Source organism: Solanum lycopersicum, chromosome 1, assembly GCF_036512215.1.
Source record: "Solanum lycopersicum chromosome 1, SLM_r2.1".
NCBI lineage: Eukaryota > Viridiplantae > Streptophyta > Magnoliopsida > Solanales > Solanaceae > Solanum > Solanum lycopersicum.
The window spans coordinates 62,732,234-62,804,322 of record NC_090800.1 but is presented as its reverse complement, the minus strand read 5'-3'; the positions used below and the strand labels follow the sequence as shown (position 1 = coordinate 62,804,322).

The 72,089-nt window shown below is 32.7% G+C and overlaps 2 protein-coding genes and 3 long non-coding RNA genes across 6 annotated transcripts; 3 read left to right on the top strand and 2 right to left on the bottom strand.

Moving 5' to 3' along the window:
- Positions 1-9,054: 9,054 nt before the first annotated feature.
- Positions 9,055-10,463, top strand: LOC104646653 (uncharacterized). Its single transcript, XR_740790.4, has 2 exons — positions 9,055-9,382; positions 10,062-10,463. It is a non-coding gene; the product is annotated as an uncharacterized lncRNA (long non-coding RNA).
- A 1,179-nt stretch (positions 10,464-11,642) lies between these two features.
- LOC138348587 (uncharacterized) lies at positions 11,643-13,140 on the top strand. The gene is made up of 3 exons (XR_011221335.1): positions 11,643-12,521; positions 12,608-12,887; positions 12,967-13,140. It is a non-coding gene; the product is annotated as an uncharacterized lncRNA (long non-coding RNA).
- Positions 13,141-32,557: 19,417 nt separating this feature from the next.
- Positions 32,558-34,741, bottom strand: LOC101267838 (uncharacterized). Of its 2 annotated transcripts, none has more exons than XM_004228974.5 (4): positions 34,472-34,741; positions 33,496-34,069; positions 33,190-33,328; positions 32,558-33,105 (listed from the first exon to the last, which is right to left on the bottom strand). In XM_004228974.5, exons 1-4 carry the CDS (start codon positions 34,535-34,537, stop codon positions 33,045-33,047), a joined length of 840 nt encoding a protein of 279 aa, XP_004229022.1. In that variant the 5' UTR covers positions 34,538-34,741; the 3' UTR covers positions 32,558-33,044. The 2 variants fall into 2 exon arrangements, with proteins under 2 accessions (XP_004229022.1, XP_069154163.1); XM_069298062.1 differs by having other exon boundaries at positions 33,496-34,095; positions 34,472-34,610.
- A 10,414-nt stretch (positions 34,742-45,155) lies between these two features.
- LOC138348582 (uncharacterized) lies at positions 45,156-53,490 on the bottom strand. The gene has a single exon (XM_069298056.1). The coding sequence runs from the start codon at positions 53,488-53,490 to the stop codon at positions 52,327-52,329; it is 1,164 nt and encodes a 387-aa protein (XP_069154157.1). The 3' UTR covers positions 45,156-52,326.
- Positions 53,491-62,661: 9,171 nt separating this feature from the next.
- On the top strand, positions 62,662-64,032 carry LOC112940731 (uncharacterized). Its single transcript, XR_003245011.2, has 3 exons — positions 62,662-63,091; positions 63,668-63,843; positions 63,944-64,032. It is a non-coding gene; the product is annotated as an uncharacterized lncRNA (long non-coding RNA).
- The last annotated feature ends 8,057 nt before the right edge of the window (positions 64,033-72,089 follow it).

Genomic DNA, 72,089 nt, shown 5'->3' with positions numbered 1-72,089 from the left:
ATTGTACCAAATCTCATAGTTGAATGACATTTTAGGCCCTTTTACGTTAAAATAATTTAAAATAAGCTAATATATAAGGTTACGTGATTGACTTAATTTGAATTTCATAGTAAATTTAAAATTATAAAAAGCTTAGGCATCTAAACTCTACACTCCTCCCTCCCCAGCTCTTCATTTCTTATCTCTTACAAAAAAGAATCCTATTTGGATCTTGTTCACCATTTTTTAAATTTTTGACAAACAAGAGAGAGAAAAAGGAGGAAAATAATGATACATTCATATAGAAATAATGAATTCAATAAAAGATGACTTAATTAAGTAAATATGTACAAATAATACATTTTTCTTTTGTGGGTACCCAAAATTAAAAATAATCATTTCTCTTATCCCCACCCTCATCCCATCATGACAATATTAATAACTTAATATTAATTAAAAAAATATAAATATGTTAGTTCATTTAAAGTTTGAGTCTTGGATATCCTAATTAAGAATTAGAGATTACAAAAAGGAATAAAAGAGAAAATGAACAAGTCATTTGGATAATTGAGAGAAAATTTTATATTAATGAAAATAATAATTTTTTTACATGGACAATCAGTCGGGGTAAGTAAGGCTTTTAGTTGGATACTCAATTATGAGTTTGGTTACGTTACAATAAATTGGGATCGATATAAAATAGGTCAATATGAAGATCTCATGAAATTAATTATTTTTTCAAAATTATTTTCAATTGTATCTGGTCAAAATTTGAATCCGGAGTGGTTTTATGGAAAAAAAATTAAAAATATAATTTATTATTTATTTGAGAAGGGTTTAAATTTGGACCACTCACATTAAGCAATATAATAAATAAATATTTAATAATTTTAGTTTATAAGAGCTATTAAAAATAAGGACAAATATAAATCAAAGAATTTTCATCGAGGGTATTTAGCCGAAAGGTGGACGTAAAAGGTATTTAAGGGCGATAGGTGGATGGAAGGTAATTTTGAACCAACTCAAATACTTGAGGGGCATTTTAGACCCTTCAACGGATAGGAACTTAAAGCTTAATTTCATAAGCTATATCGTGTGTGTGCGCGCGTGTGCACGTGTGTGTACGCATGTGTGTAGTGTGTGTGTAAAGGGTTTATACATATTTATACACTATGCATACATTATTATAAAATGTTGATTATATTGTTATCTATTTCCATACGTTTTGCAATATACATATTAAAAAAAAAGACCCAACTAGCTCAATCTTCACCAAATAACTCAAATTTTAACCACAATTTCAAAGTGACATTCTCAGCCAATATTAGCCACCCCAAATTTGATATTCAAATCAAGACACACATGATATATAGCAATAACTAGTTGTGGACTGTGGATTCAATAGTCAAGCTCCATATTCAAATGAACACAACAATTTTGATGTGTAACTTATATTATATTCAAACTTACCTTAAGTTGCAATAAATCGTAGGTCTAAATTTATAATTTTAAAAATACAATAGATTCAATACTAAAAAATCATAGAGTTAAATTAGAAGTTCGTCACTAATAATAACACCCACTTAAAACAAATCCCAATTTTAAAAATCTAATTTCTTTGAACTCAAGCTTTGAAGCTTCTTTAATGACTTCCAATGTAACTTTTCAATTGTTCTTCAATATATCAGTCACCACTAAATGTTTTCAAAGAATTCAACCAAGAAAAACAATGGAGTAATAAAACATCTTCTTAAAAATTAGCTAACTAATCAAAATTTCAAATATAATTGTTAAAAATAACAACTCTTTAAAATAATTATTTAAAATGTTATCATAGTAATATTTTTTTAAAAATTAATATATCCTAAATTAGTTCCTAATTTATTTCACATTAATCACATATTGTCTCTCATATATTATTTTTATAGTGCAAATTATATATTTATAATTATCCTCCTAAAAACACATTATATTGTCACTTCTCATCAATTTCACTTTCTTTCTATTCATTAATTTTATGTTCATATTAGTATTGTCAGTTGTATTTTTATATGTCAATTGTATTTTTGGAATACTGTAGTTATTTAAATAAAATTATAGACGAGTAAAATGATATATATTCTTACTTAAGTTGTATTCATATTAGTATATATGTTGTATATTTAACCTTTAATTATATTTTTCAACAATATTATATTTATTTAATCATAGTGTATCCATGTGCATTCAAATTAATCATTTTGTATGTTATATTTAAATCAGTTATCAATTGTATTTGTATTAAAAAAACTGTATTTTGTATGTTGTATATCAATTTTTTGTAATCGTGTAATTTTATTTTTAACTTTTGATTAAATAAAAAAAAATTCTCAACTGATTTTATATTTTAAAAGTTGTATCTCAAAAATTGTATTCAAAAAGTTGTTTCCTAACTGTTGATTAAATTCATTATTCACTTTTATTTGTAATTTTTTATTTAAGAAAAAGTTGTATTCTAACCTAATTTGTATTCCCTAAATTGTATTCTATTCTATAAGTTGTTGTCTATAATTGTTGAACAAATTTGCATTCCAATCAAATTTATGCTTCAATCATTCAATATATAAAATCATAATAATTCAATATAGAATAGGGATAACATCATCAAAATTATATTCAAAATAAATTTATATTCTAATAATCCAATACATAATATCATCAAATTTGTATCCAACTAATTTGTATTCCTATTATTCAATTTAAAATATCACAACAATAAAGTTGTTTTTGAATAATATTTCAAAAAATCTACTCTCATGGTGCATCACACCTAATTTTGATGAATTCTTTGAGATAATACGAGATCGATCATATCTTGAAAAATAAATGCGATTTTTTGATTGTATATCTCAATTGATTTTTTTTATCATTCATTTATTTCGAGTTTTATAGGAACACCGGCGATGAATTGCTTCACTTATGTATTTTAAAATTGCTTCTCAAATCTATCAACAATTTTGAATTTTCCAAGAAAAATGATGAGGATCATATACAATTTAAATTTTAACGACGATGCACATAATTTTGATCGTCATATAATTTTGTATTTTTTAGGAGAAAAGGATGATGAACTTTTTTTTACAACTGATTCATGACTCTTGACAAATAAAAATAAAAATTCTTACAAGAGATTTGTCCATAAATGATGATCAATCGACTTGACTTCTACGAACAATGAGGATTATCGATGGAGAATTAAATATCGATAACGGGATCTGAATAACAATTGATTAATTCAAAAAAAAATTATTCAACGAAGAGTGCGGCAAATAAAAAAAACTTAAATTCAATTTCAATGTAGTTACTCGAAAATGGTCATTGAAAATATGTAAAACAATGGTGAAAGGTGTATGAAAGAACAAGAGAGAGGTGACACGTCATATTTTTCCAATTGTAACTAATTAGTAATTAAAGATTTAAGAGATTTTTACCCTTTTTGAAATATTTTCTCTCGTGATTTCTTCATTCTGATATTAAAAATTTGTATTCTTCTAATTATATAAATTAAATAAATACACAAGTCAGTCTTATAGCAAATCAAAATATTGTCATTTTAAATATATATTAAAAGTGTTGACAAGAGATCCTATTAAATATTAAAATTGTTATTTTAAAATTTTTCCCATTTCAAATTAGAACAATAAGGATGGAAAACATGAGCACATTTTGTTTACAATGTTGGGCCGATTGACATGTCCATGTAAACATTAAGTGCTAATTTCAACAATTATATATAGGAAAAATTTCATATATGACAAACTTAATTGATTAAATAACATTATATGGGTATAGTTAACCTAATTACATTATATGTGTATAGTGTAGTTATTTTAGGTATCTTTAATTTTGTATGTAAAGTTTCTTTTGTTCTTTATTTATACAATTTTATTTTAGAAAAAGCTATTTGTAACTGAAGCGTTAAATGTGCTAACAATAAATTTGCATAATGCCATAATTTAAGGTAAACGTCCATAATTTAAGGTAAATGTTCAAATTCAAATTTTTTTCAAAAAAATAAGAAGTATACAGCAATTGAAACACAAGATAAACTTGTTTCTGCTATTTTATGAAACAACAGTTCATTCATTTTTTTTCTTTATGATCGAATACAAGTAATTGTTCATTGGATGAAAATTCATGTTTATTATTGCAATAATTATACAATGTTCTAATGGATTTACAAATTTGGATGTATGTATGTTCGTTATTGTGGTGATAATTGTATATAGTCATATCGTAACTGTTTTTCTTTTTGAAAACTGGTTTCAAAAATATATAAATTTTTTAAGAAGAAATTTTATAGGATACAATTATATACTTTTTGTTGATTTAGTATTTGTATATTAGAAAGAAGATCAGTGTTATCGAAACAGGTAATCGTTGGTGATAATTGTATATAGCCATAACGTTAGTGTTTTGCTTTTGAAAACTGATTTCAAAAAATATAAAAAGATTTAAAGAAGAAAATTCATAGGATACAATTTTATACTTTTTTGATGTAGTATTTGTATATTAGAAAGAAGATCAGTGTAAACATTATTAATCTGATTGTATAAAAATGTTGTATTAATTGTATATATGATTTCTGTGAATGATTTGAAATAAAATTTTGTTTGAAAATTGTACAGATAATGGTCTCATTGGCTACTAAAATATACAAATTATAATCATATATGAAATTTTCCCATCTCTATAACTAAATCTAATTACTTTCTGTATATGTATACAAAAATAAAAATAATATAGAGTCTTTAATATACAATCCACTACTACCACTATTAAAACTTAGTGTATTATCCATTATACATAACTTAAAGTATGTATAAACTAATCAAATCCACAGACACATACAATAACTAAAGGAATATACAAATAAATAATGGAAGATACATACAAATAACTAAAGCATGTGCGTACTAAACATGCAATATACTATATACAATTACGTGAATACAAAATTTGCTTACACAAATAATTTTTTGTAATCATATGAAATTTTTCCATCTGTATAATATAATTACTTTTTGTATATGTATGTAAAAACAAAAATAATTTGGAGCCTTTAATATACAATCCACTACTATCACTATTAAAACTTAGTATATTATTCATTATACATAACTTAAAGTCTGTATAAACTAATCAAATCTACAGACACATACAATAACTAAAGGAATATACAAATATATAATGGAATATATATATAAATAACTAAAACATGTGTGTACTAAACATGCAAAATACACTATATACGATTACGTGAATACAAAATTTACTTAAACAAATAATTTTTTTATATTGACACCTAAGTAACAAAAAAATTGCATCTAAAGTTGTGTTTTAAGCCACTACCTCATAATTATGATGTTCTTCAGATTCTTCAATTTCAAATGCATTCTCCTCTGAATCACTGTTTACTGCTTTCCTCTTTCTTCCTCCTTGTACAATTTTAATGCCTCAAGCTTTGGCATTGTTAAGAACTTCTTGAACTGTCGTAGGGTCATATTTTTTCTTTGATCTCAATTCTTCCATTGTTTGTTCATGTTGAACTTGTTTGGATTTTACCATAGACCCTACATCAATCCCAAAATCTTGAGCTAAACCCATTGAAAACGAGGGTAAATTGTCAATAAAATTGACATGCAATTGAATACCTCTGGTAATCTTCATAGATGAAGATGATTCATTCATTCTGATTTTGAAGAATTTGTGATCTAATAAGAACAAAAAATTGATTATTTCACCAAAAAAATATGAAAAAACATAAGAAACACAATACATATACAATTGTTGAATAAGAAAAAATAATGGAAAACGACTAAAATTTAGGAGTACCTGCGAAAGTTGAATTCAATTTCGGGAGGGAGGAATTGAATTTTTGACAATTTGAAATTCAAAATCCGATAGAAGTGTTAATTGTAGAAGAACAAGGTGGAATATGAATAGGAGAGATAATATTATTTTGTGTAAAATTATATACAAAATTAAAAAAAAAAGTTTTTATACAATTGATTTAGGAATAGGTGATGGACCCCATTAATTATAGAAAAAAATAAATTATAATTATAGAAAATAAATAAATTAAACTATATCCTTATTATATAATTACTTAGGAATGTTTGTCATTCCATGCAATTTTCCCTTATATATTTTGTCTGAGTTGCCTTTTGATAGACTATGTCTAGTGTGTGTAAATCGCCTCTTTCCTCTTTCGCGCACCTCTCTTGTCCCTCTACTTCTTTATATATGTGTTCCACAACTTCATGTATCTATGTATCTAACATTTACCAATATATTTAATGTATTTGTGTGTATCAATTTCATCTACTGTGCTCGATATTTAATATTTAGTGTATCCAAGAAATTTTGCAACTACTTGTAAGACATTTTTCTACGATTTCACATACTGGAAATTTTCAGCTACGCAAAAGTTAAATAATCACAAATATATTATATATACCAACATTGTAATTTAGTCTTTTGTCCGTGAACAAACTCAAAGAATTGAATTACTGTGTCCTTTTCCCTACATGTTGTGTGTTTCAGAAACTCTTGTTCGGAAAGGTCAAGAGGACAAGTAGAATAGAATACGGGTTATATGTGATGGACCAGAAAACAAAGCCACAACAAGACAAGGTTAAAATATTGTTTGTAATAAAAAAAAGGGAATGAAGGCCTATAACTTCGGGACAAGAGACTAGGGCATGTTCCTGTTGGTGTTCTTAGACAAATAAAAGATTTTAATACTTGTAGTAACTTTACTATTGATCAATGTATCATATGTCCTCAAGCTAGACAGACTAGAATTCAATATTTGATTTAGTGCATATGGATATAGTGGGCCCATATAAGGTGACCACTCATAACGAAATGAGATTTTTTTCTCACTTTAGTGAATGTCAATCTAGATGGACATGGACTTTCGTAATTGCTTTAAAGTATGATAAAATTGTTGTTCTGAAATATTTTTGGAAAAAATCACTCCACATACACAATTAGAAGACATATTACAGGTTTTAAACCTACTTTTAAAAATCTCACTTATAACGATTTAATTACGGATTATAACATATCATATATTTATTTATAAATTAATTAAATTTTACTTTATTAAATAATTAATATTTTTATATTATTATTAGATGATTTAAATAAAGTAAACACCATAATTATCTCTTGCACAATTATAGAGATTTACATAGATTCATGTTACTTTTTTATAGTCACATGTTGGATTGACATTGATTCATCTTCTTTTTTTTACATTGTCATTATCTCTTACACCATTTTAGGGATAACATTAATATTAGAGAATCAATTGTCATTATCTCTTAATACCATTTTAGGAATTTTTTTCATCACAAGTGTCACACTTATTCTTTCTCAAAACGAATTGTTTGTTTTGAACGAAAGAGTTTTTCCAATTACAGTGACATTTCAAAAAGAAATTATTTTTTATTCAGAGTCGCCACTTGAAATTGTGTTATGGTGTTCCAAGTCACTTTTTGTTTAATCCCTAATTAAAAGGAAATGATTCTTTGTTTGATATGCGAATCAGAAATTCAGGTAAGAAATTTTGTTGACTGAGAGAAAGGTATTAGGCATCTCTCGAGTCTCGTTGTTCTAGCACGATCGCTTTAATTGACTTATACTTATTTTTATAAAGTAAAATACTAAACTTCTAAAATAAATTTTAGACCATTTTCATGTTATTTTTATTTTTTACTATTCTTAAAGTTGATGCCAAAATTAAACATAACTTTCTAACTCAACAAAACAATATTGAATCGTAAAATTAAATCTCATTTTTTTATTGATAAAATAAAATAAAATAATTTTATTCTATTTACTTATTTTAATATCATTTTTATTTTTTACTATTCTTAAGGTTGACGTCAAAATTAAACATAAACTTTCTAACAACAAAATAATATTGAATCATAAAAATATATCTCATTTTTTATTAATAAAATAAAATAAAATAATATTAATCTATTTACTTATTTTAGTCTAACAAATCTTACTTTATTATCATTGTCTACATATAGAAAAGAACAATGTCATCACATTTTATTTTTAAGAGGTTACAACTAATGAATAGAAATAAATAATAGAAAATAATCATCAATTAATGCTACACTCATTAAGTAAACAAAGATATAACTCTTTAACCCCATATTCATTTCAATCCTATAATAAATAAAACAAAATTATAATTAAACTAATCATAAAAATTACATCAAATTTCATAAATTAATTAATGATTTAAGACAGAGTTATACCTCAAATAAAGAGAATAAGTTTTAAAAATCTTGACCGAATCTCGATTGAAAACATCCACAAATTTTTGTAGATTGTATGGAGTAACATATGTATTGTATTGGTATGAAAATAAAGAAAAGGTAGGAAAAGATATGAATGTGTTAGGCAGATTTTTGAAAGAAAATAAAAGGAAACGGAAGTTTTTTTTCAACTTCTCGTGCAGATTTTTTTTTATGTTGCTCAACTTTTTTATGTTTTTTTTCTACTTTTTCCATTCTATTCTGTTTTTATTAGTATGTATATAATAATAGTAGTGTACTAGTGTAGGTGATGTGGGGGAAGATGTGAGGAGTTGTGTGCAGTGGAGTGATGTGGGTTGAGGGAAATGGGTAGTAGTGGAGTTAAGGAAGGTTATTACTAATAATTAATATAAAAATTATAATAAGAAGAATATAGCTAATTATTAAAATAAAATAATAATTTAATAGCTAATATAAAAATTATAATTAAGAAATATTAGTGTAAACCAAAATTTTAATATATTTTTTAGTTTCAAAATTTTAAAATAAACTTATTAAATAAAGCAAAATTCAAATATCTCAAAAAAATATTTATGAATTAAAAAAAATACTGTAAATCTTATTTTTCTGTCAAAAATTACGTGTCTATGATAAGGCAATCCCCACCCACACCTCCCCTTTTATTCATATGCAAACCCCACACCCCCACCTTCCTATCTTACCCATACACAACCCCCCCCCCCCCCCCCCCACCTTCCTTCTTTACAGAGAACTAATTTTTTCTTTTTCACCATATTCAACATTCATTTTCTTAATTCAAAAAGAAAATTAACATACTCTTCCACATGTGTATGATTTAATGATGGGAGGAGATCTACACGAAGAATGTGGAGAAAGCAGTTAATAAACTTGTCACATTTTGATTAAATTTAATTTTTGTAAGTGAGATAAAAAAGAAAAAAAAAAGAAAAAAAAGCAACAAATGTTGAAATTGGTCAGCCTTCAAAATCATCAAGAAGAAGAGCAACAAAGAAGGAGGACTCAGAAATTTCAATATCTAAAAAAGAAAAAAAATGGTTAGGGTAAGTATTATATTTAATTTATTTTTGAGTTATTCAAATTAGTGATTTTCTTGTTAAAAATATTATGTCATGCATATTGTTGGTACGAAATTGGTGTGAAACTTGTACGAGATGTGAATAATATTGATATAAAAATCTGACATTAATATATGATTTATGAAAATGACATGAAATGTGATTTTATATTGGTATGCAACTGGTATGAAATGTGTTTTGACTTTGGAATGAAATTTGTTTGATATCATTAGCTCAATTAGGTGATTTCAGAGTAGTTTGTTAAACTACTCTTTTTTTATATGAATTGTGATTAATATTGCTACGAAATTTATATTTTTCCTTGTAGGAAGGTTTATTCTTCAATTTCTCACTAATGTATTTCAATTTTTAACATTGGTATGAAATTGGTATAAATTAATATTAATGTTGTTTTGAAAATTATTTTAATTGTGTATTTTGATTGTAGTTGCATAAATATATTAAAGTACTTTGTTAAATGTCACAGTGCACATGAATTTGGTATGATGTTTGAATAATATTGATGTGATTTTTTTTTTACGTTCAATATGATGCATTACTAAAATTTATGTATATGAATGTAGAATGAAACATGAATAATACGTGGAATGAAAAGTTAACTCAATTTATTTCTGAAAATTATTTTTGTTTCAATTTTTTTCAGTGATTGTGATTTATACACATGTTTATTTGCTGAATACATTAACAATGAAAATTTTTATAAGCATTTCATTGATATCGATGCAAAGTACCATCGTCAATGGTATGCCACAATCATATGACATTTTAGTAAAACAAAGAACGATGATGGCGTGATCATTGAGAGTGAAGTAACTGGAACTGTTGCTAGAAAATTTGGTGGACCTTGCATAGCAAAAGAACATGCGCCAGATATCAACAATAATCCTACACCAAGACCACGAAGATCTAATTTGGGATAGTTAACGGCAGTTTAGACTTTTTAAAATTACAAAAAAAATATTGACTTTTGGATGATATTTTAGTGTTTGAATACATTTTTAAGTATTTGATGATATATAATATCGATTGTTATCTTCCGATCAAATACCAACTACATATGAATTACAGACTGACAATTATAATTTCAGGATAGTAGTTATATAATAAACTGCATACCAATTGAATACCCCATTCAAAAGATAAATTAAACATTGAGTATAATAATTTGAGATAATAATTATATACAAATTGTATACCAATTGAATTCAACATTTAGAGTTCATGAACTAACAATGTCTTATTTAACTTAAACAAAACAAACACCAATTTAGAGTTCATGAATTAACTCTTTCTTATAATTGGTATCCAAATAGTATACTTTTGACATTCAAATTCATTCATGATTGGTTTTTTTACATCATATTTTAACACAAAAAAATCATAATAAAAAAAGTTGATATCCAATATAAATGCCTTGAAGAAATTATTATGCCAATGTAAAATAGTGATCATTGTATTGTGTAATAACCTCAATTTTTTTCATCTAGTTTTATATTACCGTTGGAGTTGATGTACAATCTGTATGAATACTGAAATAAATGAATCTAACAATTTAAAACAACGATTATTAAAGTTTGCATCAACATCAATTACATCTTGTTCTATTTTATTTAGAGTAGGACACTATTTAGATACTAAATTAATACTCATGCTAAATTATATTAAAGGGAAAAGGGTCAAAAATACCCTTAAACTATGTGAAAGTAACAAAAATGTCTTCCATTTATAGTTAGTTCAAATATATCCTTACCGTCAACACTTTGGTTCAGAAATGTCCTTAAACCATGCGAAAGGAACAAAAATGTCCCCCGTTTGTAGTTTGGTCCAAAAATGCTCTTGCCATCAATACTTTGGTACAAAAATGTCTTTATTGTTATTTCATGGCTCAAAAAAGTTTATTTTCTAAATAAATATATTATTATTATTATTGACACATTTTTTTTCAATTAATATTTTTTAAAAAAATTACAAAATGTTTATCTTACATTAATTCAGAAAAAAATAAAAAATAAAATTTTTATCATAAATAATTTAATGTTAAATTGGAAACCATACTACAACATCCTCAACGTATATTATAAGAAGTATCTAATGATGAGATAATGAATATTGAGGGAGAAATATCCGAGAATGAGAAAAATAAATCATTTGAAGATGAAAAATGAAATGATAATGAAAATGAAACCTGTGGAGGAGGAATGGGAGAATGATGGAAATGAAACAAGCGAGGAGGAATAGTAATAGAATGAAAGCTAGTATATATGTAAGTTAATTTATTTTGATAATTTAATTTGATTTATGATTTTTATTTATGCATGTAAATTTTCATACAGATGTCATCAGGCGGTGATGGTGATAGACAACACGAGGATCTTGGAGTTTGTCAGATTAATAAGGGTAAAAAAAGAAGTTTAGGAGTCTCATAGATTCTAAGGATATTCCAGAATTTATTTCTTCTGCGTTAGAGTGCATCAAACATGATACTCATTTATTTTTTGTTTTGTTTGGTGCGGCGGATCCTCAAATTTATTATCCTAATTATCATCAGTCAATGCTTCCTCTATTTCACTGGCATTGTCTCCGTAGCTTCGAGGATCTACCTTTACAGCCTATTCGTCGACCACGATCCTTATCGACAAATAGGATACTCCATCTCCCACTCATACATCTCCTCAATTATGTGCCATGAGAATTGAAGATTTTAATAGCGATCAGTTGGATGCTATGACCCTCCATTGACGCAACGTTTTGTGCATCCTAGTGTAGCACGTTCATCTGCAGTTTCACCTATTTCTAAACCAGATGCTTAGATGCATGCTCTACCCCCGGTCCAAAAGGTCAGACATATTAGAGTCATGATTGATCCAGATGGATCATCGTAAATTTATTTTTTTTATTTATTTGTTAGTTTGTTTTATTTATTTCTTATAGTTTAATATATCATTCATGAGCTAACATATTTATTATGTGTTTTGCAAGTGGCATCCTGCCAGGGATGCCGCACGAGCTTTAAAAGATTGTGTTAGAAAACTTTATACGCAAACTTATCATTTTTGGAGCGAGATTTCAAACAGTATGCTTAGCGATGTTTAATGAATTTAAGGTATATTTATTTAGTTAAGTTTAATAATTTTAGTATACTTTAATTTTTTTTACTACTCAATCTAATTAATTTATTCAATTTTTCAGACCATGTGTACTGGAGAGTCGAGGTATAATTTGGTCATTATGATCATATTTGAGTGGAGGGAATCCGTGAGACTGTCTAGTTGGCTAAAGAAAGTTTGAGATACTGATCAACGTTCCGGTTGGATGCTACCTCGTATTTTTTTATGATTTGTGTCAGTATTGAAACACAGATAATTTTAAGGCAATGTTCAAACAAGTTGGAAAGGTTAGTTGCAGTGATAAGGATTGCTCGTTGCACACCGCACGTGTAAAAATTGTTACAACAATTACAAGAGAGAGTGTAAGTTCTAATTCAAACTTTAAAATAAATAATTAGTTAATTCATATAAATCATTATAAATTTCAATTTTTATTTATAGGAAAAAATTACGGCGCACTCCCATTGAACCGAAGATTTTCAAGAAGACTCATGTGAAGAAGAAAGTAAATGAGTCGGGTTTGGATGTGTAGGTGGAGGAAAGGGTCGAATGAACTTTTGTAAGTTATTTGATATGAATAATATATATTAATAGTGAATGTATTTATGATATGAATATATATTGGCATCAATTTTAATATTCAATATGAAAAATGAGTTTTATTAATATGTCGTTGAAAATCTAAATAGTTCGATTAAAATGACACCAGAACTGTCTACCCAAATATGGACAGAAAAAGTGGTGAGAGGGACACACAAAGGTAGAGTCTATGGTCTAGGCTCTCAAAACTATGTAAGACAGCTCCATTTAGGCTTACAAGGTATTGGATCATCACGTTAAGTTGAGGCACTTGACGGTATTCAGATTGCTTCTATGTCAACTTAAATAGCACAACTTACACCGGCACTGGAAGAGTCAGAGCGGAGAAGAGTAGCTAAACAACAAAGCATGAGTGTGAACGTTCAGGAAATCAAAGAACAAATGTTGAACCTCGCTCGTTGACCTACAATTTCTGCTCCCGAAGACACCAGAGGAGGAGGAGGATTTTGTAGATGTCACTCCCTAATTTATGTCTCTTTTGATACACATTTTGAACACTTTAGAAGTTTTTGTATTATGATCTATATATTTTTGAAGATTGATTTAAGTTTGATGTCTTATATGTTGAGTGTGATATTGAGATTATATTATTTGATTGGGCTGATTGAATATGAATTGAATTGAATTAATTTATATTTGTAGGTGAGCAACAAAAAATTTCAATTTCTTTTGTCAAAAAATTGCAGAAAAAGTGTCGAATAAGGTGAGTTTTCCATCACTTTTTTACATTACTTTTTTCAACTAAACTCAGAAAAGCGACGAACATAAACCTTTTGTCCGTCTCTTTTCCGGCTACTTTAAAAAATTCATTTCCAGAAAAGTGACGGACAGTGTCCTTTAGTCCGTCGATTTTCTGAGCTTTTCAAAATATAAATTTACAGAAAAGCGACGGAGTGTGTGACCTTTTAAAAATAAAAAATAAATGAAAATATAAAAGAAGCGACGAACTCAGTCGCTTTTGTTTAAAAATATTCCAAAAAACAAATCAAAAAGCAACGCAGTCCATCGCTTTTGAATGACGCTGCCCGTCACTTTTTCAAAAGAGTTGAGCCAAAAAGCGTCTAACATGATTGCGTCACTTTTTTGTTGATTTTGACGAAAAAAGTGACGCAATTCGTCGCTTTTAATCACCATTTTTTCGTAAACTTTGGGAGTGTATACATGATCCTAGGTGGGTTGAAGTTAAATGAGATACAAACATTAGAAGAGAATCATACTTGGAGAATTACTCGGCTGCCTAAGGACAAGAGGGCAATAGAATGCAAATGGGTATACAAGATCAAATATAAGGTTGATTGGGAGGTGATAGGTTCAAAACTAGGTTGGTGTCTAAGGACGTATTCAACAAATGGATGTATTCAATGAATTTCTTCAAAGTGATTTAATTGAAGAAGTATACATGAATTTGAACCCTGGGTTTTGTCCATCAAAGTGCAAAGGCGGGCAGTGTGTAAACTCATCAAGTCACTCTATGGACTCTGTTAGATTATTAGCATTTTAATATTAATATTTAACATATTAAATTGCTTTATTTTGGAGTTATAAGAATGAACATTGGAATGGATGACTTCTACATCATCCATTAGCATTGGTTGTCCATCACTTTATTTCATTCTTAATACCTACATTACTCTTTGTAACCTATGTAACATATGTAACTCCTATTGTAACCTATGTAACTCCTATTGTAACCTATGTAACTCCTATTGTAACATATGTAACCTATGTAACTCCTAAGGTCATTATCTTCACTATTTACTACCTCCATTATCTTCCTATTTATTGCTAGGAAGACTTCTTGTAGTATAAATAGTGGTGGTCTTCATTTGGTTTGGAACACACAAAACACAAGAGAAAACAAAGAGTAAAAGAGTTAGTCTAAAAGAGAGTTCTTATTAGTTGAAGGGAGGTGTTTTTTTTTTGTGGAGCTTTGGACTCAACTCTTGTCCAGAGTTGTTGAGTTATACTTTGTGAAGGCTGTTGTATCCTGGAGGGGACAAGTCAAAGAGCACTACTGCTGGACCGGTGAAAACATTTGCTGCAGTGGGCTTGAATCTCCTTAAAGAGAGCGAGATATCCGCGCCTCAGCCTGAAGAGATTACTTTCTTCATTTTATTTTCAATTGTAATCTTGCAATTTTATTATCTTGTAAGTTTTTTCACTGACAATTTTAAGGAGAATCAAAGATGGCTACAATTGAAAAAACCGCGGATGTCAAGATGGGAGATCTTAACAAGCCATTTCGGTTCAATGGTAACCATTTCAAAAGATAGAAGGGTAAAGTACTTTTCTACTTAAGTCTTCTCAATGTTTCTTATGTTTTAACCGAGAAGAATCCAAATAAAGAAGACATCACCACTATGAATGATGATAAACTATTTCTCATCTAGAGAAAGTGGAAAAGTACGATGGTGATTCCTATAAGTGTCGGTATTATCTTCTTAATTATCTATCTGATAATTTTTATGATTATTATGATAGAACTTACTCTAGTGCAAAGAAAATTTGGAAGGCATTGCAGAGTAAGTATGATACCGAAGAGGCTGGAGCGAAAAAATATGCAGCTAGTAGATTTTTTCGTTTCCAAATGGTGGACAACAAATCACTAGTAGATCAAGCTCAAGACTTCATCATGATTGTTGGAGAGCTTAGGTCCGAAGAGGTTAAAATTGGAGATAACGTTATTGTTTGTGGCATAGTGGATAAACTTCCACCTTCTTGGAAGGAAATTCAAAAAACTATGCGCCACAAACAAAAGGAAACCTCTCTTGAAACCTTGATAATGAAAATCCGCATGGAAGAAGAAGCAAGAGGCCAAGATGCACTTTTACAAACAGAAGAGAACAACATCACATCGAAGGCAAATTTAATAACTTCGAATAATGCTAATCCTGAAACTCACAAAAATACTTCTTTAAAACCTAAGAAGAAAAAATTTAAGAAAAATAATGGTAGACCTCCCAAGAAAAATAATGGTGAAAATCACCAAGCACAAAATCAACAAGTTCAAGAAAAGGGACCATGCTTTGTTTGTGGCAAGAGTGGGCATATTGCTCAATTTTGCAAGTTCCGGAAACGTGGTCCTAACCCTCAGGCAAACGTTACCGAAGAACCTTTTGTGGCGGTGATTACGACATGAACATGGTTGAGAATGTTGATGGATGGTGGACTGATTCTGGTGCAAACCGTCATGTCTGTTATGACAAAGACTGGTTTAAAAAATATACTCATTTTGAGGAGCCCAAAACTATCATGCTTGGTGATGCTCACACTACTCAAGTGCTTGGAAAGGGAGATGTTGAATTATATTTTACTTCTGGAAGGATATTAACACTGAAAGATGTACTTTATACTCCTTCTATGAGAAAAAAATTGATGTCTAGTTTTCTTCTTAATAAAGCAGACTTTAAACAAATTATTGAATCTGATCAATATGTAATAGTGAAGAAAGGTATTTTTGTGGGGAAGGGGTATGCATGTGATGGGATGTTTAAGTTGAATGTTGAAATGAATAAAACTTCTACTTCTGTTTATATGCTTTCTTCTACTAATTTTTGGCATGCTTGTTTGTGTCATATTAATGATCGTTATGTTGGAATCATGAGTAGTTTAGGATTAATCCCAATGATTAAAAAGAATTTTGAAAAGTGTGAGGCTTGTAGTAAAGCCAAGATCACTAAAAGGCCTCATTTTCAAATTGAAAGAAAAATGGATTTGTTAGAATTAGTTCATACTGATATTTGTGAACTTGGTGGAATTCTAACTCGTGGAGGTAATATATATTTTATCACTTTTATTGATGATTATTCTAAGTTTACATATGTTTACTTGATGAAAAATAAAAGTGATGCTTTTGAAAATTTCAAAACTTATCTCAATGAGGTTGAAAATCAGTTTGGAAGAAAAATAAAAAGAATTAGAAGTGATAGAGGCCGTGAATATGAATCAAATGAGTTTAATTCTTTTGTTAAATCATTGGGAATAATTCATGAAACTACTCCTCCTTACTCTCCTTTGTCTAATGGAGTAGCAGAAAGGAAAAATAGAACTTTGGTTGAATTGACTAATGCCATGCTAATTGAGTCACATGCACCTTTAAATTTTTGTGGTGAAGCTATCTTAACTGCTTGTTATGTGTTGAATCGTGTGCCTCATAAAAAGTCTAAATTGACACCTTTTGAATTATGGAAAGGTTACAAGCCAAGTTTGGGTTATCTAAGAGTTTGGGTTGTCTAGCCTTTGTGAGGCTAATGGATCCCAAGATTACAAAGTTGGGTAAGAAAGTTACTACTTGTGTTTTTCTTGGTTATGCTTCAAATAGTACAGCCTATAGATTTTTTAATCTTGAAGATAATATTGTAGTAGAATCTGGTGATGCTATTTTTCATGAAAATAAATTTTCTTTTGATACTAAAAATAGTGGGGGTCAAAGGATTGAACAAAATATTTTGTCACTACCTAGTTCTTCTACTTCAACTTTAAAAAATAAAGATGTTGTTGATTTTGAGTTAAGAAGAAGTAAAAGAGCTAGAGTAGAAAAAGATTTTGGTCCTGATTTTTATGTGTTTAATGTTGAAAATGACCCTCTAACTTTGAAAGAAGCATTATCTTCACATGATTCTATTTTTTGGAAAGAGGCTGTAAATGATGAAATGGAATCTCTAATTTCTAATAAAACTTGGAAGTTAGTTGATTTACCACCGGGTTGTAAAACAATTGGTTGCAAATGGGTCTTAAGGAAAAAGTTGAAACCGGATGGTTCTATTGATAAATACAAGGCTAGGCTAGTTGCAAAAGGTTTTAAACAACTAGAAGGCCTAGAATTTTTTGATACTTTTTCTCCGGTAACGAGAATTACATCCATTAGACTTTTAGTTGCTATGTCTGCAACTTTTGATTTGCAAATTCATCAAATGGATGTAAAAACTGCTTTTCTTAATGGAGACCTAAATGAAGAAATTTATATGGACCAACCCTAGTGTTTTGTTGAAGCAGGCCAAGAAAGCAAAGTATGTAAACTTACTAAATCCCTATATGGCTTAAAACAGACACCAAAGCAATGGCATGAAAAGTTTGATTCCTGCATGATTGAAAATGGTTTTAAGACAAATGAGTGTGATAAGTGCATATATCATAAGTCTTGGAATAATTCACATGTGATCATTTGCCTATATGTTGATGATTTGTTGATCTTTGGCTCTAACATGAATGTTATTGATTAAGCTAAAAATGTTCTTAGAAGCCATTTTGATATGAAAGATCTTGGTGAGGCAAATTTTATTCTTGGAATAAAAATAACAAGAACATGTGAGGGGATTTTCCTTGACCAGTCACATTATGTTGAGAAAATTTTGAAAATATATAACTTTCATGATTGCAAGCATGTTACTACTCCTTTTGATTCAAGTGTTCACTTATTTCCTGTTGAAAGGGAAAATGATGTAATAAATCAAAAGGAATACGCTAGTATAATCGGAAGTTTGAGATATGTGACTGATTGCACTAGGCTTGATATTACATATGCAGTAGGAGTACTTGGCAGGTTTACAAGCAAGCCAGATAATGAACATTGGCATGCTATAACAAGAGTTATGAGATATTTAATTGGAACGAAAAATTGTGGTTTGTTCTATAAAAAAATATCCTGTTGTACTTGAAGGCTTTTGTGATGCGGATTGGAACACTTTGTCAGGTGATTCCTGTTCTACAACTGGTTATGTCTTTAGTTTAGGTGGTGGTGCTGTTTGTTGGAGATCAAAAAAGCAAACTATAATTGCTAACTCTACCATGGAGGCTGAACTAATTGCTTTAGCTTCAGCTAGTGAGGAAGCGAATTGGTTAAGAGATTTATTGTTTCAAATTCCTTATTTTGAAAAACCAATTCCTCCTATTTTAATTCATTGTGATAGCACCACTGCAATTGGTAGAGTTCAAAACCGTTATTACAACGGTAAATTCAGACCTATAAGGAGGAAACACAGTAATGTAAGATCGTATTTGACAAATGGTACCATTAATGTTGATTATGTCAAATTTTGTAACAATCTTGCAGATCCTCTTACGAAGGCCTTAACAAGAGAAAAGGTCTGGAGCACATCGAGGGGGATGGGATTGAAGCCTACAAATCCTTGATTCATATATGAGGAAACCCAACCTGGGGACTAGAGATCCTATAACCAGGTTCAAAGGGAAAAACTGATTACTTGTTGTGAAAAATGCACTATTTTTTTCCCTCCCTATGATGTGAGTGCATTATGTCCTGTAGTTTGTGAAGGTTGAGTTGATAAAACTCTTAATGAATATCTGTAGCCCGTATGGATGAAGTGTTAATATTACAGGAGCACTCTCGACAGATTTCACCTATGTGATGTGTGGAAGTAGGTCGCTTCCTATGAGAATGAGGCTTATTCTCAATGCACTCATGAAACCGGGATAGCACATGGCCACAACGTGCTGGCTGTTAAAGCTCATGTCAACACCTTGATTATTATGTGTGAGCAGTGATATTTTATTTCACTTAAGCAGTCATAGTTCAAGTCTGAGACCACTACGACTCTGGAGTAAAAGTTACTGTTTCACTAAGTGGAGGTTCAATGCAGAGCACACCTTCATTATGCATAGTAGTCTTCCTTCAACTGATATACTCTCTTATCTATATATTAAAATGAGTGGGGGATTGTTAGATTATTAGCATTTTAATATTAATATTTAACATATTAAATTGCTTTATTTTGGAGTTATAAGAATGAACATTGGAATGGATGACTTCTACATCATCCATTAGCATTGGTTGTCCATCACTTTATTTCATTCTTAATACCTCCATTACTCTTTGTAACCTATGTAACATATGTAACTCCTATTGTAACATATGTAACCTATGTAACTCCTATTGTAACTTATGTAACTCCTATTGTAACATATGTAACCTATGTAACTCCTAAGGCCATTATCTTCACTATTTACTACCTCCATTATCTTCCTATTTATTGCTAGGAAGACTTCTTGTAGTATAAATAGTGGTGGTCTTCATTTGGTTTGGAACACACAAAACACAAGAGAAAACAAAGAGTGAAAGAGTTAGTCTAAAAGAGAGTTCTTATTAGTTGAAGGGAGGTGTTTTTTTTTGTGGAGCTTTGGACTCAACTCTTGTCCAGAGTTGTTGAGTTATACTTTGTGAAGGCTGTTGTATCCTGGAGGGGACAAGTCAAAGAGGACTATTGCTGGACCGGTGAAAACATTTGCTGCATTGGGCTTGAATCTCCTTAAAGAGAGCGAGATATCCGCGCCTCAGCCTGAAGAGATTACTTTCTTCATTTTATTTTCAATTGTAATCTTGCAATTTTATTATCTTGTATGTTTTTTCACTAACAGACTCAAGTATGCAAGTAGACAACGAACCAGAAAGTTGACACCAACTTTGGTTGTTTCTGGTTTCCAACTGAGTAGATTTGACTATTCTTTGTTCACAAACACCATGAAGGAAGCCTAGTGATGATATTGATCTATGTTGATGATCGGTTGATCATAGGAAATAATCACGAGATAATCTTGGAAACAAAGAAAATACTCAAGGATAATGTTAAGATCTAGGACTTATGTGACTTGAGATAAAGGAATTATGTGACTTGAGATACTTTCTGGAAATAGTATTTTCCAGGAACGACATTGGATTCTAATGAATTATTGCCTTGAGTTTATTTTGGACATGGAATTATCTAGCTCAAAGTCAGCTGGAGCTCCTATTAAGTTGAATCAGAATCTCGAAATTTAAGAGTTTGATCTACACTCTCTTCTTTCTAATGGAAATGACAAGCTACTAGATCCTAGTGCATATCAAAAGATGGTAGGGAAGCTTCTTTGTCTGACAATAATAACGCCAGATATTGCATTTGCAGTGTATCTTCTGAGCCAATTTATATGCAATCCCAAGACATCTCACATCTAAGCAACAATAACTATATATTCCTTTAAACTCTATTTATAGCTTAATTTTCACATTTATGCATAACTAATTTCGTAAGTCTTCAACCTCCTTAATCTTAAAATAATTCTTTTAAAAAAAAACAACTTAGTACTAAAAAAAGTTATTTAATACAAACTATACTTAGTAAATATCTAATTATAAATTTGATTTTTTACTAAAGAAAAATATTAGTTCATGTCCTCCTGATTCTCCTCCCCCACCCCACCCCCACCTTCTCTACATTATTTTTAACCATGTATAATAATATTCACTACTTGTTTTATAATAACGTTTCATATTTTTCTATTTAAAGTTATGCTATATAAATGTTATTTTTATTTAAAATTTATTTGATAAATTTTTATGTTTGTTTATATTTCGATTTCTCATAAATCTTCTTTTACTTTAATAAGCTTAAGATGGAAATTCTATTTTTAAACTAAATAAAAAAAAGTTTTATCTTTAAATACATATGATCATAGTGGGAATGCAAACACAGAATTATTTAAGCTAAATAAAATGAAAGTTCTATTTTTAAAAATGAATAATTAAAGCTTGCAAAGGAAATATCAAAAACTAAATAAACTGAAGGGTAATTTTGTAAACAAACAACCTAGTCTTAAAATTTAGGGGAAAAGTTTGAAATATATCAAAACTTTGACCAAGATTGTTGTAACGATATCAAACTTTGGAAAGAACCTTTTACCCCCCACACTATTTAATATTTTATTTTAAAGATATATATGTACCCACGTGGACATAAAAAATATTGCATAACGATAAATAGTAATGTGTCCACGTGCGCACATGATACATCTTTAAAATATATTATTAAATAGTGCCGGGGTACAATGTACTCCATGAAGTTTGGTATCGTAAAAGTAATTTTGCCTAAAGTTAGAATATTTTTCAAACCATTTTCCCTAAAATTTATGTAATGCATATTATTTTGAATTGTAACGACCTGTTTAGTCGTTTTGAGCAGCAGATTTTATTTCTGGAAAAACAGGCTGAGACGACGGAACCCACGACGGAACGTCATGAGCACGACGGACCGTCGATGGTGTCTCGTCCCAAAACACTTAGAAATTCTGAAATTTGGGTGCTGAAATCGACTCTCTGAACTTTGTAACGAAATGGCAGGACGGACCGTCACAAGTGTGATGGACCGTCACAGACCCTTGGTGGAAATCTGGGTCTCTAAACTTTGCGACGACCTGCAGGACAGACCATCGCAGGCACGACGGCCCGTCACAGGTTGCGCAATTCCAGTCTGGGTCGGATTTCTTGATACGTTTTAAGGGACGTTTTTGACTACTCTTGCCTTAATTATAAAGTTAGTGGGTTAATGTTAATAAGTCTAATTACTTGGGGGTTAAAAGAGGTAACCTTAAGTTAATTAGTGGGGCATTATTGCCATCTTTTATCCTTAATTATATACTAATTAGGGTAAAAGAAAGAGGGTTTGAATAAAGAAAATAGAAAGAACAAGAGAAAGTTGAACGAGAAAGAGGAGAAACGAAGAGGACACAAAGCTTTGGGAATTTGCTTGCTTGATTTCTAATCTTCGGTGGAGGTAAGTTATGGTTTTCATGTTTTCATAGTAAACTCATAATAGAGAATGATATGTATTGGTAGTATTGTAAACCCTGCTATGTGCTTAATTGTATGCATGCATGAACGTGATTATATAATTGTGATTATATTAAGCATGATGAAGTTATTGAATCCCAAATCATGATAAAAACCTAATCTCTTTTTAATGATGATGCCTTGGTAAGGGAGAAGGCTTGATGAACTAAAGTAATGAGATTGATGATGCCTTGGTAAGAAACAAGGTTTGATGAATTGATGGAAGGAGATTTAGGGGATCGGGTGTCACGAATCGATACGTAGAATTAGGGGATCGGGTGTCACGAACCGACACGTAGATTTAGGGGATCGGGTGTCACGAACCGACACGTAGATTTAGGGGATCGCGTGTCACGAACCGACACGTAGAATTAGGGTATCGGGTGTCACGAACTGACACGTAGAATTAGGGGATCGGGTGTCACGAACCGACATGTAGAATTAGGGGATCGGGTGTCACGAACCGACACGTAGAATTAGGGGATCGGGTGTCACGAACCGACACGTAGATTTAGGGGATCGGGTGTCACGAACCGACACGTAGACTTAGGGGATCGGAGTGTCACGTACCGACACAAGAGGATTAATGAATATGAGGGATCGGAGTGTCACGTACCGACACAAGAGGATTAATGAATATGAGGGAGCGGAGTGTCACGTACCGACACAAGAGAAATAAAGATAGTGAATCTTGAAAGATGTTAATATACTCAATCTAATGAACATAATTCCCAAATGAGTATGGTATTGAGGCTTGAGTCCTCATGCGTGAACTTGACGGTAATTGTTAATGATATAGTACTTGTTGTTGCTACATGTTGAGTATCATGGTTGATTTTATGATATTATTGGTATATATTGATTTCTATTTTGAGTTGGCCTATGATATCTACTCAGTACCCGTGTTTTGTACTGACCCCTACTTTTATGTTCTCTTCTTGTTTATTTGTGGAGTGCAGCAAACGGGCCATCGTCTTCAACTCAACAATAATTCAAGCCAGTCTTACTACATCGGAAATTCAGGGTGAGCTAATGCTTCTAGCTTGGACTGGATCTTCTTCTTCAAGTCTCGATGCCTTGAACTTCTGGCATGGACTAGCTTCTTATGTAGTTTTAGCTTTTAGAATACTCGTAGTTTAGTCGTTTGATCGTAGATGTTCTTGTGATGATGACTTCCAGATTTTGGGGAATAATAGATGTTGAATTTTAGAAGTTAATGAATTGGTCTTTATTTAATGAGTTTAAGTCTTCCGCATTTCTTTCTGTTGATATTATATTGAAATGTTAAGGTTAGATTGGTTGGTTCGCTCACATAGGAGGGTAAGTGTGGGTGCCAGTCGCGGCCCGGATTTAGGTCGTGACAAACTTGGTATCAGAGCATTAGGTTCGTTGGTCTCATCACACAAGAACGAGTCTAGTAGAGTCTTAAGGAACGGTAGGGGGACGCCTTTACTTTTCTTTGAGAGGCTATAGGACTTTAGGAAAATTCCATTCTTTCTTTCTTTCTTTCGTGCTACTACTTGAATCCAATTGGTATCTGGGTGATACAAATTGGTATCTGACCATCTTCACTCTCTTTCGCAGATGGTTAGAACTAGAGCAACGACTACGCCAACACCAACACCAGCACCGGCGGGACAGGGTGCGTCTGAGCAAGCCACTGGGGCTGTAGCTCGAGGAAGAGCAGCGGCAAGAGGCCGTGGTAGAGGTCGTGGGAGGACGTCCTCTAGGGGAAGAGGACGAGCACCTAGTCCATCTGATACTAGGGCAGTGACTCCTCCACCGACTGAGGAAGTAATAAGAGAAGGGGAGGATGGGGAAACTGAACAAGTGCAGAATGAGGGATTGCCACCCCAACCTACCCCAGAGATGATCAATCAGGTTCTCGCTTATCTTAGTGGGTTGTCTGATCAGGGTCAGGCACCTCCAGTGTTTTCTGCACCAACACCTCCGGTTTCAGAAGTACAACATGCAGCCACTATGGCTCCTAGTATGGATGCCTCATTGGACATAGGCACATTTCCACGTCTGACTACTGGGCCTATAATGACAAATGATCAGCATGAACTTTTCAGTAAGTTCTTGAAATTGAAACCTCCGGTCTTCAAGGGTGCTGAATCGGAGGATGCTTATGATTTTCTGGTTGACTGTCACGAGCTACTACACAAGATGGGTATAGTAGAACGGTTTGGTGTGGAGTTTGTGACTTATTAGTTTCAAGGGAACGCCAAAATGTGGTAGCGGTCACATATTGAGTGTCAACCAACAGAGGCACCACCTATGACTTGGGCCTCATTCTCTAGCTTGTTTATGGAGAAGTATATCCCCCGAACTTTGAGGGATAGGAAAAGGGATGAGTTCTTGAGCCTAGAGCAAGGTAGAATGTCGGTCAATGCATATGAGGCTAAGTTTCATGCATTATCCCGGTATGCCACCCAACTATGTTTCAGTCCACAAGAGCGGATTCGCCATTTTGTGAAGGGGTTGAGGTCAGAGTTGCGGATTTCAGCCTTACAGGTAGCGGCTACGGCAAAATCCTTTCAAGAGGTGGTAGACTTCGTGATAGAGGTGGAAGGAGTGAAGCCAGATGACTTCACCACGACATCGACATCAAAAAGGTTTTGAAAGGGAGGCGAGTTTAATGGTTCTTACTCTAGAGGACAAGGTTCCGGAGGTTACGCAGTTCGACCCATTCAGTCTTCACTACAGACTGTAGTTGGGGGTCCACCTCAGACCGGTCAACACTTCTCTGAGAGACCTATGCTTGACTCCAGAGAGTGTTATGGGTGTGGGGAGACTGGGCATATTAGGAGAAATTGTCAAAAACAGAGTTATAGACCCCCAATGGCTAGAGGTAGAGATGGTCATGGTAGAGGCCGTCATTCTGGAGGACGTGGTGGTCGAGGTAATGGTGGTCATCAAAACGGCCGAGGTGATGGGCAAACTAGAGCCACTACATCACAACATGGTAGGGGCAACGGACAGACAAACGATAGGGCCCATTGTTACGCTTTCCCTGGGTGGTCTGAAGCGGAGGCATCTGATGCTGTCATCACAGGTAATCTTCTGGTTTGTGATTGCATGGCTTCTGTATTGTTTGGTCCTGGATCCACATTTTCTTATGTATCTTCCTCATTTGCTAATGGTCTAAATTTACATTGTGAATTACTTGATATGCCTATTCGTGTTTCTACTCCGGTGGGTGAGTCTGTGGTAGTTGAAAAGGTGTATAGGTCTTGTTTGGTGAACTTTGTGGGGAGCAACACTTATGTAGATTTGGTTATCTTAGAAATGGATGATTTTGATGTAATTCTGGGTATGACTTGGCTTTCTCCGCAATTTGCGATTTTGGATTGTAATGCTAAAACGGTGACGCTAGCCAAGCCTGGGATAGATCCGTTAGTTTGGGATGGTGACTACACTTCCAATCCGGTGCGTATCATCTCCCTTCTTCGTGCTAAGAAAATGGTTAGTAAAGGGTGTTTAGCTTTCTTGGCATATCTCAAGGATGACACTACCCAAGTACCTTCGATTAAGTCTGTTTCGGTGGTCCGTGAGTTTCTAGATGTGTTCCCTGCAGATCTTCCTGGTATGCCACCAGATAGGGATATTGATTTTTGTATTGACCTTGAACCGGGTACTCGCCCCATTTCGATACCCCCTTATAGAATGGCTCCCGCGGAGTTAAGAGAGTTAAAAGCCAAACTTCAAGAGTTGTTAAACAAAGGCTTTATTAGACCAAGTGCATCTCCTTGGGGTGCTCCGGTTTTGTTTGTAAAGAAGAAGGATGGGAGTTTTCAAATGTGTATAGACTACAGACAACTAAACAAGGTAACCATAAAGAACAAGTATCCTCGTCCCCGCATTGATGACTTGTTTGATCAGTTACAAGGTGCTTGTGTCTTCTCTAAGATTGACTTGAGATCCGGTTATCATCAATTGAAAATACGGGCAACGGATGTGCCAAAGACTGCTTTTCGAACGAGGTATGGGCATTACGAATTTGTAGTGATGTCTTTTGGTCTTACGAATGCCCCTGCTGCGTTCATGAGCTTGATGAACGGGATTTTTAAGCCATATTTGGACCTCTTCGTGATCGTATTTATTGATGATATATTGGTATACTCAAAGAGCAAGAAGGAACATGGAGAACATTTGAGAATGGTATTGGAAATGTTGAGAGAGAAAAAGCTTTATACCAAGTTCTCTAAGTGTGAGTTTTGGCTAGATGCAGTGTCCTTCTTGGGGCACGTGGTTTCTAAGGATGGAGTGATGGTGGATCCTTCTAAGATTGAGACAGTGAAGAATTGGGTAAGACCCACTAACGTGTCAGAAATAAGGAGCTTTGTTGGGTAAGCTAGCTACTACCGCCGATTTGTCAAGGGATTCTCTTCTATTGCTTCCCAATTGACGAACTTGACTAAGCAGAATGTTCCATTCGTATGGTCGGACGAATGTGAGGAAAGCTTTCAGAAGCTCAAGACTTTGTTGACTACCGCACCTATCCTTACCTTGCCAGTAGAGGGTAAGAACTTCATTGTTTATTGTGATGCATCCTATTCTGGTTTGGGTGCAGTACTAATGCAAGAGAAGAGTGTGATTGCTTATGCTTCAAGGCAACTAAAGGTGCATGAACGTAACTATCCGACCCACGATTTGGAAATTGGCTGCGGTGGTGTTTGCATTAAAGCAATGGAGACACTATTTATATGGGGTTAAGTGTGTGATCTATACGGATCATCGTAGCCTACAGTATGTCTTTACTCAGAAAGATTTGAACTTGAGACAGAGGAGATGGATCGAACTACTGAAGGACTACGACATCACTATTTTGTATCATCCGGGGAAGGCGAATGTTGTAGCGGATGCTTTAAGTAGAAAGGTGGGAAGCATGGGAAGTCTAGCTCACTTGCAAGATTCTAGACGCCCATTGGCTAGAGAGTTTCAGACTCTAGCTAATGACTTGATGAGATTAGAAGTAAATGAGAGAGGATTGTTGGCTAGTGTGGAGTCAAGATCTTCTTTTCTTGACAAAATTAAGGGAAAACAGTTTGATGATGAGAAACTAAGGCGAATCCGAGATAAAGTATAGCGAGGGGAGGCTAAGGAAGCACAAATCGATGAGGAAGGTGTTTTGAGAATCAAGGGAAGGGTATGTGTACCCCGCGTCGATGATTTGATCAACACTATTCTGACAGAAGCTCATAGTTCAAGGTATTCTATACATCCGGGTGCAACCAAGATGTATCGTGACCTAAAACAACACTTTTGGTGGAGTAGAATGAAGCGTGATATTGTTGACTTTATTGCCAAGTGTCCAAACTGTCAACAAGTAAAGTATGAACACCAAAGGCCCGGAGAAACACTTCAGAGAATGCCCATTCCGGAATGGAAGTGGGAAAGAATTGCAATGGACTTTGTGGTTGGTCTTCCAAGGACAATGGGTAAGTATGACTCCATTTGGGTGATTGTTGATAGGTTAACTAAATCTGCTCATTTCATTCCGGTAAAGGTGACTTACAATGCAGAGAAGTTAGCCAAGATCTATATCTCAAAAATTGTTCGATTGCATGGGGTTCCACTATCCATCATATCAGATAGAGATACACAGTTTACTTCTAAGTTTTGGAAAACATTGCATGCGGAATTGGGTACTAGGTTGGACCTTAGTACTGCGTTCCATCCTCAGACCGATGGTCAGTCTGAAAGGACGATTCAAGTGTTGGAGGATATGCTTCGTGCATGTGTGATAGAGTTTGGTGGCCATTGGGATAGCTTCCTACCCTTAGCGGAGTTTTCATACAATAATAGCTATCACTCAAGTATTGATATGGCCCCATTTGAAGCATTGTATGGGAGGAGATGTAGGTCTCCCATTGGTTGGTTTGATGCATTCGAGGTTAGACCTTGGGGTACTGACCTTTTGAGGGATTCGATAGAGAAAGTGAAGTCTATTCAAGAAAAGCTTCTAGCGGCGCAAAGTAGACAAAAAGAATATGCAGATCGAAAGGTTAGAGACTTACAGTTCATGGAAGGTGAACAAGTCTTGTTGAAGGTTTCGCCAATGAAAGGGGTGATGCGATTTGGTAAGCAAGGTAAACTTAGCCCAAGGTATATTGGTCCATTTGAAGTACTTGAGCGAGTAGGGGAGGTGGCTTATGAGTTAGCCTTGCCTCCAGGGCTGTCCGGAGTGCATCCGGTATTCCATGTGTCTATGTTGAAAAGATAACATGGGGATGGAAATTACATTATCCGTTGGGATTCAGTTTTGCTTGATGAGAATTTGTCTTATGAGGAGGAACCTGTTGCTATTTTAGATAGAGAAGTTCGCAAGTTGAGGTCAAGAGAGATTGCATCCATCAAGGTGCAATGGAAGAATCGACCGGTTGAAGAAGCCACTTGGGAGAAGGAGGCGGATATACGAGAAAAATACCCATATCTGTTTACAGATTCAGGTACTCCTTTTCGCCCTTATTTTCCTTCTTGTGATCGTTCGGGGACGAACGATGGGTAAATTGGTATCTAATGTAACGACCTGTTTAGTCGTTTTGAGCAACAGATTTTATTTCTGGAAAAACAGGCTGAGACGACGGAACCCACGACGGAACGTCATGAGCACGACGGACCGTCGAGGGTGTCTCGTCCCAAAACACTTAGAAATTCTGAAATTTGGGTGCTGAAATCGACTCTCTGAACTTTGTAACGAAATGGCAGGACGGACCGTCATAGGTGTGATGGACCGTCACAGACCCTTGGTGGAAATCTGGGTCTCTGAACTTTGCGACGACCTGCAGAACGGACCGTCGCAGGCACGACGGCCCGTCACAGGTTGCGCAATCCCAGTCTGGGTCAGATTTTTTGATACGTTTTAAGGGACGTTTTTGACTATTCTTGCCTTAATTATAAAGTTAGTGGGTTAATGTTAATAAGTCTAATTACTTGGGGGTTAAAAGAGGTAACATTAAGTTAATTAGTGGGGCATTATTGCCATATTTTATCTTTAATTATATACTAATTAGGGTAAAAGAAAGAGGGTTTGAATAAAGAAAATAGAAAGAATAAGAGAAAGTTGAACGAGAAAGAGGAGAAACGAAGAGGACACAAAGCTTTGGGAATTTGCTTGCTTGATTTCTAATCTTCGGTGGAGGTAGGTTATGGTTTTCATGTTTTCATAGTAAACTCTTAATAGAGAATGATATGTATTGGTAGTATTGTAAACCCTGCTATGTGCTTAATTGTATGCATGCATGAACGTGATTATATAATTGTGATTATATTAAGCATGATGAAGTTATTGAATCCCAAATCTTGATAAAAACCTAATCTCTTTTTAATGATGATGCCTTGGTAAGGGAGAATGCTTGATGAACTAAAGTAATGGGATTGATGATGCCTTGGTAAGAAAGAAGGCTTGATGAATTGATGGAAGGAGATTTAGGGGATCGGGTGTCACGAACCGACACGTAGAATTAGGGAATCGGGTGTCACGAACCGACACGTAGAATTAGGGGATCGGGTGTCACGAACCGACACGTAGAATTAGGAGATCGGGTGTCACGAACCGACACGTAGAATTAGGGGATCGGGTGTCACGAACCGACACGTAGATTTAGGGGATCGGGTGTCATGAACCGACACGTAGACTTAGGGGATCGGAGTGTCACGTACCGACACAAGAGGATTAATGAATATGAGAGATCGGAGTGTCACGTACCGACACAAGAGGATTAATGAATATGAGGGAGCGGAGTGTCACGTACCGACACAAGAGAAATAAAGATAGTGAATCTTGAAAGATGTTAATATACTCAATCTAATGAACATAATTCCCAAATAATTATGGTATTGAGGCTTGAGTCCTCATGCGTGAACTTGACGGTAATTGTTAATGATATAGTACTTGTTGTTGCTACATGTTGAGTATCATGATTGATTTTATGATATTATTGGTATATATTGATTTCTATTTTGAGTTGGCCGATGATATCTACTCAGTACCCGTGTTTTGTACTGACCCCTACTTTTATGTTCTCTTCTCGTTTATTTGTGGAGTGCAGCAAACGGGCCATCGTCTTCAACTCAACAATAATTCAAGCCAGTCTTACTACATCAGAAATTCAGGGTGAGCTAATGCTTCTAGCTTGGACTGGATCTTCTTCTTCAAGTCTCGATGCCTTGAACTTCTGGCATGGACTAGCTTCTTATGTAGTTTTAGCTTTTAGAATACTCGTAGTTTAGTCGTTTGATCGTAGATGTTCTTGTGATGATGACTTCCAGATTTTGGGGAATAATAGATGTTGAATTTTAGAAGTTAATGAATTGGTCTTTATTTAATGAGTTTAAGTCTTCCGCATTTCTTTCTGTTGATATTATATTGAAATGTTAAGGTTAGATTGGTTGGTTCGCTCACATAGAAGGGTAAGTGTGGGTGCCAGTCGCGGCCCGAATTTGGGTCGTGACATGAATACAACAAATCAAACCTCAAAAAGAAATAATCTCAGCATAATTTGTCTCATGGTAACTAATCCTAACATAACTTATATCATTATAACTAATTTGATCATAACTTGTTTTCAAACCAAACAACCCTAAGATTGTAAATTATTGATTGTGGCAATACAATTTCTGTTCTTCTCTCTCAATTCACTGAATTTAATTGTGATGGAATAGTAAGTACTCTTTCATTCTTAATCAAGAGGTCTCGCGTTTGAGCCCCCTTGTGTACGGAGTTGCCTTTGTTATGAAGCGTTTTATCCCTCAAAGTGGAACTTCTAGGTGCGAATTTAAATTTAATCGAGCTCCAATATGAACATCGAATACCGAGTGGGAAAAAGAAAGCACCTTCCTCCATGACTTTTCCCAGTTCTTTTTTATTTATGCCCTTCCAAATGTTGCTCTTTATTTTTATTTACCTGTAATATAATTTGGCCTGAAACCAATGGACAACTCTAAACGTCCCTTTGAAATAAGAAAAGGGACAACAATAGAAATAAAATGGGGAAGAAATTTGGACAGAATTTCTTTTCAAGTACTCGTTCAACAATTGCAAATGAATATATGAGAAAGAGGACTTTTAAATAAGCTTAAAATTGAGCTTCGTTGCTTTTTCGAAAAGGTTTCATGCCCTTTTAAGACGTGTTTCGCACACTTTAGTCAAACGTGCCTTCTAAAATTGATAAACAATTTTTTACATATACTAAAGGGTAACAAAAATTTAGGTGATTCAGCTGACAAAGCTAACAGTACAAAGTGAAAAAATAATAAATATACCTCCAACCTATCGTTAATGATATGCACATACCCTTTGTTATATTTTTGAAACAATGATGACTCTGTCGTTAAAAAACTAGAGCATATACGTCATTCATTCTAACGGAAGACTAAATATGGACACATGACACAATTTAATCTGTCGATCTGATATTTAATAAGTATAAAATTAGAAAATAAGATTATGACACATGTATATTCATTAGTATAAAGAATATATATATGCTTTAATTTTTGGATGATTGGGGCACCAACGTTACAAAATATGAAGAAGGGTTCCTGCTACCATTTACACTAATTTGGGGTATATTTATCCTTTTACGCTAGTATATAATCCAAATCACGTATAAAAGTCTCCCGTGCCATTTAGTCTTTAGGAAATCAGAAGAATAAAAGAAGGCGTATTCTGTATTGTTGGCAAGAAATGAAGTTTACTATCTGGCCGCCATTTCCGGGGTGAATGCATCAAGAAAGTCAAAACAGGGATCTAGCTGGTTATGTGGATCTCTGAGAAAGATCCAGTTTGCACTTTTTTTTTTTCAAACACGTTACACATCAGTGAAATTAGTTGCCAAACACATAATAATTAATTTCCTTATCAATTTCACCAACATTACACTTTTTAAAGTACAAAATTCCAACTGATAAGAAGAAAAGACGCTGATTAGGCCCAGTACTCTGCATAATGTAAAAGACTTTAGTAGCGCTTAAAAGGATCTTTTTACCTTCTACTCTATTCGCCATTCGAGGGAATTAAGAAGTCCCGCAAAACTATCTCTCTTCAGTGAACTATATATATCCTACCTATATTGTAAAAGACAGTCATTATTTTGTCACAAATGTAGTTCCTAAAGAAAACTATCACTCAATATATCAATTAGCATGCTGCAGAAACAATTAATTCTCTCACCAAACAACATATATCACTGTACAAGGTATACAAATGTTGCAGATCTTCAGAGAGCTTGCACAAAATCATAGACATGTTGGCAGTTCCTATTCATATTTGTATAATCTAAAATTCACCCCCAATCGGCAATCACACTACACTTCAACTCGCTACACTTTTCGGGCTGCCCTTAGGATCTGATCCAGAAATCTGCCCTACTAAACTGCAAAATAAAATTTGAATCAAAACTTAGCACTATACAATCATCATCAACAGATTAAAATAGACAAAACAATGTCGCACATACTTGTGTGAGCCAGCACTTTTAGTAGCAGTTCTGGCAGACAGATCAGAGTTGTATTGTTGAATAATAAAGCTATTCGATCTTGATCCACTTGGTTGAGGGGAATCGTGAGAAATCACAGCGGAACTTCCAGAGGACATACCTACAAACAATTTTGCAATGTCCCAAATAATCAGATAATTGGTTCGTTGGAAACAAATCTGATTGCTTACATGATATCGGATGCAATTAACTCTATCCAGCATGATTCTAAAACAATTACACTCACAAATTGAAATATGAAAGATACAAGCAATGTCAAATCATTACCTTGAAAACACAGCACGAGAAAGAAGAGGACAGTGAAGAGAAAGGCAAGGACACTGCTGGTCGATGATGATGATGATGAATTCGAAGATGCTTTTGCTGCTTTCATTTTCTTCAAGGCCTTAATTCTCTCAATCCGTACACGTTTCATCATTGCGAGTTCAGCGATCTCTTTAATAAGCTTCTGATCAGCAGCATCCAAAGATATTCCTCTTGGAGGTCTAGGAGGCTTTTTAGCACTACCGGATTTACGCTTATCTTTCACATTTTTCTTCTCTACGCCATTTTCAGCCACTAATCCCTTAACCTTATGGTCTACCAGCACCTTTACATTCTCCGGAGAAAGCTCATCGTCATCCTTTACATCGCTAATCATACAAAACCCATTTTCAGGTCTAATAAGTTGTTCTTCATCACAGATATTGTTGAAAAATCTATTTCCTACTTTATCAATGGAATTAGTATGAGTAGTTGCTACTTCTTCAATGGTGTTGTTGCACATCTCAACATCAATCACAAAATCACAGGGTGTATGATCCATGAGAACTCCACTCTGCAATCTGCCCCGGATACTGATCTGAAGGAAAATTTTATCAAACAACCCTTCAGTTTACAAAACAGAATTATCAATTTCTTCCCCCTATTTTCATAAGACACACAAAATGCCCCTAAAATTGTGTCAAATTAACAACTCCAATTGATTCAGTAAGCAGCTATATATCATGAACGGCTCAATTCTACTATTTCAAATAAAATTGTTCATATTTTGGTGGTATCTACGCGTTTTTGACGCAAAAGTTTCACAATTTCAAATAAACAAAGTTATAAGCCTATTCATATTCATATTCGAAAATGAGATTATCAAATATACTTGAAAAATCATAAGAGAAAGAAGAACTGCGTAGAAAGTGCTTGTAAGCTTAGTCAAAATATGTAAATTGAAATGAGTAAAGTAAGGGGGAGAAAATAAAGATTTTACCTTTAGAGGCAGATCCGAAGAGTGATATTGGAGATGTGAATCAAGAGGAGTGCACCTATATATCATTTATTAATAAAATGAGTAGTGCCGATGTCAGAGCTTTGATATTCAAATTGAATTATATGAGAGAGAATGCGACAAGTAAGGCTAAACGCACGAGGCTGTTTAATTTCTGTGGGAATTAACATCCAAACTACTACTACACTCATTTTTATTTATTTTTTTCAATTATTGTTTTTTATTTACCGTTAATAAATTTATGATTGTTTTGTTACGAGGAAAGAGACTTGTCCAATATTTGTTACCATTTGATTATTGATTTGACAGCATACTGCACCAGCCGAGAAAGTGAGATTCTGCCTGTTAAAACATTTTTTCCTTGTTTTTCATCAATCTCCACCGACACTTTTTCTGATCAACTTTAAAAAAGTTCAATAAATAAATTTCATTCTCATGACTTTTAAATTAAAAATTCCGTGGAATATATATATACTATAATATCTTTTAATTTAGTACACTCAATATATCACATAAAAATTGAGACTAATAAGTTATCAAAAAAGAAAACATAACATTTTCCTTTCAACGGACTTAATAAAAGCATAAGTGGAGTCTATACTATCGGTTGGGCTAAGGTTCATTCTGAATTATTTGAATGAAAAATAATATGATTAAAGTTGTTTTTCTATATGTATATTATAAACATTAAATTCCTATAAATATGTAAGAGATGTGTAGTTTCGGGTATCAAATTAATTTATCATTTATTTTTAAATTAAAATTGAGCGCACACTTATTTAAGTAGGATTGTACTTGAGATAAATGGATCAATACGTTTCTTAGAAGTAGTTAGTTTGTAGAGTCAAATTCCAAATGTTTTAATCAACGAGTACAAAATACATGACAGATATCTTTTTTTCTTTATTAGAACAGCGGGATTTCAAACATTTTTCTATTGTTGCAACTTCAAATTGAAGGTTTATGTTGTTATGTTGTCATATTCATACCTCACATGGGTGGCAAAGTCACGTAGATAGGAGACTAAATCAAAATCTTCCAAACAGAGATCAAGACAATTAATTAGCACAATAACAAATCCATAATTAAAAAGAATTAGTAGTCCACCCATTTTCTTTAAAGTTTTTGTAATATATAGATTTTTTGAGTTTTGGTGAACAAACGGAAGTTAACTTTGTTTATCATACTTGGCTCACAAATAGATGAAGTGTTCATTTTGGTCTGTAAGGAGGGTTTCTTTTGATCTGAACATTTTGTTTATCATACTGGCTCACAAATAGATGAAGTGTTCATTTTGATCTGTAAGGAGGGTTTCTTTTGATCTGAACATTTAAAAAGGAGCAAATTATATAAATCTCACTATTTTAAATTTTATTTACAAAATTCACGGTAATTTTTTTTACAACTTTCTATACCATTTTTTAGCATTCAAATATATTTATCATGATCCGTCAAATATATATATTCACCATTTTTAATAGGCGGAATGAAGGGTTATAACTTATTTCACTAATTAAAGAAGTAAATGATAAGTAATTAATAACCAAAAAGGAATTCAAAGGATCATTCCATATCAGTTCTTATCGGGTTTTTTAATAAAATTTCTAAATCGTATATCATAGAAATTCTGAAATTATAAATTTTATTTTTCTTCATCAATTTCTTTTTTTTTTATCTTTAAGACTAAAGTCAAAAATATACATAATAATAAAATATATTTAAATATTTTTTAAAAGAATATCTATTTTAAAGCCGAACTCTCTCCGATCAAGGGTGTTAGCCCACAATGCCCTATCCTCCAATAAAATATATTGCTACAACAATCTTTGGCTTGCAATTAAGAAGTTTGAAGTTGGTGGTGCCGTATGCACAAGTATAATTTGAGCATATTATTGCCGGCGATTAAGCTTACTTTATGAAATTCATAGTTAGTTTTATTCATGTTGACCTCTTTTGGCCTTTAATTTATTACTTCATTTTCCAACTTTAGTGTATAAATTAATTGTCATAAACGTGTAAGATATTAAATTCTTACACAAAACATCAAAATAGGAACCACGTAGAAAGTGCATTCAAAACAAATTAAAGATATCTGTCGGTCCCAAACATAATATATATTTTGTTTGGCCCATTTAGTCGTTAGCCACGATGTCCCTTGTGATGATGTAACTCTTTGTTGGGTTGCTAGGTGTCCTTTGAAAACCTACCCTTATCTCCAAAGGAGATGTATCTTTCCTCAAACCACCACTCCACCCCCCCCCCCCCACACACACAAAATATCATATTGTCATAAATACATTTATTATTGTGGATGTTCACAATATCATATTGTCACAGATTAGTTAAGCTTGTGGGTAAAAATTATTTAAACCCTTCAATTTTGGTTTAAAAATTATTTTTTTTCTCAATTTTGAAATATAATCATTCTCCTCTTTTATTATATGCACAGTTTATTTTATTTTGGCCATTATTTATCCTTCATTTCTGTAATTGAATTTTGAGATAAAACTTATATAATTTAAAAGTTTGATTTATTTATATTATTTTTATTTGATAGAAGGTTTATATATACATGTCATTATTTGTTAATTGAAATGATATAGATGAGTCAAATTTTTAACAGAAAATATAAATGAGTCTTTTCTCAAAATCCGATGACATAATTGAATTTTTACTTTTTTTTTAATGACTTAATTAATGATATGACATAATAATAATTCATCACGTGTAAAAATGATTTCACAAAATTAAAATTGTTTACAGTCAATATATAATGACATATATGAAAATTTTCTTAAACGAAAATGATATTAATGAGTCTAACTTTTAACGACCACATAGATGAACTTTTTCTCAAACTTCATGACCTAATTGAGTTTTTCTCTTATTATATATAATGTTCAATTTTTAATATATGCATTTTAAAGATTTTATTTAAGCTAATCAACATTAAAAGTAAAAAGGAAAATGCACAAGTACCTCCTTAATTTATTCCCGAAATTTCAGCGACACATTTATATTATACTAAGGTTCTATTACCCCTGAGCTTATTTTATAAGTAATTTTCTACCCCTTTTCGACCTACCTGACACTATCTTGAAAAAAAAGTCAACCAACATTGGGCCACAAGATATTATCACGTAAATCGAAAAGGGATAGAAAATTATTAATAAAATAAATTTAGGGGAATAATAGAATCTTAATATAGTATAAGTGTATCTCTGAGATTTCAGGCATAGATTGAAAGAGTACTCGTACATTATTTCAAAGTAAAATAATGTTTTAATAAGTTTGTTTGTAAATAAGAAAGTTCATAGAATGTGTACAGGTTCAAGGGTAGATGACAAGTCTTTTCAATTAAATTTAATACATAATTAATTCAAAAATATTCTGTTGAAGAAAATAGAGAATTAATCTCTTTGTCCCTAATTATTTGATTTTTTTAAATAGTTTGTTTATAATTATTTATTTATTTTGACAAATTAAAAAAAGATAATTTTTTTTATGTATTATACTCTCAATTAATTATTTTTAAAAAGATAAAATTTCTTGAAAATTTAAAGTTATTAGTTCATTAATTTCATAATTAATATAGGCCAAATGTTAAAATTTATTACGATAATAATTAATTTCATAATAGATGTGTCAATTAAACAAATAATTAAAAATAGAGAAAATTGTTATAAATCAAGCTCATAAGAATATAATCATAAAGAGAAGAAGACTAGAGAAGTAGATAGAAGAAGAAGAATTTTCTTCATATGCAAGTGTATGTAAGTCTTATCTGTATATCATACAATAGTGAATGAACAACCCTATTTATAGGTTGAGAGATCACTCCAAAAGTCACCACATTAAGTACCATAATAAATAGATACATTCTTATCCAAAAAGGTTCATGAACCTAATGAATATGGATGGTTGTTCATGTACCAACCTTATGGACTATCCACTCATTCAATGAATTTATAACACTCCCCCTTGAATGTCCATAGATAATGTGCCTCGTTAAAATCTTACTAGAAAAAAAAACCCTATGGGAAAAAATTCTAGTGAAGAAAAAAGAGTACACATATTTTTTGATATGCACTATTTGTTGCCTCATTAAAAAAAACCTTGTCAGGAAAATCCAGTGGGAAAAAACCTCGATCAAGGAAAAAAGAGAGCAACGCGTATTATACTCCACCTGATTAAAACATCACTTACTTTCTTGTGATGATGTCTCCAATCTTCGTACATTGTAGTTGGTATATTCTTTTTCAAAGAAAAACCACACATTTCTTGAATATGCTGTGTCATTTATCTCAACTAGACGCTCTTTCGACTTGCTTCATGGAGGACTTTTATTTCTGCATAGCAACGTTCGCTTCATTGATCGCCAGGATATTATTGTGCCTCCACATGAAAACAAATTGCGTGCTTGAGATAGATCTTTATGCGGATCAGATAAATATTCTGCATCTGCGTAACCAATCAATTTTGTCTTGGATTCCTTGGGATAGAATAAACCCATAACTATGGTCCTTCGAGGATATTCAATCATGTGCTAGACACCATTTTAATGTCCTTTTATAGGGGAGAAACTGAATCTTGCCAGTAAATTTAGTGCAAAACAAATATCTGGTCAAATATTGTTAGTAAGATGCACTAGTGCCCTGATTGCACCAAGATAGAGTTTCATCACCAAGAAACTCTTCATCTTTCTTTTGAGATCAAACTGAATCATCATTTATGTCAAGTGATCTAATAATCATTGAGGTACTCAATGAATGCGATTTATCCATATAAATTGCATCAAAAATTTTCAGTGTATGTTCACTGTTAGACAAATATTTCATTTGTCAAATTATCAATCTGTAGATCAAGACAAAATTTTGTCTTACCAAGACCTTTTCATAAAAATACAAGGACAATAGGGTCATTCTTTTGTACCCTTTTTCTTCCTTGACTATTTCATTCCATATAAGAATTCTTGAAACTTTATTGAAAAAGTTTCTTTCAAACTCTTATATGCTTCAGACACCTCGATTGTTTCAAGGATTTTCATATAACCTTCATTGTCTAGCTAGACATTACAATTATTCATTACATGCATTCAAGTTTTCATATGTTGCCAGATCAAAACAAACCTCATTGCATCCAACAAAGGAGAAAACATCTCCAATAATGTCAGGATTTTTGCGATAAACCTTTATGCCCCAAGGAACAAACCATATTTGATATCTTATAGTTATACTATCGTATAATAATTTATTTGTACTCCACTGACATTATACCTTGAATTATGGACTATCAGTCCAAAATGTCACTTTTCTAAGTGAAACAAAATATACTTAAATTGTGCATTTTACTTGGACAACCATTTATCTGTCCACACTATATGACAGATTTGAATTCAAGATCCTCGTCACAATTTATATCATTAAGCGCTACCTCATATGAAAGATACCATCGACGGTTATTTGATATCGATTCCAACAAGACATAACTTATCGAGATCTCTTCATTTTTCATTATTTCAGATACCTGAACCTTTTTCAAGATTTTATGAAGTGTTATGTCAATGTGCTCCTTTATAGCACTTGCCTCATTATCATGACCATATTGATCATTTGCTCCTTCCTTCTTCAAGGAATTTTATATTAGGAATCGATTGGTCTATTACGCTTCCGGCATATCATAGACTCTGTTCTTCAAGGACTTCACATTGGAGCATTTGCAGCTGAATTATATCATGGGGTCAGTGCATTCATCTGGCAACTGATTTGCAACATTATGCAAATGAATTATCCCTTGAACTTTAAGTCACATATTTATTTAACGAGGATCTAGATAATTTATAATTAACCTCACACATAGTTTTTAGCTGTCAATCATCTCTCCCCCTAATGTTAGAAAATCTAACATTCATTCCAACTTTATTTGGAAGTTCATCTTTGTGCGTGGTTGAGCAATTAAAATCATAACCGCACATTCAACATTTTAGATGAAAATTATATGGTTCCTAACCCTGAACCATTTTTAATGGGAAAACCTTATTGGTTTGATGCATACATGTGTTGCTACATGTTATATAAAATTATCTCATACCAAATCTTATTTGGGAGTTTTGTTCTCATAACCATGATTTAGCTATAATTGGAGGCATACAATTTCTGCTAAATCAACCAGCATTATCAATATAATTTTATATTTTGGAACTGTGCTCTTAATTTTAACAATTCGAGCAAACAACCTTACAAAAACCAATTTGTAAGTTGACAACAAAATACACGTGACCATCGCATAGATGCATCAATCATATAGTTGTAAATGATCCACATGACAGGTGAACGGGCCCATATTCACCCTTTTATATGTTCCAAAAATTTTAGGGGATTACAATCCCAACCTTAGCTGGTACAATGATCATTTTATCAAGAGAACAAGTAATACAAGAGAATTCTTGAAGAATCTTTATTTCTTCATCATATAAATCACCTGAATTCTCAATCACGTTTGCATCACATTTAATCAGAATGGTCAATCAGTCATGCCAATTGATCTTTATTTTAGTACACTTATAATTTACTTTCGCATGTGATTTCATCAGCATGCCCACGTTTGTGTGCAACAAACAAGAGAAAAAGTGGAGTAATCTTTTACATAAATATTTATAACCCTCTTCGATTGTAGTGATTTATAGTCTCAATATTTATTTTCAATTCATCCAAAACTTAAAAAGATTCTTTTGAGACTTACTACAACTCCAATATTATTCCTCTGATAATAGCACAACTCGTTAGAGCTTGCAATTAATTTTGTGTACTATCACATATTGCATGACACCATCCCTATGGTGAGCATCTCCTTCAAGGAGGAAATTATATTATTATTGTCATGGTCAAATCATTACGAGCAAGACGTCTTTCTTGCTTTACTTTTGTTGTACCATAGGTACACAACCAATGACAAATTTGTATTGCCACACAATAATGACCACAACCCTTATAGGCAAGAATTATTTCTTTCTTTTGCCCTTTTGATAGTTCATACCATAGTGACGTATAAAACGTACAATACAATTAGCCATTTCTGTCAAATAAAATTTATTTCTCTCAAATCTCCTGTAGAGATGAGAAGTAACATGTATCATTTTTTTCTCAAACCTTCCATAGAGGTGAGTTGTGGCATATATCCAACCCATAATGATTTTATCACATCTGGACCCATTCTCTTATAGAATGGTCGAGCATTCATGATACTCATCACAAGTCACATTCTCTTCAAGGAATGGACTAACTATTTATATATATTTCGTAAATTTGCATTATATACACATTGTCATGACTTCATCATATTTCCATGACACACCTCAATATCACTTTGAAAGATTAAGTGTACTATCACTTTATCTTCTTGTATCATGATAGAGGATTTATAAACTTGTCAAATTATTGGGTTGACAACATTGACAAGTCTAATGACCTTTCATACCATTTTGATAATAAAAATTGTCTTCACATTTTGAAGGACTATTTGAAGAACTCACAGTGTTCTTCCTTTTATCATTATTACAATGATGACTATTATAATTATGTCCCTCCACGCCCTTATTCATATCATTAATTATTTGTCATCTTTCAGACTAATCATTCACTTCTACCACATTCATATGATTGAATGGAGCAAGTCAACAGGCGGATTTCAGAGTTATCACATGTTGCTATCACATTCTTTTCAAGGAATGGAGCAAATTCAATATGATGAATTTCAAGACATTTCATCAAAAATATATTATTTTTCTTAGTCATCATTTTATCATCGGTATGGTGCATTGGCTCAAACTCAATGTCTTACCCATATAAGGCATGTTACGCCATAATTCTATGGTACTTGAACCCAATCACGGTGCATCAAAACTCTAATTGATGTCTTACCCTTTTGGTGCGATAGAACTTGAATCTATCGTCTTATCCTCAAATATTTTTCATTATGGTGCATCCGGACTTTAACCTGATGTCTTACCCTTATGGTGCGATGAAACTTGAACCCATCGTCTTACCCTTAACCAACAGTATAATAAACCGAAGTACAACATGATTTATTCTTTGAGTCTTTCAAAACAATCAAAATAATATTCAAACTCATGCTATTAAAATTTTATACCTTCTTCCATTTAAGAAGTTTTGGATAGCATGTCATATTCAACCAATAGTAGTATATGTCTTCGATTTCTGATAATTGTTAGTGACTGAATACTATTTTATTTTAAATCATAAAATATTTTATAAAATACATACCTGATTTTATGCATATAATACTTTGATCTTCATAACGAGATCAACCAAAATATGAGCTAAAGAAAAACAAGAACTCACTCTCAATTAGATAGAGGCTCGTGCTGATAACGTGTCATAAAATCAAGCTCATAAGAATATAATCATAAAGAGAAGAAAACAAGAGAAGTAGATAGAAGAAGAGAAATTTTCTTCATATGCAAGTGTATGTAAGTCTTATCTGTATATCATACAATAGTGAATGAACAACCCTATTTATTGGTTGAGAAATCACTCCAAAAGTCACCATATTAAGTACCATAATAAATAGATACATTCTTATCCAAAAAGATTCATGAACCTAATGAATATGGATAGTTGTTCATGTACCAACCTTATGGACTATCCACTCATTCAATGAATTTATAACAAAAACAAGTTTCAAAAATATTTGTTGTTGATATCATATTGAGACAATAACTACATGAATACCTTATTTTATCAAGAATATCTCATAACAAAACTATTTTCCTTAAATAGTAATGCTAAATGATCAGAAAAGTTTGGTCAGAAATGTAAAAGGACTAAAATATCCATGTTATAAGTTTACATTTATTTTCCCAATAATTTTTTTAAACAAAATAATTTTTTTTCTAATTTTCTAATTCTTTAAACTACTCAACATTAACTATTTGGCTGTCAAAGTGAATGAAAAATGTGAATTTGTATGCGTATATTTCATCCAATTTATCTTTAAAAATAAGTATTGTTTTCTCTTTAGTTAATAAAAAAATGTACACTTAAATTAAAAAATATTTTTGTAATTTATATTTATACATTAATATTTTTTTTCATTAAATACCAAATTATGTTCTACATATACCCCTCCCCCAAAACTCAATTATGATCCTAAGGTGCCAAACATATACCTTTAAATTTTTTTTGCTTAAAAAAATAAATCTCTTTATTCAAAAAAGTTATTAAATTTCTCATTAATAATAATGACAAATGACTATCTTATGTACTAAAGATTATACTTAATTATTTTGTAATACAAAATTTAAAATATAGTAATTAAGCATAGATTAAAAAAATTAACTAAATTTTTCTTCAAATAATCAACTAAATAAATTAGTTTATATAATGGATGTTTTTTGAGAGGAAAAAATTATATTGAAATTTAGATATTTTAGAAATAATTGATGATAAGACATTTATAAGTATGTCATGAATAACATATTATTTTTTTATATTATCGTCATTCCAAATGAGAATTAACATATATAGAAAATGGTGAAATTATTTCACTAATTTTAACCATAAATAAAAAATTCACTTATTCCATATATATATATATATATATATATATATATATATATATATATATATATAACATAACACACACACATATATATATATATATATAACATAACTAGGATCTTTATGTTTTAAAAAATATTTTCATTTAATGTAGAATTCTAATATTTCAATAACAATAATCAAATCTCAAAATTTAAAATTAATAGACATCAACACATTATAAAAATATATGATTTAATTTTCTTAAACAAATATGTAGTTTAAATAAATATTTATTAATACGTAGTTTATTTTTTAAAACATAATAACCAAACATAAACTTTAAATATGTAGTTTGATTTTTCAAAACATAATAAATATGTAGTTTGATTTTTCAAAACATAATAATTAATAAATATGCAGTTTTTCAACATTAATGTGTAACTATCTTGGGTTGTTGTTAAGTAAGATCGATACTATGCGTTATGTTTTAAAAAATATTTTCATTTAATGTAGAATTCTAATATTTCAATAACAATAATCAAATCTCAAAATTTAAAATTGATAGACATCAACACATTATAAAAATACATGATTTAATTTTCTTAAACAAATATGTAGTTTAAATAAATATTTATTAATACGTAGTTTATTTTTTTAAACATAATAACCAAACATAAACTTTAAATATGTAGATTGATTTTTCAAAACATAATAACCAAGCATAAACTTTAAATATGTACGTTTGATTTTTCAAAACATAATAAATAATAAATATGCAGTTTTTCAACATTAATGTGTAACTATCTTGGGTTGTTGTTAAGTAAGATCGGTACTATGAACCATATGATTTTTAGTATTTCTTTAATGTGTATCAATTCTAAAGTATTTTGAATTTTGATTGTTATTATTGAATTATTTTACATTATATATATCAAAAAGTATTTAAAAGTTAATTTAAATAATTAATTAAATAGGTAATTTAAATTTATTTATATCATAAATGCAATAAAATTACTTAATTTTAAAAAATTATTAATCAGTTTAAAACAAATATTAATTTGAGTGAAAAATTTTTATATTGTGACGACAACTATGTACACTTAATATTTTATTTTTAGGATAAACGACCCTTGGGTGGGTCAGGGGCTGAGCAACACCTCCAAGCTTTATTATTAATAGCAAAACAAAATACAAGGCGATGACATAAACCTTACCTCCTACCTAAGATGGTTCGGATTCAACTTCCTAAAGGAAGTCAATTCTTCCCCTTACAAAAAAGATGTAATCAAAATACTAAGTACTAATGAGAGGACTCCTCTCCATACAATGTATCTAGAAAACATAAACTAGGGAGACTTACCCTTTACAAGAAAGCCTATAACTAAACTATTCTATTCAAAGTAGCTATAATTTTGATTATAGCTAAGTTGAAAAGTAGTGAAAATAATCAAGGAGGTTCCTTAATTCTTTTGGTCTTCAACCTTCTGAAACTAGGCATCTGCAACAAATCAAGGTGATTGTATGATCTTGCTTCTTTAGGCATTTGTTGGATGTTGAAGTAAACTTGTGGAGAAGATGTCTTGTGACTGTGTTTTGAAAGTGCATCCGCCACCCAATTAGCTTCCCTGAATACATGAAGGCACTTGAAATTCTGGACTTGAGAAATGAGGTTTCGTAACCTTCCAGCTGTGTGATAATGCTCCATTGAGGAGAAACCTTCTTTAAGATCCAATGTACAACCAATTGGGAATCAAGTTCCAAAACTATATTTCTATATCCAAGTTCGATTGCCCAAGTCAAGCCAAAGATGGTTGCCTCTATTTCAGCCCTATTGTTTGTCCCATCTCCAAGTGGTGTTGTGAATGCCATCACCAATCTACCATTTTTATTTCTCAAAATACCTCCAGCCCCGATTTTGCCTGGATTATTCGTTGCGCTGCCATCAGTGTTGACTTTGATCCATTGATCTTTAGGTCTAGTCCAAGTCACCATGTTCACCTTGATATCATGCACTCACCTTTCACTCATTTGTATCAGTTCTGCTCATTTTGCTGGCCATTTAACATGCGGAAAAACGTTGGAAATCATCCTATAATTATCCTTGTATATGGCATATTTTACCTTGTTTATGTTGGTTGTTTTGCCCACGTATTTGGCAGCACATATGTTCTTCCAAAGGTTCCAGCAAATGAAAATAGGTGTGGTTTGTAGAAGTGCTTTGTGTGCTGCATTCCTTGGCTTGACAACCCACCATTGTTGTACTAACGCCTGCAGTGAGGAGCACTCCGGCAGCATGCCTGCAGTGGCAGCAAAACTGCTCCAAACTGCTGCTGCAAATTTTCCGCTACCGGGGATATGATCTATTGAGTCCATTTCCGACCTGTCAAAACAACAAACACAAGCTGCTGGCTGAATGCCAAAATCAATAATCCTATCGTTAGTAGGGAGTTTACCTATAAGGGCTCTCCATAACAAAAAGGAAGATTTAAAAGGAATATTTTTATGCCAAAGAAGAGAGTTGAAGTGATTCTTAGCCCTTTTTTCTCTAATCTCTTCCCCAGCTGATGAACAACTGAAACCACCATGTGTGTTGGGTTTCCATACTGCCAGATCTGGTAGATGCCAGAGGGGGGGAGAACTCTGTGGTTAAAATGTTGGAGAGTTGACTGACTAGTTCTTGTTCCAACAGTTTGCTCCAGCTCCATCTTCTATCTTCCCAAAAATTTGCCACTTTAGCATTATTGAATCTGTTGTTACTGGTGGTAAAGTGTGCTAATGGTCCATTGCCTAGCCAATTATCCCACCAAAATGAGCAATTCCCAGCTTGCAGCTTCCATTGGATGTGTTGCTCAACCCGTGGCTTATTTATCAACAAATTTTTCCAAGTTAATGATTCCCTATTATCCCTTTTTTTGCTTACCGGATTGGACCTTTTGCAATATTTTGCCTTCAAGAAGTCACCCCATAGTGTTTGCTTGGATCTGAAAATCCACCATTGTTTGAATTGGAATGCCTTGCAAACATCCACCATTGTTTGAATTGGAATGCCTTTGCAAACATCTTTCATGTTTCTCTTACCTATTCCTTCCTCATCATAAGGGAAGCTTAGGTTCTTCCATGATGCCCAATAATATTTCTTTCTATCACTATTCCGTCCCCAAAAAAATTTTGCTATAAGCATTTGAACTTTCTTAAGAATAGTAATAGGTGGAGTTACTGCAGACAGAAGATGGATAGGCAGAGCTTGTAACACATGTTTAGTAAGAATTACCTTGCCACCATAGCTAAGCTGTTTGGTTTGCCACCCTATAATCCTGCCAACAACTTTATTAACAAAATCAGAAAAATAGACATTTCTAGGCCGCCAACAAATAAAGGGAAGCCTAGGTAAGTAAGAGGACCTTGCTTTTGTTTAAAACTTGTAAGTCTTTTTATTCTATCTCTAGTGCTATTGAAAGCATTAGAGTGTAGCATAAAATGACTTTTATCTCCATTGATGAGTTGCCCAGAAGTATTTTCATACTCCTTTAAGGTATTCATATGGAATTTCAAAGTTTTGCTTCTTCCTGAAGTGAAAAGAATTATGTCGTCAACAAAACTCAAATGATTCACTTGGGGCCCTCTTTTTTCCATGAAGAATCCATGGTAATCAGGGTGATTCTGAAGCCTGTTAAGAGATCTCGATAACACCTCCGCACCTAAAATAAATAGGGACGGGGAAAGAGGATCACCTTGTTTGAGGCCTCTAGTAGAGTGGAAGAAGCCATACCTCTTACCATTAACAATAATTGAGTACCAATTGTTGGCCATGGTCCTCCAAACCATGTCAATAAACACCTCATAAAACCCCATTCTACTCAGAACTAAACAAATATATGACCATGAGACTCTGTCATAAGCCTTTTCCATATCTAGTTTAATAATGACATTACTTCCAATGTTGGGCTTCTTGATTTGGTGAATGATTTCCTGAGCCAGCATAGTATTTTAAGAAATACTTCTCCCTTTCACAAATTCGGATTGGTCAGTTGAAATATGAGAAGGAGGATAGGGCTAAGTCTGTTACTTACTAGTTTAGATATAATCTTACCAGTGAAGTTACTCAGACTTATAGGCCTAAGCTCAGTAAGCTTGTTTGGATTGTTCACTTTAGGGAGCAGTACAATGCATGAATGGGAGAAGTACTTAGGAATCATTTGGCCACTGAAAAAAGCATGAATTGCTTCCACCAAATCATTTTTGATAATGTGCCAACACTTTTGAAAGAAGTACCTATTCATACCATCAGGTCCAACTGCAGAGTTAGTACTCATAGAAAATACTACCTCTTTGAGTTCCTCCATACTGGGAATACTGGTAAGATGAGTATTTTGATCCTGATTAATCATTCTTGGAATACAGTCCAAGGTGTGCTCATGTATATGCTTGTCTTCACATGTGAAAATAGATTTGAAGTGCTCACAAGCAGCCTGAGCAATATTGTCCTCACCTTGTATCCAATCCCCATTTTTATTGATAATTTTGTGAATAAATAGTTTCCTTCTTCTTCCCCTTATAATGGAATGAAAATATTTGGAATTAGTGTCACCTTCTTTAAACTATTGGAGTTGGGTTTTCAGTTCCAAGATCTTATCCTCCAATTTAAGGAATTTACATATTGAGCATTGAGTTCATGGAGGGCACTCCTACTTGAGTTACTTTGGTCAAGGATGTATTTTTCTTAAGCTTCGTGCACTTGTTACCCATACATCCTAACCTTTTGAAAAATATCACCAAATTCATTTCTTGACCAAACACTAAGAGTATTTGCCAACCTTTTCATTTTCTAGTGGAATTTTTACATAGTATTACCCTCCACAGGCCTATCCCATCAATTTTTAACAGTATGCATAAAGTTGGGGTTGTCCACCCAACAATTGAGGAATTTGAAATATTTAATGTGGTTGGATTCTGTGGAAACCATTTCCATGAGTAAAGGACAATGGTCTGACCCCGTAGTTGACAAATTAGTTATGGTAGTTTGAGGCATCTTTTCTAACTATAAATCACTAACCAAAGCCCTATCAAGCCTCTTCCAAATTCTGTGAATGATGAATACCCCTCTTATTAGATTTAGTGAATTTGTGCCCACTAAATCCAATGTCTACAAGACCACAGGCTTCAATAACAGCAATGAAGTCCATACTCTTCCTCATATTGTATGGTAGACCTCCAAGTTTTTCATCAATATCAGATATAACATTGTAATCCCTCACTGCACACCAAGGATTGGCACTCACTGAGGCATGATGAAGCATTTTATCCCAAAGAGGTCTCCTAAGATGTTCTTTGCATTTTGCATAGATAAAAGTATTAGTAAATTGGTATGGTAACTCATTGTGTTTCATGTTGCGTTGCAAGCGATTTGTTGTTTATCTTCATCAAGAATATTAAAGTCAATATCACTACTCCAGAAAACCCAAATCTTACCATTATAATTACTAGTAGCTTTATCCATATTCAACTGTACTTTGAAATTTCGAACATTAACACTATCGGAGAAAGGTTCCAAAATTGTAATCACTGATAGATTGTGTAGCTTCCTTAGCATTTTGAGCCTTTCAAACACTCCTTGAGTGTTGATCCCTCTCACATTCCATGTGATTGTACTAATCATTGGGATGATCTTGAGGAAAATAATTTGGTATTAGGTCTGCCTGCAGTGACAGTATTGGCATCCTATTTTTTGAAATAGAATCTGTCTTGATGAAAACCCCTTGGAGATAACCCCTGACTCTCAGTTGCTTGTTGTATCTCATTCTCTATTGTTTGATTATTCTGAGGACTAAAAGCTCTAATAAGGGCCTCACTAGTCTCATCATTATCATCTTGATCATCTAGAGATTGATTATCTCCATCAAGTTCATCTTCAGAATTTACTACAACATACTTATCCAAAATAGGTTCAGTGTCAACTTTGGACTTTTGTTGCTTCCTATCAGGAGGATCTATCATTGGAGTAGTCATATACTGATCTGTAAGGGGGAAATATCCAATCCTTGGCTATCATCAATCATTACAAATTTTTTACATGATACTTCCCCTCCTTCCTGCTCATGATCACTGCCCCTGTTTTGCTGCCTGTTTTGCCTTCTTTTTGCCGCATCTCTTTTTTGTTTACTGGGCTTATTTTTTCTCTTAGGAATGTTGTCTGTATAACTAGTATCACTATGTTTACCCTGATCATTATCATTCCTTTTTTTAGCTTGTTGTTTCTCTTTATTTTCTTTGTCACTCTGTTGGTTGTTGCTGCTGTTGTTCTCTCTGTTTCTGCTTGGTTTGAACATTATTGGTGGCTCTAAGGTCTGTCCTAAGGTCAAGATCCAACCCCTCATGCAAAACATGAGGCAAATTCCCCCCTTTGGTTACCCCTTCCTGCAAGTTACTGGTTATCTCCTGACACCCCCCATCCATACCTCCAGAACCTTCATCAGAATGACCAACATCATCATTAATAGTAGAGGAGGGTTTGGGGTTTGGGAGAGATAATTTAATACCTGTGATTTTCTCCTTTCTGCTATTAGTATCCTGATGTTTTGTTGTCATGTAGGTGTTGGAATTGTTCTTGGCAGATTGGTCAGCAGCGTTTCCCTTTTTTAATTGCTCCTTTTGAATTGATGTTTCCCTTGTTCCATCCGACCCTGTTTGTTGTATTTCCTGCTGTTCTTGCATTTCTAAATTTGAAAAAATATTTTGAGTTGGAAGTTGAGATATACCTGTATTTTTCTGTACTTGCTGTTGGCTGCCACTGGTTCATTGTCTTGGGGGAGAGACGAGTCTCCAAACAACCTTGGAGTTGTTTTGTTCCTGACTTTTTTGGTGTCTCTTTTTTTGTGTTGCCACTGTTCTTCATGTATCTCTTCTTGTTGCCTTTGTTCACCTTGACTGTTATTCTTTTGGCTTTGTTGTTCGCCTGTCATTTGTGTCTTTTGCTGATTTTGTTTCAGCTCCTCAATTTTGGTTTTTGTTGGGTTGATTTGATGATCTTGTTGTATCTTCAAATGCCTTTCTTCCTTCTTCCTTACTGTTTTTATCCATTTCCAACAACTTCCTTCTTCCTTACTGTTTTTATCCATTTCCAACTCTTTTCTTTTTTTGATCTCTTCATCCCTTCTTTTGATTGTGCATTCTTCATCCTTATGTCCTTGGTGTTTGCAGTAGAAACAGTAACTAGGAATCCCTTCGTATTCAACTTTTAACCATCTACCTTTATTTGGGGTTTGAATCCCAACCAACCATGAGAAGGTCTTTCCTTAGTGAGATCCACTTGCACTTTCACCCTAGTAGTATTGCCTCTAGTCCTTTGGGATGTTGGAGAATCCAAAAATAACACCTTCCCAATACTCTCCAAAATAGTCAACAAAAAAACCTTGTTGTAACAGTGTCAAGGAAAGCCTGGGATAGACACCCAAATAGGAACAATTGGGGTTTCCTCCTCCGGGGTAAAATCTGGTGTCCAAGCTTGAATTCTCATAGCTTGTCCTTTAATGTTCATTTTCAATTTTGTCCAGACAGTTTGATAATCTAGTTCATTGTCCAGGTCTATATAAACGCGTCTAGAGTTGAAATGAGTAATCTTAACTCCCCCCCCCCTATCAGTTGAGTTTGTAGAATGAAGCACTTCCTCACTTGTTCCATTCTAGGCATAGTATTAGTAAACTTACCAACTAGAGTATATTTGCAAATTTCCGCCAATTTAACATAGTAGTCGTCCTCATGTAGAAGTACAGCTGGGAAGCCTTGTCTAGTAGTATGGACTGGCTCATTCAAGATAATAGGAGTTTCATTTTTTGCCTGATTAAATCTCAATCTAGCCGCAAAAGACTGTACAACAGTGTAAGGAGCAGGTTCCGCATTTTGATCATTTTTACTGTTGTTAGTAGGTTGCAAATGGAGCGGTGGAAGCGTAAAGAGAGAGTAATTAGAAAGATGAGAGATGTAAGGATGAAGGTGTGTCTTATTTATGAGGAAAGCTCCTCTATTTATACACATAAATTACACTGTCATCCTATTTACTTTACATAATTGGCCGACAAACTTTTTACATGATTGGCCGACAAACTATTTACTTTACGACTTTTGTACATTTGGCTTTTTTCAGCCGACGCAAGACAACAAAAATAAAAAGACTCTTACTTTATACATATGGCTGATATTCAGCCGACACAATAATACATATGATACTTTATACATATGGCTATTATTCAACCAACAATAATAACTTTTTTTTTAATGTTTTTATTCTAAATCAACTGTAGGTATCACATTGTCTTCTCCGTTGCATTTGGAGCATTTGTGGTCTGGATATTTGTTGCTGATAAGTTTGCAATACCTTACTAATAATTCTTCTGAAATAAATCCTTTCTTCAAAGCTCTCGTAGATGGTTGTTCTTCTGGTTGTAACAATGACAAAATCCATCTTTGAACTTCGTCCATATCTGCTTTTCTTAGTTCTTTGGAGTTTGCATATATCATTACCTGATCTCTTGCATAATAGCTCCAAATAGCATTGCCATTTAAATAATTGTTTGCTAGCTCTTGTATAATCGTAGCTATACCAATTATTCTTTTATTTGCATAAAAATTAGGTATTTCTACTTTTGGTATCTCATTTTGTTTTTCTATCTCTTCTGGAATAATCATATCTTTTGTTAATCCTATCTTTACCACCTGTATTGGTGATTTTATCTCTTCGTATAATATCTCTACTGGTGTTGTATAACATTTTATATAGAATAAATTTCCTTTGGTAATTCTTTTATATGTTAGAAATGCTCTATGTAATTCTGGTATTCCTACTATCTCTTCTCCGGTATATGTGTATACTGTATTTAGTAGTCCGTAGTTGTAACATGTTTTTACTAGGTTGGGGTTGGTCTTAGGTTGTGCAATAAGTTTGTTATATCCTTGTAGTTTCTGGGTTATATAATCTTCTTCGGGATTTTTTGTTTGTATAGATCTTGGGTTTAGGTTTAGGTATGTTTGGATTTTGTATATGTTTTCAATGTAAGATTGGGTAATATAGTTATATCTTTTTTTGTCGTTTTGTAGGTTTACTGCATAGGTTGATGTTTGTGGTTCTGCTGGTATCTGCATTTGTGATTTTTGGGTAAATGGTTTTGCAAATAACTGGTTTAAGTTTGTGTTTTTTGGTTTTTCACTAGTTCTTTTACTTGTACCTGCAGCTGTATCTGAACAAACATTGTTATGGGTTTTCCGGAGTTTCCCAACTTCTCCTTCTAGCTCTGGCTGTTTTTCGTCTGCCGAACGACGTAGCTCCGCATGTTTATAGTCATGCTGCTGACTTGTAGATTCTACATTTTCTTCTAGCTTTTGGATTCTCAAGCCCATACTATCCACTTTTGTACAAAGTGTAGTTAGGGTTTTGAGTATGTTTTCCATAAGATTATCTTGTCCTGGCTGTGTAACTCTGTCTTGATAAGTAGTCTGCAATCATATTTTTGTCAGTTTTTATTACCTCAATCGTAAATGTAAAATTTAATATATTCAATACCAATCTTCTTATTTCCTTTGTTGTAACTGAATCATCTAACTTTTTCGTTATCCACCATTTTACTTGTGTGTTATCTGTTCTTACAATAAATTTATTGTAAACAATATATGGCTCAAATGCTAACAAACATTTATATAATGCGAATAATTCTTTTCTATTTATTTCCCATTTTATTTGTGCTTCTGTATAAGATTCTGAATAATATCTACAATGGTGTTCTATTTTTTCTTTCATATTTGTATTTTAAAACTCCTCCGTAACTATGATCACTCGAATCTGTTTCAACAATGTAAGTAAATGTTTTATTTTCATCAGGAAAATATAGTTTTGGTAATTTTTTACATAGATCTTTAATAATTTTTATATGTTTTTTATCTTTATTATCAAAATGATATTCTACATCTTTTTTAAGTTTTTTATGTAACGGTTTTAAATGTTCTGCTAATTTTGGTATATATTCTCTTACCTGGTTTACTAATCCTAGAAAGGATTGTAATTTCTTTTTTGTATCTATATTTTCATCAATATTAATTATTTTTTGTACTATATGAGTTTGCATTTTTATTCCATTTTTATCTATTTGTATTCCTAGAAATTCTATTTGTGATTTCATAATTTCTGCTTTTCTTTTACTCAAACTTATACCTGTATTTTTTACTATATGTATAAATTTTTCCAATAATCTTATATGTTCATCTTGTGTTCTAGAATATAACAATATGTCATCTATATATACAATACAGTTTTCTAGTTGGTTAAAACAGTTATCCATAAAATGTTGGAATCTACCTGGTGCATTTTTATATCCAAAAGGTAAAACATTCCATTCATAGAAACCTTGCGGTACCGTGAATGCTGTTAATTGTTTGGATTCTTCTTCTAGTTTTAGGTGGTAAAATCCTGATTTGCAGTCAAATTTGCTAAAATAATTATATCCTTGTATCTGTCTTATTTTTAGTATTTTGTTTGGTATCGGATAATTGTATGTTTTAGTTTTAGCATTTAGATTACGATAATCTATGACCATTCTACTTTTACCTCTTTTTTGTTCACTGTGTTTTATTACTATAAATGCTGGACTTGTATGTTTACTATTGCTTTTTTGTATGTAATTATTTTCTAACAATTCATTTATATGTATTTTAAATTCTTCTAGATCATCAAAGTTATATTTTAATGGTTTCTGTGTTATTATACTATTTTCATCTATTAATTCAATTTTTACTTTTGTCTTATGTTTTTCCCATCCTTGTAATGGATCTTCACTATATAATTGTTCTAGTCGTTCATTAATTAATTTGACTTTGTCTATAGCAAATATAATAATTTCTAATTGCGTTATTTGTTTATTATTTATATTTTCCATTTCTTGGTTTATCTTTTCACTTCCTTTTATCCATTCCATAGGTTTTCGTTGTTTATTATTTACTCTTTTTGCTCCTATCTTATTTCCGCATGGTGTAGTAAGCCACCAATGTGTTTTTGTTATTATGTGTGGATAATATTTATCTAGAAATGGCATTCCTAATAACATATCTTTTGTAGTAAATTCAAAATTATACATTTCTTCTATTGTTAGTATTTTATCCCATATTTGTATTTTTATATTTTTTGCTTTGTATTTAATCATACTTCCTTCATTATTAAATCCCGTTACTACCATAGGTGTTTTTAATTTTTCCCATTTATCTTCTGGTAAGCAATTATATTTACATATATTCGCTTCTGCTCCTGTATCTATCATAGGGGTATAATATCTGTTGTGATATCCTTCTACTATAATTTTTGCAAGTATAAATATTTTCATTAATCATTTTGTCCTTTTTATAATTATTTTCTTATTTTGACAGGTTATTGTTAATTGTTCATTTTCTATATTGTATGGTTTGACTTTTTCTAACCATTTTATTCCTAATGTAATATTATGATTTCCTTGGTATATTTTAAATTGTATTATTAAGGGTATTCCTCTTATAATTATTTCTTTTTCTGTTGTTTCTTCATTCGTGTTCACTATCTCACTAGGTAGTCCACGGCATGTATGTCCTGTTCTTATAATTTCTTCTTCTAATACTAACTCTCTTGTTATATAATTTTCTTCTTGTCCTGTATTTATTAATATTTTATATTTTCTTTGGTCTATTATTCCTGTTATGAAATAATGATATGGTGTTATTTCTTCTTTATCTAATAAGCTTTGTGGAATTTCATATTTCCTTTTAGATGTACTCATCCTTGATGAGGTAGCTCTTGTCAATGTATTTGATACGCTTGAAGTGCTTAATCTTTCTTTTACTATTTCTAAATCTTCTTCTATATCAATTTCTTTATAGCTATAGTCATTATTGTCTATTACAGTAATTATTTTTTCAAAAGGATTTTCTATTTTTATTTTATTAATTTTATTTCTTGCTGTTATTTTATGCTTTGTTGTTAATATATATAAATTTTTACATCTTGCTGTAAATAATTTGCTTCCTGGTGCTAGTTCTATTCCAGACATTTTCCAATATAGAACTAATGATCTATCTATATTTTTATCTGTTAATGATACTGTATAATTAGCACTTATTGTAAACTTAAATTTTTGATATACTAAGTTTCCTTTTACTGCACTAATTATGCTTTTTTCTACAGGGTGTACAATTCTATCATCTGCCAAATATATTTCTATAGGTGTATCTATTCCTTCTCTAAAGCAGACTTTTATTAATATTTCTGTTCCTCCTAAATGTACATATTTTATTGGTGTTTTAGCTTTTATATCTTGTATTTCTTTGTTTATCATTCTTTTATTTATTATAGGTATATATGCTTTTCCTCTTGTGTATTTACAATCTATGATATGTTCTTTTTTACTAACTACATAGTATTCTTCTTTTTGTCTTTTAAACCAATTTCTTAAAATAGGTATTTCTAGTATTTTTTCAACACTTAAATCTAATTCTTTTCCTTTTATTTGTTCAAATATCGTATTATCAAATATAATTTTCTGTTCTGATGATTCTTCATCTTGATATTCTTCCTTAGATATTATTTTTATTTCATTTTCAGACATTATATTTCTTCATCTGTTTCGTTATTATCTATGTTAATATTTTCTTCTTCATTCTCGGTTTCTATGTCTGATACTTCATATATACTATCATTTTCACTTAATTCATAATCTATATACTCTATTTGCATATATTTTTCATTGTCTATTATTAATTCTGTTATTTGTTTTCTTTTTGGATTTTTGGGTAATTTACAATCTTTAGGTATGTGTCCTATCTTTCCACAATTATAACAAGTACATTGGGATATTTTTCTTTTTGGTCTGTATGGTCTTTTTATTTTATGATTTTTTACATAATACCTTCGTCTTGGTTGTTTATATTTATATATAGTTTTGTTTTTTCTACAATTTTTATATCTTTTAGATTTTTGTTTTTTAGTTGTGCATCCAAATTGTGGTGCCATTTTATTTTTGCAACATGATAAATTTTTATTTAATACTTTTTCCATTTTTAATTTTTCTTTTTGGTTTTCACATAGTTGTATGAACCGTTGATTTAAAAATTTTATTCTAGATCCTAAAGTATCTACCATTCCTTCATTATTCCAATCTTTTATTACGTTTGTACTAAATGGTTCTGGTAATTTTGTATAATATTGTCTTCTTATTTCTTTTGCTTCGTCTAAATTGTATTTAGCTTTGTAATAATATTCTTTAAATGCGCAAGTATATTCTTCGAAGTAACACATTTTACATATAGCTAATTTTGTCATAAGTTGTCTATTTATTATTTTTTTCTCTATTTTGTTCTCTTATATCTGTAGTCATGCCTCCAAATTCATTTCTTATTGCTGATTCATATTTATCTAGTATATCTATATTTGTTGCTGATGCGGATCCATCCATTTTTTTTATCATTCCTAAGTACTTCTAAACTTTCCGAGGGTAGATTTTCTATCCATAATTTTGTTGTTCCTACGAATGTTCTTTCTACGTATCTTGGTGTTTTTGCTGTTTCTATTTTGTTATCTATTAACTGTTTAGACATATTTCCTATCCATAACAATATTGCTTTATTTATATCTGCGACACAATCTAAATCTAAGAAATTGTATTGTTCATTTGCTGGTGTAGGTGTCCAATTTTTATTTAGTCTACTGTTCCATATTGCATTATTTCTGTCTGATTGTTGGTAGCTTTCTGTATAATAAGTTGGTGGTGTCCATTTAGGACTAATTCTAGGGCTATTTCTGGGACTATTATCTGGGGGTTTTACTCTCGACGTACTAGGTCTATTCATATCTCCTGTGTTTATTTCTAATTTTTTTGGTTTATTTATCTGTTCTAGAATTTCTGTATATGTTTCACTTATATCACTTATTTCTGATTGTTGGTCATTTTCATTTCCGTCTATTTCATTTACTTCAATATCTTCATTTAGATCTTTTAGATCTTCATTTAGTTTCTGTTCCATTTGTTTTATTTCATTTGTTAATTCTAGCTCTTTATCTTTTTGTTTTTGTTTATTTTCATATAATAATTTTAACCTAGCTAATTCTTTTTCTAATTCACTTATTCTTGTATTTTTTATTTCTTCTAAATTTTGTACTTCTTGTTTTGCTTGTGTTTTTATTTTTTCAATTTCTCTTGATTTATCTATTTCTTCATTTTCTTTTGTTATTCTTACCATAGCTGTTAAACTATCTTCTAATTTTGCTGTTTCTTTTTCTAGCATTAAGTATAAGTTATTTTCTATTCTCTTGTATCTTCTTCCTAAATTTGAAAATACTATTTTTATTATCATTCCATCTTGGTTTTCATATGTTTTTTCGTCTACTGCAAATTCTTCTTTATTCATTGTAATCTATGTATTATATTATGTTGTAACTCATATTCAAGACAATCTAATTCTAATTTTAACATGGATATATCTTTTCTTTGTGCTAGTATTGATTTATTACATACTTCTGCTAATATGTTTTCTTCTAATCTTCTTTTTCTATGTTGTAATTCTTGTTCTTTTTCAGCCATTTTTTCCATTATTTCTTCTATTAATTGTTGTTTATAGATTTCTCTGTTCATACTGTTTTTTCAAATAGCAGACATATTTATATTCTGTTTTTGAAATTATGTTTATCAATTGATCCTTTCTATCATTATGTTTTTTGACTAGTTGTGATAATTCATATTCTGTATATAAAGATCTTAAATCTTTCCATATTTTTCTTACCTTTTTATCTATCTTAGTTCTTTTTATTTTAGTATTTTTATTTTTATTCATCATAACTTTTTATATAATATTTTAAAAAGCTTACTTAATTTATCTGGATATCTAATCTTTTTTAACCTGTAATTTCTACCATATCGCCTTAGCCAATATTCAGTCATATTTAATCTCCAATATCTAAATCATCATATAAATCATACATGTCATAATAAAGCTCATCTTGTATACTTTGTATGGTTAACTCAGTCCAACCTTGGGTTGTTATTTCTATTATCTCATATGTTAATAATTTATTATAAATTTCTCTTTTTATATCAGTATTCAAATTTTTCAGTAAATAGAGTAGTAATATCTTATAATCAACATTATCGTCTAATAGGTATGTTTCCATTTTTATTATTTTCATTTTTCACTAAAATTTTATTCCTTCCAACCTCTTAATAAATTATACTTGTTTATTATGCAAAAATAATAATTTAATAATCATCTCATCTGGTCACTACTACAGCTTTCTTCTTTGATTAGTTATCCTAACAGCGCCTCAACTTTGTTTACTCCCCTAAACGGCCTTCTCTGCCTACCGGTTTCAACCTTAGGATGGCATAGTCTGGGCATACTTATTCGAAGAATATTTCTGTAGCAAACTTTCTAAAGATGGTTATTATAACATTATTCAAACATGATAAACAATTATAATTAACAAGAGATTTTCAGGAATAAATTAATCTAGCTACTAATGAATATAAAATGGTATAACTGTTTTTGTAGATCTTCCGACATAGTTGGTTTCTTTTCCATAATTATTTGTTTAACTAGCTCTGATACCAATGGAGGGGTGGAAGCGTAAAGAGAGAGTAATTAGAAAGATGAGAGATGTAAGGATGAAGGTGTGTCTTATTTATGAGGAAAGCTCCTCTATTTATACACAGGGGAATACAAAGGACCAAAGGAAAGAGAAACGAAAGAAACAAGGTGATCAACCAGGAAAGCAAGAACAGCAAGTTGTTGAAAAACAAGGGAACGTGGAGATAAGCAAACACAAATCAGAGAAGGGACAAAGTAATAAAGAGAAACAACCTGATCAAGCTAAACACCACGACCAACAAGGGGGAAGTAATTCAGGAGATCAGAATATTAAAGCAAGAGAGGAATATCACAACAACTTTCCCAAAATATCCAACAATTATTCAAGGCTGTGAATTACCTGCAAATAAACGTAGGAGTTGGGTATGATTAATTACTTGTCATGGCAAAAGAGAAGTTCAAACTATCATTTGTTGAAGCTGCATTCGTTGGGTCTGCTGTATGTGTCTTCAAATTGCCCTGTTGATCAGTCGAGTTCTTCCCCTTGTTGCATTTTGTTTTCTTTGGCCATTGTTGTTGCTTCAACTGATGGCGCTGCAACAGTATTGTTGTTCCATTCAACTCTTCAAACATTTCCAGAGGTTTCCCCTTCACTCTCATGTCGATCATGTTGAGAGTTGGCCATAGAATCAGTGGAAAGCATCGCCCTGTTAAGATTATTTGTGTCTCTGTTGGGTTGGATAGTAATATTTGTTAAGTGTATGTTCTTGGCCTAAGAATCCGACTCTTTTGTCGAACTTCCATTGATTCCGGCGTTTGGAGCTGTAGCGTCACCGGAGTTCTCACCACCGGCGATTCCACCGTCCACTTACTTTGAAATTTTGCTGGGAGGGGCCTTATCATTGGGGTAACAAACCCCAGTGGTCAAATCCCTTCGAATTTGACTGGAACTCGTTCAAATTTGAAGGTGCGACTCCGGCGATTCTGTCGCGATTCCTTCCAGAATCGCCTCTCGATTCTGAGAGATTTGGACGGAGGAATTCTCTGATTTTTGGATGATAGGTCCTGATGTGAGGAATTCATTTCCTTACATCGTTCTTCTCGATTCAACCCAGAAATGCCTGGAGAAATATTTTTTGGATCGTCATTGAACTTCCCTTCAACACTCGCAGGTTCCATCGCATCTTTTACCTGCAAATTCGTGGAGTTCTGAGGTTGTTCATGGATCGTGATCTGCAGGGGGTAGCCTTCTTCAAGGCGCTTCTTCTGGATTTGGTCCGGTGGCTATTTGACGGCTGCCGGCGACCCACGCGCCGTGGCGGCGCTGGGCGAGTCTGGAATACTATTCGTTGTGAGAGAGAGTGCTTGCGAAGAGAGAGAAAGTCTAGAGAGAGAAAATTCCAGAAAATGAGGCGCGATTTTACACTTAATATTTTAGCATATCATTTAATAGCAAACATTTTTTTATAGAATAACAAATAATACTTTCTTACCAACTATAAAGATGTTTTCTTTCATTTTTTAAAAAAATAAAAGCTTATTTTGAAATCATAAAAACTTTCTATATCCTTTCTGTGTTATTAAAAATTTTCAATGAAGCACCATCAACGTTTTTATAAAAAAAAATTGTATGTGTCTCTTAGTACTGTATTAATAAATAAAAATTAATTTTAATGAGCCTTTTTTGTGTATGATGTGATTCATATGTAATTGAAGATATGAATATAATCACATAATAGAGGAAACATGATGATAATTGTAGTTTTTTTTCATATTTTACTAACATGCATTCTGAGTATAATCGGATAAAATATATTTTTATCATAAATTTTTTTTTTGGAAAATCGATGTGTTACAACAACTATTTTAAATAAATAAGAGCAATTCTTTAGCCAGCCAATTTCATATTTTTATTTTTAATACAAATTTTAAATATTTAAATTTAGATATAAATTATGTTTTTACGATTAGAAATTATAAATTAAAATAGATAATTTACACTTCACTTCTCTTTTTATACTTTTTAAAATCTTTCTTATCATCAAGAAATAAGAAATGAATAAAAAAAATAAACTAAAAATAATAAGTAAAAAGGAGGAAAATTGAAATTGAAATTGAAATTGAAATTGAAAAAGAGATATTTTTTTATTGTTTTACTACTATATATATATATATATATATTATAATTTTATTTTTCTATTTATTTATTTTAGATCTTTAAAATCACAAGTGAGAAGAGTGTGCGAATTATGTTTTATGTTTTGTTTGGTGAAGTTTTTGATTTCTTTCCCACGTTTAACTATGAAATCATCAACAATTAATTTCACTAATAATTTTTAATGTCTTGAAAATATAATTGAGGAATAATTTAATATTCTCTCTATGCCTATTTACTTATCTATATTTCCTTTTATATCTGTCCCTATTTATTTGTCTATTTTAACAAATCAAGAAAGGACAACAATTTTTTGCCTAATATACCCTTATTTAATGTTAGAAAATTTTTAGTACTACTAAGTTAGTGCATGCTTTTTGGAACCAGAATATATATTTATTTGTGGAGTTGTATAATCTTTTAAATTAAGAGTAAATTGTAACTAACATATGATAATAATTGGTGTCTTAATACATGTGTCACTTTTAAAGTTGTCAACTAAATAGGACAGAGGGAATATTTATGTTAAAGCGAAAAATATTAAAAAAATATACCATTCTAGTCAAATTATAGCCAAATTTTTATGGCCAAAAAGATTTTTCCTTGAAAAAATTATCAACTTTATTTTTTTATCTATATTATCTGAAAATTACTATAATTAAAGTATAATTTATTACAAATCAAGAGTTTACTAATTTAAATACTTTTGTGCCTTAACGTGATCGAATCGATCATCCAATTGGATCAACAATGGTGAAATTAACAATATCTCTATATATATAATAGGAAAGGTGATAGTGCCTATGTGTCAGCACCAGAATAAAAATAGTTTTTAAAAAATTAAAAATTAATTTTTTTTTAAATTTTTTAAAAAATAAAAATAATAATATTGTATTTAAAAAAAAACAAATGCACGCTGTTGGTAAAAGAATACGTAACTAAAAAGAAAAAAATGTGAATTTTCTTAAGCGAATTGGAGTATTTTTTTTAAATTTTTTTTTATTGAACTCTATCTTATTGACGGTTAAATAGTTTTCCACCATTAATATAACTTTTAAGTTTAAAAATTCTAAACCACAAATAACTGTTATCATATTTAAATGTATTTAATTATCTTATCCATATGTTCAAGCCAATTATTCACTTAATTCACTCCTTACTTTCAATTTCCTTTCATATTTTCTCATGCAGTTTCAATGACACCAAAGGCATAGAAGAGTCAGCAGAAAAGTAGTCATCAGCGGAGAAGAAGATCACCATAGCCAAGAAAGCTTTTTTGAGAATAAATTGAAGTGCGAAACTGAAGTAAGTTGTGCTACTTGAGAGTGAGAAAGACAGAAAAATGAAAATTGTTTCTTCACAAATATTTATTACACTGCATTACAGCTCTGAATTTATTTGAGAATATTGATATTTTTTCTTTTAATTCCTACCACAAACTATTATCTCATGGATATTTTTAATTGATATTAGGTTTATGCGAAATACTGGGAATTATGCATATACTTCTATTTCCTAATGTATCAATTTATATATAAGAAAAAAAATTAATCTAATTTCTAACGTCCGATTCTGAATTTCATGAAAATTGATGGATAACAATAAAAAATTTATGTTTCTTTTTCCAAATTATATTAAGAAATAACTAAACAAAATACTACAGTATGCATCAGCACTAGACCGATTGGAAATATGATTTATGATAAATCATATATTGTTTTTAGCCAAATTTAAAAACATCAAATATACCCTCTTTTGAAGAATTCGGTTATCACAAATGAACAACACTAAAGATTCGATGATACCAATGTCTAATGTGTTGAACATATTACATAAAGGGTCTGGCAACTGCCAATGTATATAACAGTTGCATATATGTAGGTTGTTTGCCTATATCAAAGCAGTGCCTTTATAAGATACTAAGATACAACGTTTGCATGACAAAAAGACAATTGATAGTGACTTTATTTGGGAAATATCTATCTCAAAATACGATGAAACGAAGGCTGGTGTTGCACAACTCATTCTTGCTTGAATTGATTCAACGATATAGAAAGGTACTGTGCAATTATATTCTTTCATAATTATGTTAACATATATTATAGTATTTTACCTTATAATCATTGTCTAACTCTTTTTCTTTCTGTTTTGTGACAGCATAATGGTTGATATGCATTACTTAATTACTTTGTTTATAATTGATAAATAGTTTGTTTAGCAGATTCTTGAAATTAATGTCGGGAGGATATATAGTACATGTAATATATATTTATATATCAACATAAAAATATATATATATATATATATATATATATATATATATATATATATATATATATATATATATATATGTATTTAACACTCTCCAAATTTACATAAATGAATTGTGTTCTAACATAATTCACGATTGGGGTGAGATTCGCAACTACGATCAACGTCACAAATATTTCTATTATTTAGTTTTAAAAAATAAAATTTAAAAATTAAGTTAGAATTAAAAATGGTTTTCTGAAAAACTAAAACCAAGAATTTTTTTAAAAAAAAATAGTTACAGCAATTTTACATTTGAAAAAAGTCAAAGATAAAAAAAAATTATAATTGAAAATATTTTTTTACAGAAACAACAATTAGGCTTTTTTTTAAAAAAAATAGTTACCACACTTTTACATTTGAAAAAGTCAAAGATATAATAGAAAAAGATTAAAAAAAATATTTAAAAAAATAAAAAAAGGACAGATGAAACTCCATTATCCCTTTTTCTTCCGCTTCTTTTAACTTATTTTTTCATCAAACAAATTCATTTAGTGTTTTAAGAAAAATACTGTTTTAAAAAAGACAAGTTGAAGTTTTTTTACCTTATTAAAACTGTAAAATTGTTTGTTTGCTTACGTTTTTTAATTGAGACTCCTTTTTAATAGGAACTTTCACAATTTTTGAATTGCAAATAATTATCCAAAAACTGCTTCTTATTTTTTTATTTTTTTTGAAATTGCCTCTGCCTGAAGAGAGTAGATATAAAGGAAAAAATAATTATTTTTTTCTACTATGTTCTTCACAAATTTGGAGAGAAGATATAGGGAGAGCACTTCGCTTTGGGACGATGAATTTTCTAATTTTTTTTTTTTATGTATATTATTTTTCTTTATATGATATGAAGACATATGATATAGTGATACATCAACTTATGGAGGAGTAGATACATTTGATCAAGCATAAGAAAAATTGTCTAACAAAGTATATGCATTATGTGAATTGATCTCTCCAAACTGACTTTTTGCTATATACATAAATGCTAATTTCATGTCTATTTTTTTCTAATTTTCTCGCAGTCTTTAAGAGGAAGCATAATAAAAGTTTATTTGTTTAGTATGATGTATTTCTTGAGGAAAAAAATCATATTATTTTTTAATATCACTTTGAATTTTGTAATATCTTAATCATATTTTTTTTTATTTAATCTCATTCACTCTGTTTTCAAATGTTTTTCAAATTAAAATGGTATTAGATATTTTTTTGTTAAAAAAAAAAAAACTTATGCAACACTAAGAGCAATAAGTGTTTTGGCATAAAGTCTACAAAATGACTTACAATTTTTTTTTTCAGAATTCATGCAGGTATACTAACTTTGGATATCAAAAATTAGACTAAGAATTTAGGTTATATATCTTGGTAGAGGTTAAAATATAAACTACAGGTAGATATAGAATATATAGATGTAAACTTTATTTTTATGAAAATAAGAAATAATTTTTGTAGGCATATATTATAAAATCATGAAATGTTTGATTTTCTTTTAATTACACTTATCGTTTATGTGTTTGATATCATCCACGTCATAGTGACGTTGTTTAGCTGCTTCTTTTATAGCAAAAATATGTATGCATTAACTTTGTATCATATTGTAACGACCCGTTTAGTCGTTTTGAGCAACAGACTTCAATTCTGGAAAAACTGGCAGAAGCGACGGACCCCACGACGGAACGTCATGGGCACGACGGACCGTCGCAGGGTCTCGTTTCAAAACACTTAGAAAATCTGAAATTGGGTACTGAAAATCGACTCTCTGAACTTTGTGACGGAATGGCAGGACGGACCGTCACAGACTCTTCAGAGAAATTGAGTCTCTGAACTATGCGACGGACAGCAGGACGGACAGTCGCAGGCGCGACGGCCCGTCACAGCTTGCGTAATCCCAGTTGGAGTCGGATTTCTGGTTAAGTTTTAAAGGGACGTTTTTGACTATTCATGTCTTAATTATAAAGTTCGTGGGTTTATATTAATAACTCAAATTCTTGGGGGTTAAAAGAGGTAACCCTAAGTTAATTAGTGGGGTATTATTGCCATCTTTTATTCTTAATTATATACTAATTAGGGTAAAAGAAAGAGGGTTTGAATAAGAAAAATAGAAAGAACGAAGAGAGACAGAAAAAGAAAGAGAACGAGTAGAGAGAGAGAGAAACGAAGAGGATAGCAAGGATTTCGAGAAGATAGCTTGTTGATCGCAATTCTTCGGTGGATGTAGGTTATGGTTATTTCATGCTATTCGTAGTAAACTCTTAATAGCGAATGATATGTGTTGGTAGTATTGTAAACCTTCTATATGCTTAATTGTATGCTTGCATGAATGATGTGATTATGTAATTGTGAATAAATAAGCATGATGAAGCTATTGAATCTCAAATCTTGAAAAGAAACCCTAATCTACTTTGTTAATGATGATGCCTTGGTATAAAAGAAGGCTTGATGAACGAAAGTGGTGAGATTAGGGGATCGGGTGCCACGTTCCGGTACCAGGATAGAATATGGATCGGGTGCCACTTTCTGGTACCAGGATAGAATATGGATCGGGTGTCACGTTCCGACACCAGGATAGAATATGGATCGGGTGTCACGTTCCGACACCAGGATAGAATATGGATCGGGTGCCACGTTCCGGTACCAGGATAGAATGAGGATCGGAGTGTCACGTTCCGACACCAGGATAGAATATGGATCGGGTGCCACGTTCCGGTACCAGGATAGAATGAGGATCGGAGTGTCACGTTCCGACACCAGGATAGAATATGGATCGGGTGCCACGTTCCGGTACCAGGATAGAATGAGGATCGGAGTGTCACGTTCCGACACCAGGATAGTATATTGAGGAGCGGAGTGTCACGTACCGACACGAGGGGAAATAAAGATAATGAATCTTGAAATATGTTAATATATCCAATCTAATGAACTAAATTCCCAAATGAGTATGATGAGGAGGTGTGAGTCCTCATTGATGTGCTTGGTGTTGTAACCAAGGGTTATGGTAACTGTAAATGCTGCATGCTAAGGATATTAGTTGATTTTATGATATTGCTTAATACATACTGTTTTCTATTTTGAGTTGACCGATGATATCTACTCAGTACCCGTGTTTTGTACTGACCCCTACTTTTATTGTTTTCTTCTTGTTTATTTGTGGAGTGCAGCAAACGTGCCGTCATCTTCGACTCAACAGTAACTCAAGCCAGTCTTACTACATCGGAAATTAAGGGTGAGCTAATGCTTCTAGCTTGGACTGGATCTTCTTCTTCAAGTCTTGATGCCTTGAACTTTCGGCATGGACTAGCTTCTTATGTATTTTTAGCTTCTTAGAAACTCTTAGAATTAGTAGTTTAAAGTAGATGTTCTTGTGATGATGACTTCCAGGTTTTGGGAATAATAGATGTTGAATATTGATAGTTATTGAATTGGTTTTTATTTAATGAGTTTAAGTCTTCCGCATTACTTTCTGTTGATATTATGTTGAAATGTTAAGGTTTAGATTGGTTGGTTCGCTCACATAGGAGGGGAAGTGTGGGTGCCAGTCGCGGCCCGGATTTGGGTCGTGACAAACTTGGTATCAGAGCATTAGGTTCGTTGGTCTCATCACACAAGAGCAGGTCTAGTAGGGTCTTAAGGAACGGTAGGGGGACGCCTTTACTTTTCCTTGAGAGGCTATAAGACTTTAGGAAAATTCCATTCTTTCGTTCTTTCTTTCGTGCTACTACTTGAGTCTTATTGGTATCTAGGCGATACGAATTGGTATCTGACCATCTTCACTCTATTTCGCGGATGGTTAGAACTAGAGCAACGACTGCGCCAACACCAACATCGGCAAGACAAGAAGCGTCTGAGCCAGCCACTGGGGCTGTGGCTCGAGGAAGAACAACGGCAAGGGGCCGTGGTAGAGGTCGTGGGAGGACGTCCTCTAGGGGAAGAGGACGAGCACCTAGCCCATCTGATACTAGGGAAGTGGCTCCTCCATAGACCGAGGAGGTAATAAGAGAAGGGGAGGATGGGGAAAATGAACAAGTGCAGAATGAGGGATTGCCACCCCAACCTACCCCAGAGATGATCAATCAGGTTCTCGCCTATCTCAGTGGGTTGTCTGATCAAGGTCAGGCACCTCCAGTGTTTTCTACGCCAACACCTCCGGTTTCAGAGGTACAACATGTGGCTACTATGGCTCCCCGCATGGATGTTCCATTAGGAATAAGTACATTTCCACGTCTGACTACTGGGCCTATAATGACAAATGATCAGCACGAACTTTTCAGTAAGTTCTTGAAATTGAAACCTCCGGTCTTCAAGGGTGCGGAATCGGAGGATGCTTATGATTTTCTGGTTGACTGTCACGAGCTACTACACAGGATGGGTATAGTAGAACGGTTTGGTGTGGAGTTTGTGACATATCAGTTTCAAGGGAACGCCAAAATGTGGTGGCGGTCACATATTGAGTGTCAACCAATAGAGGCACCACCTATGACTTGGGCCTCGTTCTCTAGCTTGTTTATGGAGAAGTATATTCCCCGGACTTTGAGGGATAGGAAAAGGGATGAGTTCCTGAGCCTAGAGCAAAGTAGGATGTCGGTTAATGCTTATGAGGCTAAGTTCCGTGCACTATCCAGATATGCCACTCAACTTTGTTTCAGTCCACAACAGCGGATTCGTCGTTTTGTGAAAGGGTTGAGGTCAGAGTTGCGGATTTCAGCCTTACAGGTAGCGGCTACTGCAAAATCCTTCCAAGAAGTGGTAGATTTCGTGGTAGAGGTGGAAGGAGTGAAGCCAAATGAATTCACCATGGCATCGACATCAAAGAGGTTTCGAAAGGGAGTTAAAAGCCCAACTTCAAGAGTTGTTGAGCAAAGGCTTCATTAGACCAAGTGCATCTCCTTGGGGTGCTCCGATTTTGTTTGTAAAGAAGAAGGATGAGAGTTTTCGAATGTGTATAGACTACAGACAACTGAATAAGGTAACTATTAAGAACAAGCATCCTCTTCCTCGCATTGATGACTTGTTCGATCAGTTACAAGGTGCTTGTGTCTTCTCTAAGATTGACTTGAGATCCGGTTATCATCAATTGAAAATACGGGCAACGGATGTGCCAAAGACTGCTTTTCGAACGAGGTATGGGCATTACGAATTTGTAGTGATGTCTTTTGGTCTAACGAATGCCCCTGCTGCGTTCATGAGCTTGATGAACGGCATTTTTAAGCCATATTTGGACCTCTTCGTGATCGTATTTATTGATGATATATTGGTATACTCAAAGAGCAAGAAGGAACATGAAGAGCATTTGAGAATGGTATTGGAAATGTTGAGGGAGAAAAAGCTTTATGCCAAGTTCTCTAAGTGTGAGTTTTGGCTAGATGCAGTGTCCTTCTTGGGGCACGTGGTTTCTAAGGAAGGAGTGATGGTGGATCCTTCTAAGATTGAGACAGTGAAGAATTGGGTAAGACCTACTAATGTGTCAGAAATAAGGAGTTTTGTTGGGTTAGCTAGCTACTACCGCCGATTTGTCAAGGGATTCTCTTCTATTGCTTCCCAATTGACGAACTTGACTAAGCAGAATGTTCCATTCGTATGGTCGGACGAATGTGAGGAAAGCTTTCAGAAGCTCAAGACTTTGTTGACTACCGCACCTATCCTTACCTTGCCAGTAGAGGGTAAGAACTTCATTGTTTATTGTGATGCATCCTATTCTGGATTGGGTGCAGTACTAATGCAAGAGAAGAGTGTGATTGCTTATGCTTCAAGGCAATTAAAGGTGCATGAACGTAACTATCCAACTCATGATTTGGAATTGGCTGCGGTAGTGTTTGCATTAAAGCAATGGAGACACTATTTATATGGGGTTAAGTGTGAGATCTATACGGATCATCGTAGCCTTCAATATGTCTTTACTCAGAAAGATTTGAACTTAAGACAGAGGAGATGGATGGAGTTACTAAAGGATTACGAGATCACTATTTTGTATCATCCGGGGAAGGCGAATGTTGTAGCGGATGCTTTGAGTAGAAAGGCGGGAAGCATGGGAAGTCTAGCTCACTTGCAAGCTTCTAGACGCCCACTGGCTAGAGAGGTTCAAACTCTAGCTAATGACTTGATGAGATTAGAAGTAAATGAGAGGGGAGGATTGTTGGCTTCTGTGGAGGCAAGATCTTCCTTTCTTGACAAGATTAAGGGAAGACAGTCTGATGATGAGAAACTGCGCAGAATTCAAGATAAAGTATTGTGAGGAGAGGCTAAGGAAGCACAAATCGATGAGGAAGGTGTTTTGAGAATCAAGGGAAGGGTATGTGTACCCCGCGTCGATGATTTGATCAACACTATTCTGACAGAAGCTCATAGTTCAAGGTATTCTATACATCCGGGTGCAACCAAGATGTACCGTGACCTAAAACAACACTTTTGGTGGAGTAGAATGAAGCGTGATATTGTTGACTTTATTGCCAAGTGTCCAAACTGTCAATAAGTAAAGTATGAACACCAAAGGCCCGGAGGAACACTTCAGAGAATGCCCATTCCGGAATGGAAATGGGAGAGGATCGCAATGGACTTCGTGGTTGGTCTTCCCAAGACATTGGGAAAGTTTGATTCTATTTGGGTGATTGTTGATAGGCTAACTAAATCTGCTCATTTCATTCCGGTCAAGGTGACTTACAATGAAGAAAAGTTAGCCAAACTTTACATCTCGGAAGTGGTGTGATTGCATGGGGTTCCACTATCCATCATATCAGATAGAGGTACGCAGTTTACTTCTAAGTTTTGGAAAACATTGCATGCGGAATTGGGTACTAGGTTGGACCTTAGTACTGCGTTCCATCCTCAGACCGATGGTCAGTCTGAAAGGACGATTCAAGTGTTGGAGGATATGCTTCGTGCATGTGTGATAGAATTTGGTGGCCATTGGGATAGCTTCTTACCCTTAGCGGAATTTTCATACAATAATAGCTATCACTCAAGTATTGATATGGCCCCATTTGAAGCATTGTATGGGATGAGATGTAGGTCTCCCATTGGTTGGTTTGATGTGTTCGAGGTTAGACCTTGGGGTACTGATCTCTTGAGGGATTCGATGGAAAAAGTGAAGTATATTCAAGAAAAGCTTCTAGCGGCGCAAAGTAGACAAAAAGAATATGCAGATCGAAAGGTTAGAGACTTAGAGTTCATGGAGGGTGAACAAGTCTTGTTGAAAGTTTCACCAATGAAATTGGTGATGCGGTTTGGTAAAAGGGGTAAACTAAGTCCAAGGTACATTGGATCATTTGAAGTACTTAAGCGAGTAGGAGAGGTGGCTTATGAGTTAGCCTTGCCTCCAGGGCTGTCCGGAGTACACCCGGTATTCCATGTGTCTATGTTGAAAAGATACCACGGGGATGGAAACTACATTATCCGTTGGGATTCAGTTTTGCTTGATGAGAACTTGTCTTATGAGGAGGAACCTGTTGCTATTTTAGATAGAGAAGTTCGCAAGTTGAGGTCAAGAGAGATTGCATCCATCAAGGTGCAATGGAAGAATCGACCCGTTGAAGAAGCCACTTGGGAGAAGGAGGCGGATATGCGAGAAAAATACCCACATCTGTTTACAGATTCAGGTACTCCTTTTCGCCCTTGTTTTCCTTCTTTTGATCGTTCGGGGACGAAGGATGGGTAAATTGGTATCTAATGTAACGACCCGTTTAGTCGTTTTGAGCAACAGACTTCAATTCTGGAAAAACTGGCAGAAGCGACAGACCCCACGACGAAAAATCATGGGCACGACGGACCGTCGCAGGGTCTCGTTTCAAAACACTTAGAAAATCTGAAATTGGGTTCTGAAAATCGACTCTCTGAACTTTGTGACGGATCGGCAGGACGGACCGTCACAGGTGTGACGGACCGTCACAGACTCTTCAGAGAAATTGAGTCTCTGAACTATGCGACGGACAGCAGGACGGACCGTCGCAGGCGCGACGGCCCGTCACAGCTTGCGTAATCCCAGTTGGAGTCGGATTTCTGGTTAAGT

Excerpts from the sequence above, each read along its gene's own strand:
- LOC101267838 (XM_004228974.5), bottom strand. The coding sequence starts at position 34,537 with ATGATATATAGGTGCACTCCTCTTGATTCACATCTCCAATATCACTCT. Across the intron at positions 34,070-34,471 it reads CTTCGGATCTGCCTCTAAAG|ATCAGTATCCGGGGCAGATT; the intron begins GTAAAATCTTTA and ends ATTTTCCTTCAG. Across the intron at positions 33,106-33,189 it reads AAAAGTGCTGGCTCACACAA|TTTAGTAGGGCAGATTTCTG; the intron begins GTATGTGCGACA and ends TTTATTTTGCAG.
- LOC138348582 (XM_069298056.1), bottom strand. The coding sequence starts at position 53,490 with ATGGAAAACATACTCAAAACCCTAACTACACTTTGTACAAAAGTGGAT.